General features: G+C 41.9%; 3 protein-coding genes across 4 annotated transcripts in view; 1 reads left to right on the top strand and 2 right to left on the bottom strand.

Moving 5' to 3' along the window:
• The first annotated feature begins 30,528 nt into the window (after positions 1-30,528).
• Positions 30,529-65,686, top strand: LOC311122610 (dihydropyrimidinase-like). The gene is made up of 9 exons (XM_084196951.1): positions 30,529-31,119; positions 35,785-35,943; positions 36,688-36,867; positions 40,121-40,310; positions 40,498-40,654; positions 42,637-42,778; positions 44,044-44,186; positions 63,395-63,602; positions 63,796-65,686. Exons 1-9 carry the CDS (start codon positions 30,868-30,870, stop codon positions 63,853-63,855), a joined length of 1,491 nt encoding a protein of 496 aa, XP_084053077.1. The 5' UTR covers positions 30,529-30,867; the 3' UTR covers positions 63,856-65,686.
• A 98-nt stretch (positions 65,687-65,784) lies between these two features.
• Positions 65,785-67,988, bottom strand: LOC311122611 (dendritic cell-specific transmembrane protein-like; the record flags this gene model as incomplete). Its single annotated transcript, XM_084196952.1, has 3 exons — positions 65,785-66,243; positions 66,462-66,804; positions 66,936-67,988. The coding sequence occupies 3 exons, from the start codon at positions 67,986-67,988 to the stop codon at positions 66,182-66,184; spliced, it is 1,458 nt and encodes a 485-aa protein (XP_084053078.1). The 3' UTR covers positions 65,785-66,181.
• A 2,986-nt stretch (positions 67,989-70,974) lies between these two features.
• The window catches only part of LOC311122608 (regulating synaptic membrane exocytosis protein 4-like), a 7,305-nt gene continuing 6,190 nt past the window's right edge, over positions 70,975-72,089 (bottom strand). Inside the window, exon 6 of one of the 2 annotated variants that reach the window (XM_084196949.1) lies at positions 70,975-72,044. In XM_084196949.1, coding sequence (XP_084053075.1) covers positions 71,847-72,044 — 198 coding nt within the window. In that variant the 3' untranslated portion in view covers positions 70,975-71,846. The remainder of the gene's footprint in view (positions 72,045-72,089) is intronic. The other variant, XM_084196950.1, reaches the window with a different exon arrangement.

The raw sequence follows: 72,089 nt of genomic DNA, 5'->3' as shown, positions 1-72,089 counted from the left end.
ACAGGGGTCGTAGTAACATCACCCATACACACACCATAGGGACACTCACCACCATGCTTATTAGAGTGTGTACAGGGCCTATAGGCCATACATTCCCCTTCAGATAGCTTGACATTTCCAATAGCTATGTCTCTGTGGCAGAGAGATGTTCAGATCAGAGCAGGGCCCTGTGTGGTGTCACGTCTATAGTCGTGTGGCAGGCTACTGCACGCAGAGCTGAATGCTCCGAGTGCTAAATGAGATCCCAAAGGGAGAAGACGAGACCTGAGGGGGCATTATCTACCCTAGCTAATGAACAATTGTATAATTTCTATCAAAAGGCAGTCATAAGGCCTGCTCAGTCTTACCATATCTTCTCTAAATACTGTCATGATAAAGGAACCGTTAAAAGAAGAAGAGGGTGATGGTGGGGGGTTGAAGCTGTCAAGAGGGGTGCTATGGTCAGGAGTGTGGGGAAAGGAAAGTATTTCCTCTTTATCTACCATTTCCTGCTCTCCTTCCTGGCTACATTAAGTACAGACAATCACGCACGGCCATAAGAGATAAAACACGGATGACAAAATATCTACTTCCTGGCTACAAAACTCAAAGTCCTGTTATTAGAATATCAGCAGAGACAGTAATTAATTTTAACTTTAATTGCTTGTACTGTTCGTGTAGATTAGATCACAGGTCTGAGATGGGTTATTCAAACAACTGGGAAATGTTCAATGTAAAAAATAAAAATGAATATGTTAATTTCTCCAGCCCTCCATCTTAACCTGCTTGTTGAGTGATGCAATTACATTTCTGCAGTACAGACGGGGTGGTATGGTGCAGATGAGAAAGACACTGTATCGTTTTGTTGGAAGTGGAAAGGTTTCACTACATGCAGAAAGCGGGACTGAGACAGGAATCTTATTGATGATATCGTCGGCTCATTGGGATACTTTCCTTTTCCATTCCTTGTAATAATCTATGATACAGTATTTTTTATTTTTTATTTTACTCTTATTTTACTACGTAAGTTGACTGAGAACACATTCTCATTTACAGCAACGACCTGGGGAATAGTTACAGGGGAGAGGAGGGGGAATGAATGAGCCAATTGGAAGCTGGGGATGATTTGGTGGCCATGATGGTATGAGGGCCAGATTGGGAATTTAGCCAGGACACCGATAAGTGCCATGGGATCTTTAGTGACTACAGAGAGTCAGGACACCCGTTTAACGTCCCATCCGACAGATGGCACCTTACACAGGGCAATGTCCCCAATCACTGCCCTGGGGCATTGGTATATTTTCTTGAGACCAGAGGAAAGAGTGCCTCCTACTGGATCTCCAACACCACTTCCAGCAGCATCTGGTCTCCCATCCAGGGACCGACCAGGACCAACCCTGCTTAGCTTCAGAGGCAGTAAGATGTCAATACACACTCAATATGAGTTTTCTGCAGTATTCCACTGGCCAAGGCTGTAAGGTGAGAAGACACTACAGCTTAGTTATCACCATGTGCATGCAGAAACAAATAAGACAATTAGACAAATCTAAAACAAATTGTCAGAGTACTAGGCCTACAGCTGACATCTTATTGCTTCAGATGATACTTGTTTTAAATGAATACCCATGCAGACTGATTCTGGGTATTAAAACAGAGCATTCAGTAACCAATCCCCATCTTTCACACTATGACGTACTGTATGTGTACAGTAGATATGAGGATGATGATGCCTTGATTTCTTTGCAGTAAATATACTTTAGCTAGAGCTGCAGTCATTCAGCCATGTGCCTTAAAGCCCATGCAGCACACAGCACACGCTAGGGCTAATAGCCCTAATAGGCTAATAGGCTAATAGGGCTAATAGGCTAATAGGCTAATAGGCTAATAGGGCTAATAGGCTAATAGGCTAATAGGGCTACTCTCAGTTGATTCAATGCACACTTTTCTTCATCAATCAAATTCTATCAGACACCTATATGCAACAAATCTTCTGGGATGATATACTATTATATGGGCAGCAGACAGGGTATTTTCCGTGGGATTAGCTATTGAATAAAAAATGCATTGCCATATATGCCTTTTCAAATTAAATGCACACATTTTTGGGCCTGTCTTTCCGCAGTCTAATTAATTTACATAAACTATAAATACATATTTAGTTCCTTCCTAGCACTGCACTGGTCTGCAGACTGCAGTGTACTGGCGTGCAATGCAGCTGGACTGGAGCTAGCCTTCATTATAAAATGGTGTTAGGAGTATGTGGGAACAGCTAATCTTCGAACCCCTGCCACACAATAAACAGAGTGACAGAGAGGAAGGATGTATGAGATAAGTCCAGTAATGAAAGTGGATGCCAAAAGAAGAGGACAGTATGTAATGAAGAGAGAGCAGAGGGGAATGTTTAAAATAAGTTCAAGAACAGAGATAAAGCCAAGGATGATGTTATCGTCAGGATTGCAGAAAGCATTTCAGTAACAGAATGTTCCCAATCACTTAATCAGTACGACTCCACCCTGCACAGACTCTGTCTTCCATCATATGCTATTTCCCCCGCTCTACACAGTCCATTTTCAGTGTGTGTGTTCATGTCCGTGTGTGTGTGTGCATGTGTGTGTGGATGTTTGCGTGAAAGCCAAAGATGATACAGATAATAGTTGAATTTGATGGCACTAAGTTACTGAATCAAAAGACCTCTGAAGTCATTTTCGCATTGGTTAATACAGAACTGTAGCTCTCCACCAGAGCAGTGGCCTATTTCATCTAAATACATCTCTACTACTCCTAACAGTATCAACTGTCTAGAAACAGACAGAGGTTCCGTTTAATCTCAGTCTCCATCCATTATGCCCGAGCAACATCTCCATCATCCACAAGCTTATTTTCAAAAGCTGCAAATGCTGTGTTCAAAGACTCTCTATCCCCTGTCCCACTGGCCCCAAAGGCAGCCAAACAGAATGAGGCCCCAGATCCACAGACAAAGACTGGCCTGCTGATCTGTTGCCTTGGAAGGCCCCCATATCCGCGCTCGGCAAACACCATCTCTGTGCTCATTTGTGAGGCCTTTAGTCGCTCATGAGTTTGTGATTAACAGTGTTTTGGTTCGATGGCAGCTCACCAGTTGTAGAAGTCGGAGCGGACAGCGGACCCCCTCTGAGAGAGGGGGAAGAATGGGGCACTAATGCATCGACCTCACATGTACCAAGAACCTGACTCTGGGCCCAATGCTGGCGCATGGAGAGAGAGGGAGAGAGACAGAGAGAGAGAGAGAGAGAGAGAGGGGGGGGGGGGGGGGGGTGGAAAGAGGGGGGAGAGAGAGGGAGAGTTAGAGACAGAGAGAGAGAGAGTCAGAGACAGAGAGAGAGAGAGAGAGACAGAGAGAGAGAGAGAGAGGGGAGGAGAGATGGAAAGAGGGGGGGAGAGAGAGGGAGAGAGAGAGAGAGAGTGGGGAGAGAGGGGGAGAGAGATAGAGAGAGAGGAGGGGAGAGATAATGGGAGAGAGATAGAGAGGGAAGGGAGAGAGAGATAAGAAGCAAGAAAAAGGCAAGCGAGAGACTGGGAAAGGGTGAGAGAGACTGGTAGATATATAGATAGGACTGGCAGAGAGAGCGGCAGATACAGAGACACACAGCAAGCCTGTTGACTGTTGGCTGATGGGGTTAGTGGCAGGCAGAGGCAGCCTGCTGAAAAACAGTGTGAGGGAGACCAGAGCAGGGTATGGTGTGGTGTGCTGTTGGACTGCTCCATAGAGCACTAAGCTCCTGGCACACCTTAGCAGGCCTGGAAGAAGCCTGGGAGAAGCCTGGGAGAAGCCTGGGAGAAACCTGGGAGAAACCTGGGAGAAGCCTGGGAGAAGGGGCACATGGAGACAACCACCAACCAACCTGACTTCACTTCTGTCTATCTGTTCGTCCGTCTGTCCGTCCTATTTCATATAAAAAAGATTGTGCTTGCTATACATATTGCAAACACATATTCTTCATTTTCTTTATAATGTTGAGACAATTTCCTTGCAGAAATACAACAGAATGGAGCCTCAACATGTTCATGGGCTGGCAAAGTGGAATGTCTTCACTCCTCTGTTTAAACAAAGGGTGAGATAAGATTTAAAGGAAATACTTAAGGTGAAGCCGGCTGGCTGCCATCTCCCAAGCTGCAACAGCCATGCAGCACCCAGAGAGGGGACCAACCTCCAAAACCATCCAGTTTCCTGGTTGTACATAGGAATAACGATTTCTCTGGGCTGGCAAATGGTTGGAGATAAATACATTCATCCTCACATTCCCTCCCAGCATATTCTCCTGAGATAAAGTCCCTAACCAAGCAAGCCTTAGAAAATAGGAGACGTCTTTGTTTTGGTGTTTCGCACCTGTCTATTGTTTTCTGCATGGGCCTCTGCATGTACTGTACTGTACTGTACTGTGTATTGTACTGTGTATTGTACTGTACTGTACTGTGTATTGTACTGTACTGTACTGTACTGTGTATTGTACTGTACTGTATTGTATTGTACTGTTCTGTGTATTGTACTGTACTGTACTGTACTGTGTATTGTACTGTACTGTATTGTACTGTACTGTAGTGCTGTACTGTGTACTGTACTGTGTATTGTACTGTACTGTACTGTACTGTACTGTGTATTGTACTGTACTGTACTGTACTGTACTGTACTGTACTGTACTGTAACGTATAGCTACTCTAAAACCACTGCAATCACAGGTGCATTGTGTGTCACACGGAGGGTCAATCATCTGCCATTGTCCCTTTCATTTACTATTTATGATGTACTTATGATATTAGCTTAAAAAACTAATCATTGACTCTTTTTCTTCTGAAATATTCTGTTGTCTTTTTTATTTTCCCCTCTGTGCCATTCTAATTCCACGCAACTAACACTGAACAAAAATCTGTTAACTGTCAGAAAGCATTTAGAAAATAGAGCATGCTGCATATAAATGCATGATTACATTACATCAAAAGAATGTTTAACATTTTGTCACATCAACATTGTAATTAATGCAAAACATATTTGCACGAACAACGATTTTACAATGAAAATCATTATTCATAACACTTATATACGCGGTCTGGGACAGTAGTTCAGAGAGTGAAAAAAAATAATTAGCAGGAAGAAACAGATTGGACTAATGAGACGACCATTTGACTAGGATCCTTTACTTGACCTGCAGTGTTTCCTCGCCTCGGCCGTTCAAGAGAAAAGACACATTTATAATTATACTCTGCAATGCACCATGAAATTGTTATTGTGGAATACCTTTTTGAAAAACGCTATCAAACAATTACTTTAAAATTTTCCCTGCGGAGACTGTTGCATATGTATACTAAATAAAATGGGAAGTGGGAGCTAGCTGTCTGTGTATGTAGCCTGTCGCCTGGCCTGCCTGTCGACACTGCTGCTGCTGCTTCAAATGGTGCTGTTCTCTTCATGCAGATGAGCTGTCTGTTCAGAGGGGGGATGCTGTGGCAAATAAAATAATACTCTGATAAAACTGAAACATTTTATGACACAGTGATAATCATTGCAGGCATACGTGCCACTGATATGAGGCTGTTGCAGTTGGGGGAAGAGAGGAAATAATCCTTTTTGTTGGGCTTTAAAAAATGAATCTCAGTTGAATCACATCAAAAAATAAAAAAAAACTCAAAAGACAGTTCCAAGATGAGCCAACTCCACGAGAAAATGACCTCCTCGTTTTGGTGATAAAGTTCTAGCCAAAATGATATCAGGCTGGGACGTGACTCATTAGAAATGTGTGTATGGCGTGGAGGCAGCTCTCCCTATCTGGCTGTGCCTGGCTTGCCGACTGATAAGAGGAAAATGCAAATGTACTGATAAGAACTGAATGCAAATATTCATGATATGATATTCCCTGGGAATTATGTGTGGATAAAACAAAGTGTATTATTTCGCCTGTATTCCCTTTTAGGTTTGCCAAAAAGCTTTTTTTTTTTTTGCTTTTTGAATTTGCATTTCTTCTAAATTGATTGGGCCTACATATTATGTTAAGCTATTTGTTTGCCTAGGATCGTAATTAGTTACTGTAATTACAGCGATGACAGTTCCTAAATTGTTTTTAAAGCATTACAGTACGTCTGTGCCAGAAGATTGCAGTACTTATTTTAGGATTTAAGCATTTGCTGGAAAAACTCCCACTCCAAGGCCAAAGTGGAATTTGTTTGAACTACAAAGCAGCCATTTTCTAAGCAAAGACATTTTTTAAAATGTCTGTTAATTTGCACTAATTGCTGGGTTGACTGTGTTTCGCAGTTTCTTCACCGATCAGGGACATGTTACTGATAGGATGTCTTGAGGGATCAAAATGGCCTTGAAATAGTTTGAAATACATTTGTTTGTTAGCTTTGTGTGCTCATTCTAAGACCAACTTTTTATGTTTTCTGTCAACCAAGAAACAAATTGCTGTTGAAGGCATATTTGTAATTATGGTTCTCGGTGTAGCCTATGCACTTTCAAGTTTAGTAAACATGAATTAGTGTGGATGCTGACAGTTGGTAATTTAGAAAGTGTTTCATGTACTCTGACTAAAGAACTAAATGTCAAAATCACATTGATCAGGAGTAGGAGAGCTGCTATGCTTATTTGTAGTGCGGCAAAACAGAACATATCCATGTGCAATGTCACATAAACAACAGTCTGCCAAGTATTAGTGACTCATAATGATTACATTTGCACTGCTATTGAGGTTAGTTGTCAAATACAATGCCATACAGATAGTTTCGACTTGTCTTACAGTATGCATTGTGTGATCTACCTATACGTTTTCATGTGGAGGGGCAGGGCATTGAAAACAAGTAAGTGTAAAAGGTGTGACAATAGCAATCCTTGAACACACAATCTACTGGTTGTAGTCTACTATTTGTGAAAATGAGACATGAGTTGGTTACACTTCACAATGGTAGACCCCATTGGCACCGTCCTTGTTAGGTTCTCAGGCATTACACTACAGCTAAATGCGTCATTTGATTTACTATTAACATAATCAGACAACGTGCATGTTGACTCTCATATTCCCTTATGAAATGCATTTCTCTTCCAAAATGTTTAGGATGGGAATAAACGTACCACTGAGGTCCCAAGAGCTCCTCTTGTAGCTGTCTACTTCCTCTGTCTTCACAGCTGAGAGAAAAACATAATGTCATTTTTTTTTAGAATGTAAAAAGTGGTAATTTCTAATGAAGGCTTGAATGAATAGGAACAGTATTGCTCTGGGTGGATGATTATGTGCATGCATATGCATTGGTTGTCCACAAAAGAGTTTGAAGGAAACGGTTACCTTAAATGTTTTGGTGGAATGAAGAGCGTGAGGAGTGGACAGTAATCTGGGGGACCAAGAACTTTAAGCTCCCACTTTCCTATTGTGAGATGTTTACTTGTAACTGCTGTATTACACACCTACACGTCTTAGCATGATTGATAAAGACATGTTTTGGTCTTGGAAATCCCAAATACAGTTATAAAAGAAAACATTAGTGAAAAAGTAGAAATCTTCTAATATATATTCAAACAAACTGAAGGCTTCTTCATTGAGTAAAACAAAAACAAAAAAAACAAAAACAGAACTTCTTAGTGGAAGAGGAATGTGGCCTTGGTGTGAGGGGTGAATTCCCAGCCCACCTCTTCCTTAGCAAGCCTGCTCCCTGGCAGCCCCGAGGCCCCTCCACACTAACTGCCACAACCCATCCCCACTAGATGTTCCAGCCCCCTCCCCTCTAGATGTTCCAGCCCCCTCCCCTCTAGATGTTCCAGCCCCCTCCCCACTAGATGATCCACCCCCCTCCCCACTAGATGATCCACCCCCCTCCCCACTAGATGATCCACCCCCCTCCCCACTAGATGATCCACCCCCCTCCCCACTAGATGATCCACCCCCCTCCCCATTAGATGCTCCATCCAGTCAGCCCCCTCCCCACTAGATGATCCACCCCCCTCCCCACTAGATGATCCACCCCCCTCCCCACTAGATGCTGCGTCCCCCTCCCCACTAGATGCTCTGCCCCCCTCCCCACTAGATGCTCCAGCCAACCCCCTCCCCACTAGATGCTCCACCCCCCTCCCCACTAGATGCTCCAGCCAGCCCCCTCCCCACTAGATGATCCACCCCCCTCCCCACTAGATGCTCCACCCCCCTCCCCACTAGATGCTCCAGCCAACCCCCTCCCCACTAGATGCTCCACCCCCCTCCCCACTAGATGCTCCAGCCAGCCCCCTCCCGTCTAGATGCTCCACCGCCCTCCCCACTAGATGCTCCATCCAGCAAGCCCCTCCCCACTAGATGCTCCAGCCCCCTCCCCTCTAGATGCTCCACCCCCCTCCCCACTAGATGCTCCATCCAGCCAGCCCCCTCCCCACTAGATGCTCCACCGCCCTCCCCACTAGATGCTCCATCCAGCAAGCCCCTCCCCACTAGATGATCCACCCCCCTCCCCACTAGATGCTCCACCGCCCTCCCCACTAGATGCTCCATCCAGTCAGTCTCCTCCCCACTAGATGCTCCACACCCCTCCCCACTAGATGCTCCAGCCAGCCCCCTCCCCACTAGATGATCCACCCCCCTCCCCACTAGATGCTCCACCCCCCTCCCCACTAGATGCTCCAGCCAACCCCCTCCCCACTAGATGCTCCACCCCCCTCCCCACTAGATGCTCCTGCCAGCCCCCTCCCGTCTAGATGCTCCACCGACCTCCCCACTAGATGCTCCATCCAGCAAGCCCCTCCCCACTAGATGCTCCAGCCCCCTCCCCACTAGATGCTCCACCCACTCCCCACTAGATGCTCCACCGCCCTCCCCACTAGATGCTCCATCCAGTCAGTCTCCTCCCCACTAGATGCTCCACCGCCCTCCCCACTAGATGCTCCATCCAGTCAGTCTCCTCCCCACTAGATGCTCCACCCCCCTCCCCACTAGATGTTCCATCCAGCCACCCCACTCCACTAGATGCTCCAACCCCCTCCCCACTAGATACCTCAGCCCCCTCCCACTAGATATTCAGCCCCCTCCACATTGACCTGTATATAGCTTGCATTCTTCTTGCATTTCACTGTACTGTTTTACACTTGCTGTATCCTGTGCATGTGACAAACAAACGTTAAACTTGAAGAGATGGCCCAGCCTTTCCACATTAGATGCTTTACCCAGCCCCACACTAGATGCTCCATCCGGTCAGTCTCCTCCCCACTAGATGCTCCAACCCCCTCCCCACTAGATGCTCCAGCCCCCTCCCCACTAGACGCTCCAGCCCCCTCCCCACTAGACGCTCCATCCAGCTGGCCCTTACCCTCCTTGTTAGATGCTCCCTCTAGTTACTGTCTTAATTAACACCTAGCTACTGCGGCTATAATAATAGAATCACTTTTCCTGTTTCTGGAAATCCCTTTGAAATTACACAGGATTAAGGAAAGTTGGTTGCTAAATTAGTGTGTACAGTACATCAGTCATTTAATTGCATCTGAGGCTATTAATTAATAAAGGTGCCTTCTTAATAGTTAATGTATAATTGCTATTAATTAACCAGCGGTCCTGATAAAGTGTCACCAAAATCAAACAAAAACAATTAGCATCCGGAGGTAAGTGTCTTTTAAAAGGCTCATAATGAAGACTGGAGGTAATATACAGTAGTAGCTAGAAAGATAATAAACCCAGTGTAGATTTTCATTTGGTGGGAGAAATAATAAACAGTTGACATCTGTAAGGGAATTAACATTCATTAATTAGGGGGCTAAGCTCATTGTAACATAATACATATTGTATTACAAAGTTGTATCAGTTATATTAGAAGTGGATACATTGCTAGATATTGAATTTCAACGGTTGAAACTTTTTTTGATTATATCATTGTTGTATTTGATTGTATTACATATGATATCTATTTAATTTGATCCTATGATATTCTATTGGATTCTGTTGGATAATTCCTACTATGAATAAATAATATCACCCCATGACTTAAAATACCATTTTTTAATGATTTATAAATGACATAATAACCATACTTAACTGGCTATAAACTGGCTATAAACCCTTTACCCTTAGGGTTGAAAAGGGTACCTTAATGTAAAGTGTTACAGGATCTTGTATAATGTTAAGGAATAAAGTGTATAAGGGTACCTTATTGTAAAGTGGTATGGAATCTAATGAGTGTTTTTGTCAGACATGGTTGCCTGGGCAGGCTCCCTGGGCATGCTCACAAGCTTGCTCTTCTGTTCTCTTCTTTTCTCATCGTGTTTTAGAATACATTCCTAGACAAATGTAATCATCTCAAGAGCTCATGTTTGAGCAGTCTCCGTTTGCAGTGTCACATGGTATAAATACAACAGGTAATAACTTAGACCTCAGTGAACAGCCATGACTAATATTTAAATACACTGTGAGGAAACTAGCAGCTTTCATGTTTGAGTTAATACCTCCCTAAAGTCTATTCACGGGAAATAACACCAAAACTATTTAGTTGTTAATCTTATCTGGTATAAATCTGTGGGCTAGTTAGGTTTTTGCTCTATAGATCTACGCATGAAGCCGTGTTCATACAGAATGAATGAGGTGGAAGGTTGAGAAACTACATGCATCTTGAACATGAAACTTTAAACAAACCAGAATATTATTTGCAGAGCAATATTACCGTGAATACAAATGACACCACAACCTCAATTTTCTGCTCTGTGAGAGGAGTGGTGCAAACCGCCAGTTAAGTGTTATTCCACCGCAAGTGCTTGTTTGGTCTCAGTTTCGGTCGTATCACAATGTCAACAATCATGCTGTTTAGTGTTGGATGGGGTAAAATAATATTTGTCTACCATCCAGGAGGAAAATAATGCAGAAAAACCTTTATTCCATGAATTATGTTTTACAATAGGAATGCTCTCCTACATGTTCACCCCAAGAAGCTGTTGCCTTACTTTACATTAAGTACATCAGGAACAAAAGTGTAGGCTACAGTACAGTAAGCAGACACTTGCTCCCCATCAACCGTCTAGACAAATAAAACTAGCCTGGTACACCAGACTGAATGCCAAGTGAAACAATGGTGAGCATAGCATTCAGTCAGGTTTAACCAGGCTAAAATTAAACATCCCACTGAAAACTATTAAAGTGTACCATTCATTCAGCACAGCCTGTCAGGTAAAAGAAAGAACAACTCCATTCATTCTTAATTCCCTCCGTTTTCCCTGTAGCCTTCTACCTCCTTTCCACAGAGAGACAGGCAGGCAGGGATGTGTTATGTTATGGGTCCTCTGGGAGCGCTGGGGTATTTTACTCAGGCAGTGACTGAGGCGGCCCGTCGGGAATACAGTAGAATCTGTGTGAGTATGTAACTCATTAGTTCAGTTATGTAATTTGGTAGCAGTGATAATCCTTGAGGACCGGCAAGTTAACGCACCTCTGCAACAAGAGACAAAGTCATCAACAAGCAGCCAAGTAGCTACAGTACAGCACAAGCTGTTAATTGCTCAGCCCCATATACTGTATGATAAATGTCATGACTGTTCCTCTATGGCATTTAGAGTGAGGAGCGTACTATATTGAACAAAATACTGAAGTAGCATCCACTTTGGTCAGTGGCAATAGATGTTAATGATGTAATTAATAGTTTGATTGATATTTTAGTTAAATAATAAAGACAATTATATATTTTAGTTAGTAAAGTCAAGGATCGTTTCCACTGTAAGCCTACCTTTGAGTTTAGGAGCTGAAGCTATGAGGATTCACGTTAGGGTCTTGGGGATGAATGACTGGCTCAGAAGGCGACAGGTTCAACCCTTCCACACTTGACCCTCGTCTATGGTTCTTCAGGGGCCCTCCTCCACTTCAGCCCAACCTGCAGCAGTGAACAGGAAGAGGAGAAAAGGTGTCAGTATCATTCACCGTGACACACGTAGTCCAATAACAATGTACAACATAACAGCAGTTAACCTTTACAACACACTTATTGATCTGTCCTGTGGTTATCAGGCTGCGATCAGAGCCCGGGGCTCAGCTTAGCTCTGCTTCAGGCTCTTTGAATTCACTCAGCAGTAATATCGCAAAGACAATGACATCCAGACGCACTAACAGTTATTTGTTTTCCACATACGTTCTCCCAAGCTTTTCTGTTGAACAATGGAATGATATCAATATCTCTTTCTGGGAGAGATGGCTAGATGTACAATGAGATATCATCTGAACACAAGAGAGCGAATTGATTAAGAAAAAACGCCCGAACCCCCTTGATGATTTTTCACTGATGGGGGGAAAGAGTCTCTCCACGCATTCAAAACATGTAGAGGAGAGGATTCTCTGATGTATTAAAGAAAAACAGTAAGATATCATTTAACAATTAACTGAATTAAATCTTGTTTTGTCTCTGTTAACCTATTCCCTAAATAAATACAGTAGAGCATGTTAATGACTGTGTGTGTGTGTGTGTGTGTGTGTGTGTGTGTGTGTGTATGTGTGTGTGTGTTAAAAAGCACCACAGATGCTCTTCTACCTGTACCTGTTATGTGGAGTTTGCAGTTGTCCCTCCCTGAAACAACACAGGAACTGTAGGATACTCGGTGGACGTGGAACTTGACATTACAGCTCAAGCACACATACAGTATGACATATAGTCAATCTACTAGGCCAGTTTAGACAGAAAGATGACAATGCAATTACTGAACGAGCTACAGCAGATGACAATAATGATGACGATGAGGAGGAGGAGGAGGAGGAGGAGGAGGAGGATTGGGCTTGGGGGATGGTGGGGCGCAGATGTGAAACGGTCTTTCAACCCCACTTCATATTTTTTTATTGCGAGTATAAATTTTTTGTATCAATATCAAATCATTTCTGGGTAACAGTTAAGTACCTTACTGTAATAGATTTCCATTAAAATTGGCAAAAATAGCTTTTTAGAAGAAAAAATAATAATTCTCAAGCAATAATTTTTTTAGGACTGTCTGGGAATGGTCTGAGTGGAGAGGGGGAAAACTGAAAACTAGCTGTTATTGCCAGAGAGGTTTGGAACTCTTATTGGTCCATTAATCAATCTTCCACATGGTGATGTCACCATGGAAAGCCAAAACTCCCGCCCATTCAAACCTGCTGATTAGAAGGTCCTGTGTAGATTGTATTTTCAACCAGCAACTATCAAGAAAAGACACTTATCAAACATTTTTGTCACATTATTACAGTGTTAGTGTCATCATCTGTTGTACAATATGATACAAAACACGGGATTTTGACTGCACTGGGCCTTTAAGAAATCTAATTTATTTTCCCTTTACTTCCGGCCTGCTCGGCCCTCCCCTCCTGCTCCGTGGCTGAGTGACTCATTGCAAGCTTACAGAACAGAGCTGCGGGCAGCTGAGCTAAACTTACGGAGGATCTATCATCCTTTCACTCCCTCCTCTCTACCTTCTCTTCCTCTGTATCCACTGCTAAAGCCACTTTCTATCACTCTACCCCTAGGAAACTCTTTTCCAGCTCTCTACCCTCCTTAATCCTCCACCCCTTCCCCCTTCAGCCTCCCTCTCTGCGGACGACTTTGTCAACCCCTTTGAAAAGAAGGTTGACGACATCCGCTCCTCATTCACTCAGCCTATTGAGCCCACTGGTCTCATTCACACAGAACTACCCTACGCCTTGACCTCTTTCTCCCCTCTCTCTCCAGATGAAATCCTGCGACTAGAGAGGTCCGGCCGTCCGGCAACCTTCCTGCTCGACCCCATCCCCTCCTCAACTCATCCCTGACCACTGGCTGCGTCCCCTTTGACTTATAAATGGTCCGAGTCGCTCCCCTCCTTAAGAAACCAACACTCGACTCCTCTGAAGTCAAAAACGACTACCTCTTTATTTTCTCTCCAAAACACTTGAGCGTGCTTTCTCTGACTAACTCTCTCGCTATCGCTCTCAGAATGATCTTCTTGACCCTAACCAGTCAGGCTTCAAGATGGGTCACTCAACCGAGACTGCTCTTCTCTGTGTCACGGAGGCTCTCCGCACTGCCAGAGCTGACTCTCTATCCTCTGTTATCATCCTCCTAGATCTATCCGCTGCCTTCGAATTGTGAACCATCAGATCCTCCTCTCCACCCTCTCAGGGCTGGGCGTCTCAGGTTCTGCACACTCTTGGATTGCATCCTACCTGGATGGCAGCTCCTACCAGGTGACGTGGAGAGAATCTGTGTCTGCACCACGTACTCTCACTACTGGTGTCCCCCAGGTCTCAGTTCTAGGCCCTTTCCTCTTCTCTCTATAGACAAAGTCACTCGGCTCTGTCATATCGTCACGTTTCTCCTATCTTTGCTATGCGGATGACACTCAACTACTTTTCTCCTTCCTGCCATCTGACACCCAGGTGGTGACACACATCTCTGGGTGCCTGGCAGATATCTCAGCTTGGATGTCGGCCCACCACCTCAAGCTCAACCTCGACAAGACAGAGCTGCTCTTCCTCCTGGGGAAGGCCTGCCCGCTCCAAGACCTTTCCATCACGGTTGACAACTCCGGGATGTCCCCTAGTGCAGAGTGCAAAGAACCTTGGCGAGACCCTGGACAACACCCTGTTGTTCTCTGCAAACATCAAAGCAGTGACTCGCTCCTGCAGGGTCATGCTCTATAACATCCGTAGAGTACGCGGCGCAGGTCCTAATCCAGGCACTTTTCATCTCCCGTCTGGACTACTACAACTCGCTGTTGGCTGGGCTCCCAGTTTGTGCCATCAAACCCCTGCAATTTATCCAGAACTTCCCAGGTTTTCCCATCTCACCCCACTCCTCCGTACACTCCACCGGCTTCCAGTCAAAGCTCGAATCCACTACAAGACCATGGTACTTGCCTACAAAGTAGCAAGAGGAACTGCCACTCCCTACCTTCAGGCTATGCTCAAACCCTACACCCCAACCCGCGCACTCCGTTCTGCCACCTCAAGTCTCTTGGCCCTCCCACCCCTACAGGAGGGCAGCTCCCGCTCAGCCCAGTCCAAGGTCTTCTCTGTCCTGGCACCCAAATGGTGGAACCAGCTTCCCCCTGAATCTAGGACAGCAGAGTCCTCTTCAAAGAGCATCTTAAATAATCCCACAGCACCCCGCCCTCGCACCCCACAAAAGAAAGCCTTTCTTGAACACTCGCACGTGACTTTGACCCCCTTACTAGCTCTGACTTTGCTGATAGCTACTTTATTGAGGACAAATGTACTTACAATGACTGTATCTGGTTGTCCCACCTAGCTATCTTAAGGTGAATGCACTAACTAAGTTGCTCTGGATAAGAGCGTCTGCTAAATGACTAAAATGTAAATGTAAATTAAAGTAATAGGGGGAATGAAACCCAAGATGGATCATTACAGTGTTGCAATGATAGAAGCAAAAAGCAGAGTTATCCTACATACTGATAATATATGTGTGTGTAGTGGGAAATACAATTTGAATATAACTTTTAACTGGATATCTCGAAGCTGAAAATTAAACATCCATTCTAATTGAATACCTGGTCCAAATTGCACCCACACCATTATAAATTATCAGGAATCACTTTTACAATAATGCCTCTCTCCTAACCTGCATTACAAACACAGAGGAAGGCTTTTTAAACCTCTGATAAACGTTAATAAATTACCTGGATTTCTAAATTAATGGCTGGCCGCCTGCCTGGTGGAGATATCATTGTGTTTCATGAATATTTTGATTTTGTGATTAGATCAAAATGCTGTGAATTCCTAAACAGCGCCATGCCAAAGCTCTCACTGATCATAAACTCTTCAAAATACATTCTGTTCCTTGCAAATCTGCTGATATAGAATAATTAGAAATGCGTTTGCCAGTATTTTTTCCCTCCTGTAACATTTGCATGACTTTAGATCTCAACCCAGTGATCTCCAAGCAGAGGGAAAATAAAATGTATGTTTTGTGCAACGACGACTCCCCAAAATGTACCTTGCCGAGCGAGATAATGGATTATATTGTGATGTTAAAGAGGCTTGTATTTACAAAAAGAAACAAAGGAGAGCGGCCCGGTCTCCAGTCCTGGGAGACATTGATTATACACTTCCTGTCAGTCCTATTCAGCTGCTGTATCACTGGCATTCCAGCTCATCTGCTTCTAGACATGATAGGGATCAAATAGTTGCTGCTATACTCATTGTCATAGCATTAAGTTGTATTAGGGGGGGAAAGACAACAATAGACAAACTTTGACTTAATAACACATTCTTGCCATGCCTACATTCCTTCACACTTTACAATGCATTTTTCTCTCTCATACAAGAATAGACCTACGAAACACACACGTGCAAAAACATGCGCACACACAAACGCAGGTGCACACCAATACACACAAACACAGAAGGTATGTTAAATAATTTATTTAAGTCTCAGTGGAACTCACACAACAATTTGTGCTGTCCTCTACACTGCCATGGTGTTTTGTGCAATGCATTCACTTTTAGTTTAGATTCATGTGTGACTTCACATATAAGTTAGCCACAGTACACTTTCAAACATGGCAGGAAACTGGTATAGTCTGTGTATGTGCGTGCATGTGTGTGTATGCGTGTGAGTGTGTGTGTGTGAAAGCATACATTTGTGTGTGTGTACGCCTGTGTGTGTGTGTGTGTGTGTGTGTGTGTTCCCAGCAGCTGCACTGGGCCCATGGGACAGGCCTGTGTAGATTGGGTCTCTTCGACCAGTAGCTCATTAGTGGGAGTGAAAAGAATCCACACAGATGGCTGTCAACGTTCTAAAAAGTCGGCTGTATGAGACATGTCAATTGAGGTTTAAGTTCCTTCTGCTCATTCTTATGACATTGCAGAATTCAAGCAGTATTTGTTTATTCCCCACCAAAACTACAAAAACATGGGAGCTCTGTGACATCTGAAAATGTGTTGTCTAATGAGCGCTCAGAGTACTGAGAAGGAGTCTGTACTTGGTACTTGTCATTCAGCACCACAAATTACTCGCTCTAACTTGACATGTTTTCAGTGGTACAGATGATGTGCTCGTCTGTTCTGGAAACACTGGGAATAGGACAGCATTTAACTGGAAATATGGCAAGCAGTCCAGCAAGGCGCCAGTGGGAATCAATTAGATTGTTTACCTGTCCGAGTTGAGATGGAGGTCATGGTACTTTAACAGTGGCTCATCATTCTCACACAAATACACTAACCTGTTCTCTCCATGATTGAATTAACACATCTACATATGTTACAGTAATTCTGTCATCTACCTCTTGAGTCTCTGACCAGTAAAAAGGTTGGTGTGCTCAGCGGCAACAAACAGTCATGATGATCTGTGATTTGACTATAATATGACTGTACAAATCAAAATTATTTCCAAAAGCAAACCCTGTGATGCAGGATAGAGGGAGGTTGTAATTTCCTAACAAAATGAGGTGGTTAGGGGATAGCAATAATGTATTCTGAATGTGCTTTGGTTAATGTACATCAATATTGATCGGTTTAATGTTGTTCATTTCTTTTTTTATCAGTAACTATAGTAGTTCTGACCAGTGGAGGCTCCTCAGAGGAGGAAGGGGAGGAACATCCTCCTCAGTGAATTACATAATTTTTTTTATTGTAAAACATGAAAAAAGTTATCATTTTTAGATAAAACTATACTAAATATAATCACGTCACCAAATAACTGATTAAAACACACTATTTTGCAAAGAAGGTCTACAGTAGACTCAACAGCACTCTGTAGGGTAGCACCATGTTGTTGCCGGAGGACAGCTAGCTTCCGTCCTCCTCTGGGTACATTGACTTCAATACAAAACCTAGCAGGCTCATGGTTCTCACCCCCTTCCATAGACTTACACAGTAATTATGACAACTTCCGGGGGACGTCCTCCAGCCTATCAGAGCTCTTGCAGCATGAACTGAGATGTTGTCCACCCAATCAAAGGATCAAAGAATGAATCTAGTACTGAAAGCATAAGCTACAGCTAGCTAGCACTGCAGTGTATAAAATGTGGTGAGGAGTTGACTCAAAGAGAGAGAAAGACCATAGTTGAACAGTTTTGAGCAAATTAATTTCTTCCAAAATGAAGGAGAAGCAAGAGAGAAATAGAGAGAGAGAGAAATTTCATCATTTCTTTTCACTTTAAGTTTCACTTACTTAGCTAGCAAATGCAGCTAGCTAGTTTAGCCTACTGAAACACCATGCTAAAACAGAGGGATGCTATGTTAGCTAGCTGGCTATGACTTTCCAACACAACACTGGAACTCAAGCTCAAGGTAAGCTTTTGGTATTACTAATTTATTGCCACCTGGGCCCGCCGGTGTAACTGCTTACTGACTGTACACTAACTTTACTGCATGATTGTAGCGGATTTACTAACGTGTTAGTTCTATTAGCTATGCTGACAATGACGTTACTTTAGCTAATATGGTGACAACGATGTAGGCTGTGTGTAGCCGTTTGGCTTGGAAAGGTTTTTTCACCTGGTCACATACTGCTGATGTGTTGTGCATTGAAGTCCACAAGTGAAGGGAAGAGAAGGAATACAACATGGCTGTTATGAGAGTGAACTCTGTTTACGCGTGATCAGGGGTGTATTCATTCCGCCGATTCTGTTGAAAAACATTTCTTAAACGGAAGCAAACAGAAGAAAACGGGGATAAGCATACCTGAATTTGTCCAATAGAAACTCTTGTTTGCAACTGTTGAACTAATTATTACACCCTATATCAGCTTGATGCAGGCAAGAGTGTGCAAGACAGCATTGAATGTCACTGTCACCTCAAATTTGTCTCTCGACCTACGTTGTAAACTTTAATTCATAGGCTAGGTTGTAGTAACCTCATGATGGGTATACATTTCAGTATCATGTAGTAGCCTAAACCTATCGCTGTTACATTGAACTGGGTGAATGGAATATGAATGAGAGTCATCCAATATGTTGTAATAGAAATAAAGCCATGCTCATGAAAAAATCATCTTCCTCCCTCATCTTAAACGGCACTTACCGCCACTGGTCCTGACCTAGTGGTATTGTACTTGACACAGTAAGAGGCTGGGTAGTGTACAGAACTGTAGACTAGAGTAGTGCTCTCCAACCCTGTTCCTGGAGAGCTACCCCTTCTGTAGGTTTTCGCTCCAACCCCAGTTGTAACTGACCTGATTCAGCTTATCAACCAGCTAATAGCTAGATCAGGGTTGGAGTGAAAACCTACAGGACGGTAGCTCTGTAGGACAGAGTCTGGGTGAAGAGTTGGACCAGTCAGAGATGCTGTGATACTAACACACCGACTCATCGTCACGTAGAGCATTATAGCTGACCTAGTTGTGAGGCTGGCAACTTTTCTCTCCTCCGGCCAACTCTAAAAATAACCCACCAGCCAGTTTTAGACCCGTCTCCACTGCATCCCTGTCACTTAGAGAGAGTGCCAATGACAAGACCCTGTTGAAGTCTGTCCTCCATAAACACTGTGTACAGTATGCACCATTGGTGCCCCAGCCCAGTGCTGCCATTTCACTCATCCTTTCCCTAAAATTACTAACTAATCATCCTCCTTTTTTGTTGTTGTTGACAAAGCTAGCATGGTCTTGCATGAGAAAACAACAGCTACGTATATAGCTAGCTAGAATCCGCATGTAAACCAATAGCTCTCAAAACCCCTTATTATCCATAGGGTTTTCAGCGGTTAGCTTCGCCCACGATGAAAAGTCAATAATCATTGCTTGCGAAACGTTTTTTTAAACATATGCTCACATCACTGTTATGCCATTTTGAAGTGGACACAATATACTGTACAACTGCTTAGTTTCACACTAAACAAAAATATACTATAGCCTATGATGCACTATACATAAACAATGTGCCAAGCGTACCAAATTCCACGGATCTCACCATCTATGAGCAAATGAAGGAGGGGTCTTACAATGTTAAGAAGAAGCATGATCTTTCTGTATATTTCCTCTTTTGGTTAAACTAAGTTGGTAAGCTGTGCACAGAAAATCTGTGTGAAGTAGTTCTCGTTTAATCAATTACTGTATATGACAGTCAATGATTCTGTTGAAACACACTGGGATTCATGTCCAGGCAAAACAGAAATCATATGGGGTTTTTGTGTTCTTGTTTTTCTTTTTAGTCATTGTATGGCTATTTCTCTTGCTGCACGCATCGCTCCTTAAGATGATTTGGAATTAGTGGACTTTTCATTGGGCCGTATATTATGTAGCTTGGTGGGGCTCCATTAGCTTGTATCAAAGGGGACTGCAGCCTGCGTGGAGCAGTACAACACTGGGTTACAGGCTGTGTTTCAGCAAATTAACAACAAATCCTCCCGCCTGCCCGGCCACTTCCAGTACCAGCAGCCAATGCAAACCAACTAATTAAAAGATGAAAGGAGGACATCCTCCTAGCCAAGCGGTTTGTGTTGACAGTTTGCTGAATAGTAAGTCAGTAAGTAACATTCGAGGGGGAAATTAATTTGTTTTGTTTAGATGAGCCTCGTCGGTTGACCACCACCTCACACAGTATTGATTTGACTTGAAGATGTGGTACAGGGCAGAGGGGATACCCAAACATGATCTAGTGTGGGGGGAGTGGAAACAGAAAGGGGTTACACTGTTGTCCCATGGATGCAGCTGGTCTGTGGGAAGACGAACTGAGGGCCCTCCCCTTCCCCTATCTACCACCAGTAGTCCAGCTCTCCTCCCAGAGAGCATCATGGGAGTATGGAGCTCAGACTCTAGGATTAGTCAAGGATCCATTTTGAGATGCAGATAATGTTCTGTTACCCAGACCCCCCCTCTGTAATGTCCTGTACAAGAACTCCCAAAACCCTATCCTCCACAGGCTTCAGTCTCTATGCACTCGCTCCACCACTTCATTATAGTAAGAGAGAGCTACCAAAAAAATTATATTTTGTATTTCATTATTTCATCAAACTGTTGTTGTTGTTGTTTGTCGTGGTTATATTTCTTCTATTTGTTGAGGATAACTAGGTCAAGACAAATCTGCAGCAGCTCCTACTGTCTGACTGTCTGTGGATCGCTGCGCTGCGCTCGGTCTGACAGTAACATGGAACCGCCACAGGGCTGTTTGAATATGCCCCCTGGACATTCCCTCTCACGCTGTTTAAATGACTTAAGTGGATGGTGGTGCTACAAGTTCCCCTGGTCTACTCCAAACTGCCTGTTCTTGTACTGCAATCGTGTGCAATTGATGTGCAGTATTTTGTTATTCTGAAATAAGTGAAGTTGCAATGCATTTGAATTTTGTTTCACCTGAATAACTTTCTCTCTGTAATAATCAGAGGGGAAATAAGCTTGCTCCATCTTGGCATGCTGCATATATCTTATTCTGATCGTGGTTCATGTGACAGAGTGTGTGTGTTTGTGTTTGTGTGTGTGTGTGCGTGAGTGCGTGCATGAGTGAGTGAGTGTAGCCTCACCTGCCTGTCATTTTGACTGACAGAACAGAGGAAAACGTGCAGAAGTCTAGCAGCTGGATGCTCCAACACTCACAGCTCCACGTTTCTGTCCCTCAACACTTCCACAAGTTAACACACAATAGAGTTATTCATTAGTGGGTACCATTTATAACAGTATTGTTCTATTGTTAGCACATAATTTGCGACCTACATTTATAGATTACCATCAACACAATTCCACTATTACATTGATTCCAGCCCTTGTAGTGCTGTAGGATTTTAGCCTGTTCATACTCCCCTTGGTCACCTCACAATTTGCTCTTACAACACTGTCATTTACAGATACTCATCCAATTTGAAGTATTCTGTTCTGATTGGCTATAATTCTTCATGAAACAATTCAATGTCTCTGCATGATTGTCAAGTTGGGTCGCATAGGGCTCCAGCTACACCCACTCGGGCAAAGCAAGGCCTGAGCAAATTTAATTTAGAGACGTTGTGTCATTTCTTCCATATCCTGGACATTTAAGACACTGAAGTGACTGTTCTGCTCCGAGCATGTAAAATAACCCATTATCAAAGCATTAAGATATGATTAAACTGACATTTTCTTAAGAAACCCCAAAAAGTGGAAGAAAATAATCGAAAAGCTCTCTGAAAGGGAAGAACTACATACTCCAGATGTTATCAGGACATACTGATCTTTGAAGCAGCTTATTACAGGGCGAGCTAAGAAGACAAGTCTGCTGGTGTAGCTACAGATCAGAGGAATGCAAGTCAAATGCACCTGCTAGATCTCACTATCGGTCTCCGTGTGTCAGTCAGTCAGCGTTCGCTGAGGCCCTGTCTGTCGGTGCAGGGGACTACAACCTGCTGATTCTAATACCATGCAGGCAGAGAAGCACCCTTTACTTGGCTGTCTCTCATCATCTATATGGCACGATAAAACCTAAGAAATAGTCTTCCTTCCTGTGGAATTTGACATACTCAGTGGACACTTGAAGAGGCATTTGCCTCTGTGTCTGTGACCAACCAGTTCATGAGCTTTGATGCTCTCAGGTTTCAATAGGACATTTGTATTTCTAATTTAGTGTTGAACTCGTGCTCTGTACTATTACAGTAATTGACTTCATAGTCACCTCAAATCAACCTTTCGGAGCATGGGGTTCTGACAGAATAAAGGCCAAAAACTCACAGGAAGTTGGCCAAAAAAGTTTGATAATGTGTTCCACCTCTAGACATCTAGGCGGTCAGCGAGGGGAAACCTTGCTAAATGACATTTGTATTTATTTATCTGGTTGTCGTGGGGTGGACTGCCATAATGCAATGAGAAAACAAGCTATATGTTGTCAAAAGATCTGAACCGCGATAAGACCAAGACATTTTGATTAATAGTCTGATCAAGCTGGAGACTGTTCTCTTTTTATCCCTCTCTTGCGCTCTTCCTTTTCTCTCTACCTCTCTCCCTCTATCCATTTGTCTCCCTCCTCTCTCACTCCTCTTTCCCTCATGACCCCCCTCTCCCTCTCTCTCTCCCTGTCTCTCCCCTTCTCCCTCTCTAACTGGCCTGTGAGTAAACGTTACCACGCTACTGGGAGCTTCTCGTCAGGGGTCTTGTGTGGGGCTGTATCATCTTGTGAAGGGGAAACTAGGGGAGAGCAGCAAATCATTGTCCCAGTCAGAGGAGGGTGAAACTACGGGGGAGCAGCATATCATTGTCCCAGTCAGAGGAGGGTGAAACTACGGGGGAGCAGCATATCATTGTCCCAGTCAGAGGAGGGGGAAACTAGGGGGAAGCAGCATCAAATGACTAATCAAAAGGAATCAGTGAGCAACAAAAACATGAAACAAAACACCCAAAGATTCTTCCATTTCATCAACTGTGATACAGGGGGGTAGAAATGAGAAATGTGCATGGCAGCGATGTGGTACAATGTAGCGTTGTTGCTGGTTTCCACCGCTTCACTCCACACTCTCCTGCTGAGTTAATACATCTGACCTCTGCTTAATTAAAATAATAGACTATCCTCCACTGAGAGAAAAGAGACAATTTGAGAATTATTCCAACTAATCGCTAATTAACATTCTGGAAAACAACAAGAAACCCATCATAAAAGATATATCTATTTTTAGTTATGCAAAGAGAGAGGGAGAGAGGGAGGAACCATCAGAGAGTTATTCTGGCTAACCTAATAATGAACAAATATACAGTAAAGCTCATGTGATGAGATGTTATCAAATACATAGGAAAGAGCTAGTAATGGATTCTAAACTAACTGACAACCATAAGGAACTCATTTAGTAGTATGCATAGGAGCTAGAAGCAGAGCTGCCATGTCTGTCGTCGCCATCTTACAAACATATTACTTAAATACAGTTTAACATTCAACAGTATTTCGTCATGAAAAATTATTCTCTGTAAGGTTTATAGTTAATTATTGTTGTCACAATGTTCATTCTCATGTTACTATTCTTGAGAAAACAACTGAAGGTGAATAGAGAGGGAGAGAACAATGGTCTTACGGCTTTAATTGTTGTTGTTATTTTCTGCCATCTTGAATGCTGGCTGTCGCTGCCATGAGGCCTGTAATACTCCAGTGTTCATGGCGCGTTAAGAGGATATCATTATCGTGTGTTTTTCGGAGTAAGCTGCAGATTTGGTTAAATATAGTAGTTTTTTTTGTTTCCTCTTGTTTTCATTGGTGTGTTGAAGCTGGGTCAAGCTGAAACCTCCCAAGACAGTTCTCTCACATCAAGCCGCCAAAGCGCCTCCTCTTGCCACAAACACAGCCAATATCGATGCTATGCTCAAAAACTGATTGAAAAGAGACTTACATGTTTCAAAGCATGCTGGGAATTGGGGGCCAGGCGACAACCCAAAGTATTAAAGCTTAGATAGTCACCAGTATGCTATAAAAAGACAGCATATGCCCACTTTGTACAGACTGACTGGTAGCCTACACACAAACCACTACATGTAAACTTTAATTCGAAACAACATATCCAGAAAGTATTTACAGAACAATACACTGACACTATAGTCCAGAGATCATTTTTTGCTTCTGTCCTGTACTATGGCAAACATAACAACAGACAGACAAATCTCCATATTCATGCAATGCTAAATAAATGAAGCCCCAAAATTGTCATAATTAAACTATTTAACACAATTAAAAAACAGTCTCTTAGCTGTACTGAATTACATTGTAAATGTGGAGTATGTGATGCAGTGTGTTCTTCAACACCTCTCTTTACAACACACCATCTCATTTTTCTAAATCCTGTATTTACATTCTCTCTTCACCAGTAGAAATAATTGCCTTACAGTGCTCTCCGGAAATTAGGGAAGAGTGCATTGCATCCACTTGTTATGTGGAAAGTCATGTGATGTACTTGTTGAAATGCTGTGATTCTATAGGGCTGCCTTTTTTTTTTTTTTACAACAGGACAGGGAGGACAGAAGAACAGGAAAAAGCCGATAGACATGACAGTAAGTGGAGATCTGCTTTTTAACATCAGAAGGTGTACATATGAATAATTGTGAATAGCTAACTGTTTTGTAACTAACACACCCAAATAACTATAACAGAAATACATTTAAGACAGCGATTTATAATCTGTGTTTTTTTAAGTTAAAGTTATATACCCCACGGGGGGCCAGTATGAAAAATGTATGCACTCACTAATTGGAAGTCGCTCTGGATAAGAGCGTCTGCTAAATGACTAAATTTAAAAAAAAAAAGTGATATATCTAAATCTCCAGATATTCTAATTGTCGTCCCAAAACACTTTGCTTTTCAGTCAAGAGTATCTGCGAGGGAATCTGTGGTGCAGAGAGTGTATTAGTAGAGCAGTGCAGTAATACGATAGCATACGTATTCATCACAGCATATCTATCTGTGCAGATCATCAGTAATGATCAACTAAAAGGAGCAGAGAATAATCACCAGTTGTTGTTTTTTCACTAGGAGGGTGTGAAATGATTCAAGTATGTTCCTAAAATGCCTGAAAATGTATAAACATTGGTAAAGGAAAGTATTATGATTTGGCAGAAGTAATTGAATTCTTAATAAAAAATGACTGTGCGGTTGGTGATTTGGATATGACTGAGCACTATACCTATTTTTTTAATTATTTTTTTTGTTTAGTCATTTAGCAGACGCTATCCTGAGCGACTTACAGTTAGTGAGTGCACACATTATTTTTATTTTTTATAATTTAATTTAAAAAAATAATAATAATAATAATACCCCCTTGAGAATCGAACCCACAACCCATGCTCCACCAACTGAGCTACATCCCTGCCGGCCATTCCCTTCCCTATCCTGGACGACGCTGGGCCAATTGTGCGGCGCCCCATGGGTCTCCCGGTCGCGGCCTGGATTCGAACCAGGATCTCTAGTGTGTGAATACAAACTATGTCAACAAAACATAATAGTAAATTAAATCATTTTAAAAAATCTAATTCAACATTTGAAATCACTTTTAATGCTGTAAGTGTGTAGTCATTGTTGGACAACTTTAACTTGTTTTTCCTTGACGTATATACTGAATGTACAAAAAAATAGGAACACCTTTTCCCCTCAGAACAGACTAAATTCGTCGGGGCATAAACTCTACAAGGTGTCGAAAGCATTCCACAGGGATACTGGCCCATGTTGACTCCAAAGCTTCCCACAGTTGCGTCAAGTTGGCTGGATGTCCTTTGGGTGGTGGACCATTCTTGATACACACGAGAAACTGTTGAGCATGAAAAACCCAGCAGCGTTGCAGTTTTTTACACACTCAAACCGGTGCGCCTGGCACCTACTTCCATACCCCATTCAAAGGCACTTAAATCTTTTGTCTTGCTCATTCACCCTCTGAATGACACATACACAATCCATGTCTCAATTGTCTCGAGGCTTAAAAATCATTCTTTAACTTGTCTCCTACCCTTCATCTACACTGATTGAAGTGGATGTAACAAGTGACATCAATAAGGGATAAGAGCTTTCACCTCTATTCACCTGGTCAGTCTATATCATGGAAAGAGCACGTGTACCAAATGTTTTGTACACTCAGTGTATATAGAATCAATATGTTGTATGAAATTAAATATTGGGAATTCAAATTTGTGGGAATTTTATTCTGAAGTATTTAATACTGCATGGACTAAATAAAATAGAGGGCTCTGCTCATTACTACCAATCCTTTGTGAATATTTTCCTGGAGAGAACACAAACCCTGTGACATTTAGAGAGGAAACATGATGTCATGTTTCATACCTCACGGAAAAACAGATTAAATATTATGTCAATTTAAAGGCACTGGGAAATGATCTCTTTGATTTCCACATGATAAAAATGTAAATATCACCTCTTTCTTTTTAAAACAGGGTGTTATTGCTCTTGACACTGTCTGGTTGAGAAGTCCATCGACCTTTACATCATCATTCCTTTGGTTGCCCATCAATGTAATGACAAGCAGACATGCATCTGTAACTGCAGGTGTCATGAAGGTCCCCATATATCTTACATCAGCCTATATATATGTAAACTAACTCAATAAGGACACTAGGACTGCAAATTGTGTGGATATTCGAGTTGTGACAGACAGAGGACAGACAAGTTGAAATTTTACTCAATGGTGCCATCTAGTGGTTATAAAAGCACCCTGTCTGAGACAGACGAAGATCCAATCCCTCTTGTAACACAGAAGTTTGAACAACAATAATCTGTTATATTTGCTGCAATAATTTGATTGCTTTGTCTACAGATTCATCTGCATTGCAATTATAAGTGTAGCATTAAAACACTAATTAATTAACTCAATTGTGGGTAGATTGATTAATTCTAAATAAACATGAGATTGCTGCAGCAAACGAGCTCTGCAGCAGCGTGGAGACATCTGGGACTGAGAGGAGAAGACATTTTGATTATCTTCAGACACGTGTAGTTGCAAATCTTTTAATTAACATGAGTAGATAGTGAGGTTGTTGAACATCTACAGTAGCTGCCTGTTATGTGTTCTCATATTTGGTCAGTTTATCAATGAGAAATGAGGCAGTGGATTTAAAATGCAGTGGTACTAGTGAAGGGGATCGATCTATACTGGGGCATATCCATCATCACCTTTCAAGATATTTATTAAAGAATGGGGCCTGTATATGCAAATTCAGCTACCAAAAAAGAGAATTAAATTAAGATCAAACAAAGCAGATGGTCACATAAATCATATTTTCACATGTTGGACTGTTGCCCTTATTACAGAACAATGAATCACGTGATGTTTTGGAATAGTTTGGCCTTTCTGCTCTTGATCAGGTAAGACTATCATGAAATGTGTTGACATTTAATTGGTTTGAAAATACAACAATCATTATAAAAATAGGGTGGTTAATAAGGTTATATTCAAGCTGAAGAAAACAGATCAAGCTAGAATATCATGCTTTATTCCTTGACTTCTACCTACAGTACAGTACAGTATCACATGCACCATTTCTCATGCCACATAGTAGGCTAACTAAGCATGGTTCAGAACAGGGGTTCAGTGGAGGGGTTTGAACAATCTGTATCAATACAATCCAAGCCCTGGAATAGAGAGAGCAGTCAGTCAAAAAGCTGTCCTTTCTGAGGCTCTGTCAGGATCTGCACATACAGAAAAGCCTCATCAGAGAGATACTGCTAAAGTGCATGTAATACTTAAGAGATTTAATGCAGGTTTTAATTGGATAGAGGCCCATTATTTTTCAATACAGAAGGGGCAGTGAGGCACGTAAAGCTCTTGAATATTTTTGCAAATCGTGTTCAACAGCATAATGATTAACCATGGCACTAAATTTGCCTCACAAAATGAAAAGCAAACTTCATGCAAGGCGTAATTTAATTGTTTCCCTTCACATTTTCTGCCTTTCCATTGTTGGAAGCTTAACATTTTTAGTCTGCTCAACAGCTGCCTGCCTTGTGATGCTTGAGCTGCAACAATGTGATTGACAAATGTTTTGAAGTACTGTTGTCGCAGTGTGTTTTCACCTCCATACAGTCCCAGGGAATATTACATCATTTCCTGCTCAATTTGATGCCTTATGGAATTTTTCCCACTTAGTTCTATTGATTACAGATCATCTACAGATAATTGATAAATCATTATGTATGGAGGACTGATCATTTGAAATCTCTATTTCAGTACTGTATCTTAGATTGTGTGTGTCCAAGGGTGTGAGTGAAATAAGGTGTTTTATTATTATATATCAAAGAAATGCAATATTATTCCAATATAACCAACACAATATAGAGATATTTGTTTTCTCTAGGTATGATGTTTACTCAGGTTAAGATCATTTGACATAATGATCATTCACAAGTGGAATCATTTTAAACATTTGTCTGTTTGTTTACGGTAGTGTATGTTTCCAGGATTATGAAAGCATGAGTCAAATGTCTATTAGTCTCTTCAATGTCTGTTCAATCTGAAGAGAACACTGCCATCTGGGCAACAATTAGTGGAAATGCAATCTACCAGTCTGGGTCTATGCATGTCTGTGTTTCCTTAACACTTCTGAATCCTTATGGGACAAATAACATTTAACAATAGATTAATCAGATTGAGCATGCACATAGGGGGTCCTCTTAGCTTTCCCTTTAATGTGCATTCCTTCAAAATACTTTTTTTGTAGACACCTGTAAGCATAAAAAAATGCTTAAGAAGTATAAAAGATAATGCAGTACCAGGAAGAGGCAGGATGTACCGTTACTAGAGACACACAGAGGTAATGAAGGGGATCAATAGGATTAGGAAAAGCATTTTCTGTTTTGCAAGAAAAATTGACATTGAAATGGGAATAGTTTAACATAACTGTTATACCAGTAAATAATAAGTAAGTATTACAGAGATTGGAAAGATTAGGACATTCTGAGCTAGAACCAAAAACAATCAAGTCACTTTGAAGGACAATGGCCATTTTGGCACTTTTGATTTCATATCACCCCACGTTCGTTTTAGTGTTCCCTGGATATATATATATTTTTTACAGTTAGACCTGACCTGTGTAGTTAGTTCAGGGAACAACAACAATGCTCAACGGCAGCTTTCTAAATCCACCCTGAATCGGAACTTTCTTAATGCAGCATTGAGAGTTTCTGTTTTAGTTAGAAGATGCCACTGCTTCCTCATTGGTTTGTCTCCTACTGATTAGGGCTCTCATCTTATGTAAATCCTCTTAAGTCACATGTTATTGTTTATTGCAGTACTGTGAAGGTTAGGTGTTTCCTAAGCCCTGTGCGCTGTCTTATCTCCCCACCACATGCATCTTTGTCTCTCCAATGTCTCTGTTTTTTTCTTCTCTTTTTAATACACTAATGGATGAAAAAAGTTGTGGGAACTGAACTGATGTGATGTTCTTGTTGACAACCAATCCACTGCACTGAAATGCTCATCTCTCCCAGTGGCTAATAACAAAAACAGTTCAGGAGACAAAGAGATGTGATGTGTTGAGTGCTCCAGGAATATCACAATGTTATCTGAAAGTCTGTGGTTTTAGTGCGTCCTCAGAAATACACTTTGGTCAGCTTATAGTGGCCAGAGAATGCGGCGTAGAGAAAATGTTGCAGTTTTAAAGCAAGTTTTCTGTAATTCTAAACATTTTGCCATGGGGTGGAGAAATCTTTTCAGTTTTAAAGCAAATTTCCTGAAATTCTACACCTTTTGCCATGACTCATGCCATGTTAATATGATATCTGATTGACTAACAAAATCAATAGGGTCGTCCTGGAGATCAGGGTCCCTTCGTGCCTGGTCGGTAATTCGGCCATGATTTAGATAGCTGCTGGGTAGACTAACTTAACAATCTAAAAAATGTTAGCTGACATGGGCTAATTGAGTGACAGTCAGTGACTGACATAACAAGAGGAAAACTGCTGATGCACAACCACATTTCGAAATTCCACCTTGTGTATTCTACTATTCTAACTCTCAACAGTAAGTTGAGACCCTGACTGAGTTCCTAGCATCCGGGGCACGTGCCCTTTGTGCCCGGTTGGGGCCCCCTAGCGGCCGGTTCTGGCTGTAACCTTTGACTAACCTCATGTTCTGGGAATGTTGGAAAGCAAGAAATCAGCAATCCATCAATCATTGGCCTATTTGTGGGAAGGGCCGACCGGCCACCATAAAATGGGTGGTCCCTGGAGCTTCATGGAGACAAACACACTTTAGGTCTACTGCACGTTCATTTCTTCCTCACTTTCTACCAGACAATTTTTACTTGCACCTGCTTGCCATCTGTGATCTGGATAAATTGAGTGAAACAATTTTTTTATGGAATTAATGACCTAGGGGACCGAGGCCCTGCAAGTCTGGTCAAGTTTGCTAAATATTGCGAAATTCAGGCTACTTCCTGGGAATGTATTTTTGTCTCTCTCTCTTGTTGTGAAAGGTGTGTCTACTTGTGAAATATTTGTTCGTTGTATGTCCCATCTCAGCAAAACATTTTCTAACTGACATTATAGGCCTATGCCCAGAGCTTCTAAAAGAGAAAGAAAAAATGTTAAACCAAAGCAGGATTCTTATAAAAGGAGGGAAAATTGTGAACGAGGATTGCTCCATTATCAGTGATGTCTACATTGAAGACGGACAAATTAAAGAAGTCGGATTAAACCTCCAAATCCCGGCCGGAGTTACCGTTATAGATGCCACTGATAAACTGGTGATACCGGGTGGTATCGATACCCATACCCACATGGAGTTGGCGTTTATGGGCACCAAAGCAGTAGATGATTTCCATATTGGAACTAAGGTAAGAATAATTTTGTGTTGCTTGATTTCACTGCATTAGGAATATTCACTAGTAAAATCAGAACAAAAATAATTACATTGCCTTCAGAAAGTATTCATAACCCTTGACTTATTCCACATTTTGTTGGGGAATTCAAAAAGGATTAAATAGATGTCTTTCTCTCCCATCTACACACAATAACCCATAATGTCAAAGTGAATAGATGTTTTTAGAAATGTTCACAAACATAAGTATTCACACCCCTGAGTCAATATTCGCTGAATAACCTTTGGCAGAAATTACAGCTGTGTGTCTTTCTGGGTAAGTCTCTAAAGGCTTTCCACACATGGATTGTGCAACATTTGCTCATTATTCTTTTCAAAATTCTTCAAGCTCTGTCAAATTGGTTGTTAATCATTGCTAGACAACCATTTTCAGGTCTTGCCATAGATATTCAAGGAGATTTAAGTCAAAACTGTAACTCGACCACTCAGGAATATTCATTGACTTCTTGGTAAGCAACTCCACTGTAGAGTTGGCCTTGTGTTTTAGATTATTGTCCTGCTGAAAGGTAAATTAATCTACCAGTGTTTGGTGGAAAGCAGACTGAACCAGATTTTCCTCTAGGATTTTGCCTGTGCTTAGCTCCATTCTGTTTATTTTTTATCCTGAAAAACTCGCCAGTCCTTAATGAGTACAAGCATACCCATAACATGATGCAGCCACCACTATGCTTGAAAATATGGAGAGTGGTACTAAGTAATGTGTTGTATTGGATTTGCCCCAAACATAACACTTTGTATTCATGACAAAAAGTGAATTACTTTGCCAAATGTTTAGCAGTCAATTAGGTTAGTATTGTGGAGTAATTACAATGTTGTTGATCCTTCCTCAGTATTTTTCTATCACAACCATTAAACTCTGTAACTGTTTTAAAGTCACCATTTGCCTCGTGGTGAAATCCCTGAGCAGTTTCCTTCCTTTCCGGCAACTGAGTTAGGAAGGACGCTTGTATTTTTGTAGTGACTGGGTGTAGTTATACACCATTCAAAGTGTAATTAATAACTTCACCATGCTCAAAGGGATATTCAATGTCTACATTTTTTTTATCCATCTACCAATAGGTACCCTTCTTTGCAAGGCATTGAAAAACCTCCCTGGTCTTTGTGGTTGAATCTGTGTTTGAAATTCACTGCTCGACTGAGGGACCTTACAGATAATTAATTGTATGTTTCTGGGTACAGAGATGAGGTAGTCATTAAAAAATCCTGTTAAATACTAGTATTGCACACAGAGTGAGTCCATGCAACTTATTAAGCACATTTTTACTCCTGAACGTATTTAGGCTTGGCATAACAAAAGGGGTTGAATACTTATTGACTCAAGACATTTCAGCTTTTCATTTTTAATTAATATGTAAACATTTCGAAAAACATAATTCCACTTTTACATTATGGGGTATTGTGTGTAGGCCAGTGACAAAACATCTAAATGTAATCCATTTAAAATTCAGGCTGTAACACAACAACATTTGGGTGTGAATATTTTCTGAAGGCACTGTAGTTGTCTGTCTTTTCTGTATTAGAGGTAGGATACATAAAACCCCATTTAATGAAGTACATACTGTACCTTTACATAATTAAAAACATATAATCAGTAGGCTATTAAACAAAAAAAGCATTATAATGTGCAGTAGATGGCCGATGCTGCAGAAATGCAAGTACATTTTTCAGTGCTGAAAGTACAGTGTAGCCTACCACTTCCCTGTAAAGTGCACTCCTCCATAACGTTTCATTGAGAGGTGTGATCAACCACCCCCCATCATCAACATCATCATTACACTGCAGTGTATTTTTATACTGAAAAAGTATAGAAAGAGCATTAGTGAGGCATTAGTCGGTCACTGATGTTGGGCGATTAGACCTGGCTCGCAGTCGGTGTTCCAATTCATCCCATAGGTGTTAGATAGGTTGAGGTCAGGGCTCTGTGCAGGCCAGTCAAGTTCTTCCACACCGATCTCGACAAACCATTTCTGTATGGACCTCGCTTTGTGCACGGGGGCATTGTCATGGTGAAACAGGAAAGGGCCTTCCCCAAACTGTTGCCACAAGTTGGAAGCACGGAATAGTCTAGAATGTCATTCATTGTATGCTGTAGCGTTAAGATTTCCCTTCACTGGAACTAAGGGGCCTAGCTCGAACCAGCCCCAGACCTTTATTCCTCCTTTACAGTTGGCACTATGCATTGGGGCAGGTAGCGTTCTCCTGGCATCCGCCAAACCCAGATTCGTATGTCGGACTGCCAGATGGTGAAGCGTGATTCATCACTCCATAGAACACGTTTCCACTGCTCCAGAGTCCAATGGCGGTGAGCTTTACACCACTCCAGCTGACGCTTGGCATTGCACATGGTGATCTTAGGCTTGTGAGCGGCTGCTCGGCCACGGAAACCCATTTCATGACGAACAGTTATTGTGCTGACGTTGCTTCGAGAGGCAGTTTGGAACTCGGTAGTGAGTGTTGCAACCGAGGACAGACGATTTTTACGTGCTACACGCTTCAGCACTCGGCGGTCCTGTTCTGTGAGCTTGTGTGGCGTTGTTGCTCCTAGACCTTTCCACTTCACAATAACAGCACTTACAGTTGGCCAGGGGCAGCTCTAGCAGGGCAGAAATTTGCCGAACTGACTTGTTGGAAAGGTGGCATCCAATGACGGTGCCATGTTGAAAGTCTGAGCTCTTCAGTAAGGCCATTCTACTGCCAAAGTTTGTCTATGGAGATTGCATGGCTGTGTGCTTGATTGTATACACCTGTCAGCAACAGGTGTGGCTGAAATAGCCTAATCTACTAATTTGAAGGGGTGTCCACATATTTTTGTATATATAGTGTACTTTGAAGAGGTAGTGATTGGGTCTGTATAGGTGTTTAGCGTTTGGTAGTCTAAATTCAGTGTACTTGCCTTTAACTGCCATTTCCTGAAAGTCAGACTCTTCCCACATGCCAACTCAGAAGCATCTGCATTCACCAAATGTTGTGTGGTTATCCTTATATATGTGCAAGTCTGGAGAATATATATATATATATATATATATATATATATATATATATATATATATATATATATATATATATATATATATATATATATATATTCTCCAGACTTGCCCAGAGTGAATTGTTGATATGTTGGCATATTTTTTTTATTGTAGATAACCTTTTCTTTGGAAAAATGCACCAAACATGCATTTTATGTACATGTCTTTAGTATTTTACAGATAGAAAGATGAAAAAAAGTATTTATCCACAATAGGCTCTGGACAAGTCCGGTTCTGAAGTGTCTTAACAAAATGAAACCAAAATATTTAGGCTTACTTCATCCAGTGTCCAGAAAAATAGAGTTGTGCGATATGCACATATGTGCATATTTAATGAGATATCACCTCATTTGCATATTTTAATAACATATTTCAGTTATTTTTTTTTTACAAAAACGTTTTTATTTCCATGTCTACATTCAACTGGTACAAATGTATAATGATATGATTAAGGGCCTTAAATCAATGTGCCCTAGTTAACATGCATTACAATTATTGACTGTTAACACAACAACTGAGCCTTTTCCTTCTCAAAGCAACTGTTCAGAGTATTCAGAAGTTGTTGATTGTGCTCTTCACAAGTCCTTAGTGTCAGCCCTAGCTATGGAAACACAACTTCCCCAAAAATAACACTACGTCTTACACCCCAAAAAAGATTGGGACCCAGGCCAGATGGGGAAATGCCATTATGTCATGCTCAAATTATCTCAAAGTAACTTTAAACCAAGTAATTTAACTCCCTTGCAGAGATGATTTGGGCATGGAATGAAAATTATGCGAACTGAGGGACATTGACTTGCATCTAATATTAGTGGTTGGTACAGTGGCTATTTTTAACAAAACCAAAGCATGGATTGCATTCTCTCCTTGTACATAATCTGTCTACACTCTAACCCCAAACGCTATCTGTAGTAAACTCTAACCCTGCTCTCCATTGAACCTAAACCCTGTTCTGTGTATCTCAATCCATGGAACCTAAACCCTGTTCCGTGTATCTCTATCCATGGAACCTAAACCCTGTTCCGTGTATGTCTATCCATGGAACCTAAACCCTGTTCCGTGTATCTCTATCCATGGAACCTAAACCCTGTTCTGTGTATCTCTATCCATGGAACCTAAACCCTGTTCCGTGTATCTCTATCCATGGAACCTAAACCCTGTTCTGTATATATCTCTATCCATGGAACCTAAACCCTGTTCTGTTTATCTCTATCCATTGAACCTAAACCCTATTCCGTACATCTCTATCCACGCTGTCCTGGAAAGTGGCAGGAGGCACTATCATGATCCTGGACTACACCGTAAACATTACCCCCTCATATCCACCCCTCTCTAAACCCTAACCTATCTACATCATACCCTAACCCTGCTCTCTGTACCCAGGCTGCCCTGGCAGGAGGGACCCCACTCCTGGATATACCCCATACCACCACCCCTAAACCCTAACCCCCTCTCTAAACCCTAACCCTGCTCTCTGTACCCAGAATGCCCTGGCAGGAGGGACCACCCTCCTGGATATACCCCATTCCACCACCCCTAAACCCTAAATCCTAACCCCTTTTCTAAACCCTAACCCTGCTCTCTGCACCCAGGCTGCCTTGGCAGGAGGGACCACCATGATCCTAGACTTTGTGATCCCCCAGAGAGGCACGTCCCTGCTGGAGGCCTATGATAGGTGGAGGGACACGGCTGACGCCAAGGTCTGCTGTGACTACTCCCTCCATGTGGCCGTCACATGGTGGAGCGACAAGGTAGTGCCACATCAGGGCCATCATGCCCGTTTTTATCTATAATCTATTTTCTAACCTGAAAATACAAATATCAAATTTGCCCATCAGAACCCAACATTTTTTTATGCATCAGACTCATGCTCATGTGACGAGGTAGCCTTCCCAGCACCCTGTATTTCTATCCCAAGTAAGAGACTGGGGTTCCCATCAGTTACATTTGTACAGATCGTTACAAAATAAGTAACCATTTCTGTCCCAGACTGAAATGTTTCATTTATTTGTCTTGATCTGTGAATGTTTTGTGAGATTGGGCAGGATTTAAAACGTTGTTTATTCTGGCCTGACGCCATCAAATCTATAGGGATTTTATAAAATAGCGGACTTGTTTTGAAAATGAGGGACACTGTTACTGTAGATTCAATCCAGTCAGCGGTAGATCAACGTTATAGCACGCTTGACATTTAAAGGTAATTTCCACTTGAGACAAAAAATTTGTTTATGGTGAATGCTGTCTCCGCCAAAGCGGGAATATTGCCTTTAAAAGGTGCATCTCCAGCAAAGAACTGAATCCCGGCCTTAATCTCAGCAATATCTACTTATAAATAACATCCCAACAGGAAATACCATGTGGTAATAGACTCCATGGAGACCTGGGATGGACAGTATGTCAATACATGGTTTTTACAGAGATGTTAACAGTCTTATCTCTCAGCATTGCAAAGAAAAGCATCAAAACTAATTTGCTTTTTGCTAAAACCCTTCTAGGTCAAGAAGGAAATGGAGACTTTGGCCAAAGAGAAAGGTGTCAACTCCTTCAAGATGTTCATGGCATACAAGGATGTGTTCATGCTTCAAGACCATGAGCTGTATGCTGCGTTTTCCCAATGCAAAGAGATTGGAGCTATAGCCCAGGTGCACGCAGAGAATGGAGACCTTATTGCAGAGGTATTCCCAAACATTCCTGACCACAACAAAGCCAATATGGCTCAAACCAGGGGTTCGTTCAGTTCGCTTCAATGTTTGCAACGTTGTGTGACGGTTTGTACTGAACGACACATTGCCACCAAATGGTACGCACCATTCTTCAACAGCCTTTGAGGTAAGTTTGCTCAAGTTTGGTGGGTGTGGTGAGGTGTGCCCTGATCAATTTAAGTGTGACCATTTGAAATCATAAAAATCATGCAGCAAACCATATGGTAACTGCCGTCTGGGCCACCATAATCACAAAATGTTTCAACTGGTCGTTCAGTACATTACTGCTTTCATTGAATTTAACGTTGCACACTGTTCTGTCGTACTGAACGCTCCCCGGAAAAAACATGGAACCTTGTGGGTAACAATGTACCCATACAATATCCCATGAACCAGGACTGAACAAAGGTTAATTTATCAACTGTTGGTGAGAAAATACAAATGACCTATTTTGACAGACTAAGCAAATACATTATGTTGAGAAAGGTTCAGTCAGGAGTTCCTATTGACTGTCTGCTCAGTGTGTAAGTATTCCAGAGGTCATTGGTTTACGTTAATGTTTAATCCTGATGTAACCTAATAGATGACTAAACAAGAAACAAGCCATGCAAAACTAACCGTATCCAAGCCATGCAAAACTATCCCTATCCAAGCCATGCAAAACTATCCCTATCCAAGCCATGCAAAACTAACCCTATCCAAGCCATGCAAAACTAACCCTATCCAAGCCATGCAAAACTAACCCTATCCAAGCCATGCAAAACTATCCCTATCCAAGCCATGCAAAACTAACCCTATCCAAGCCATGCAAAACTAACCCTATCCAAGCCATGCAAAACTATCCCTATCCAAGCCATGCAAAACTATCCATATCCAAGCCATGCAAAACTAACCCTATCCAAGCCATGCAAAACTATCCCTATCCAAGCCATGCAAAACTAACCCTATCCAAGCCATGCAAAACTAACCCTATCCAAGCCATGCAAAACTAACCCTATCCAAGCCATGCAAAACTAACCCTATCCAAGCCATGCAAAGCTAACCCTATCCAAGCCATGCAAAACTAACCCTATCCAAGCCATGCAAAACTAACCCTATCCAAGCCATGCAAAACTATCCCTATCCAAGCCATGCAAAACTAACCCTATCCAAGCCATGCAAAACTAACCCTATCCAAGCCATGCAAAGCTAACCCTATCCAAGCCATGCAAAACTAACCCTATCCAAGCCATGCAAAACTAACCCTATCCAAGCCATGCAAAACTAACCCTATCCAAGCCATGCAAAACTAACCCTATCCAAGCCATGCAAAACTAACCCTATCCAAGCCATGCAAAACTAACCCTATCCAAGCCATGCAAAACTAACCCTATCCAAGCCATGCAAAACTAACCCTATCCAAGCCATGCAAAACTAACCCTGTCCAAGCCATGCAAAACTAACCCTATCCAAACCATGCAAAACTAACCCTATCCAAGCCATGCAAAACTAACCCTATCCAAGCCATGCAAAACTAACCCTATCCAAGCCATGCAAAACTAAGTGCAAAGGGAGGAAAACTCTGACCTGCACCTGCTGAAATGTTTGTGCTTACTGTATATCCCTGTTGCAGTAAAGAAAAACTTTCAAGGCTGCTGTTATTTATGAACCACATGTTTGTGTTATGTTGGAGTTTAAAATACCTTTACAGGGTCTGCAGAAAAGTCTAGATGATGAAGTTCTACTCTTGGTGATGTAAGATTTGACAGTTGGTTATGACATACTTTTTCTAAGGTACTGGTTAGAAATGTTCCCTCTGGGATTAATAAAGTACCAATATTTACATCTATCTAGCACAGTATGCACAGTATGTCCTTGAACTAGTTAACATTGAAGACACTGCCATGTTTTCAATCCTCACCTCAGTGGATAGCTATTGCTATCTAGTTGTGCTGTCTTTGAGACTCTTTACTCATGTTGGTAAATAAGGAGCACACACATTGATTCTATTGCAGCCCAACATAACTATGGAATGTCAAATCAAATAATGTATGACAATAACATATCACACGTGAGGATGTTATTATTATACATGTTAGTATTACAAAACCCACTGCAAACAGACACACAGTCTTCTTCATCTTTGTCGGTCCTATTCTCTCCTTTCATCTCATGTACCTTATCGTGTGTCATCAAGGTGCTTCCTAGAACACAGCCAACATACTCTTATCATCGGCAGTCATTTGGTCATGTGATATAGGACATAAGAATACCATTTATGTGTCATGGCCTACATAACGGCACATGAACAGTAGCTCATTTCATTCTACCATATGAGGTACGGGAACCAAACCAAACTTGTTTTGCAGTGTCATGTTTTGCAATCTCATGACACTGGAGTTACAGTTCATAGCTTTTATGTTTATCATTTTATAATTGATCATTTACCCCTCTGTCATTCACTATAGCATTCATTCTTTCTCACATTTGAAAATTAAGTAATGTTGCTGTGAAGGTTTCTATGTTTCCGCAATGTGGAAGCAAAGAGATTCTATGCATAATACATTATTTACTAAGGGGGAAACTATTTGACTTCTCTTATTTCGTTTATTCCTTGTCAATGTCTTAAGGGGCAAGGTTCATTACAGTAACTGTCCTCTGTTTAAGCTGAACAGGTGGGTCGGTGTTAACCTGAAAAGATACTAAAATCAGTGTTCACTCAATCCAATATCAGTTACACAAAAAGTCCAAGGATCAACACCTAGTTCTGTTTGATTCAGGTTGGAATGTTCTAGCTCTAGATTGTCAACTTTCTTTTCCAAGTTGAGGTCTGTAGAATAACCACTAGAGGGCAGCAGATGCCCAATCTGTAGTCGGTTTTTGGTGACAGAAACTATTCAGGAGATACATACATTTATTGGGAGCATGTTTAGAGTGAGTTTACAACTCCTTGATGAATATTTTATGTAAACGATTAGCAACTAAACTTCCATAGAGTAGTATTTGTAATACACCTGTTGTCTGTTGTCAAAAAGCATGTAACATGTCAGCTTCCTCCCTCAACGCTACCTGAGGAAAACCTATTTGCGTCATGGTGTAATATTCTATGCTAATCTGCTCCTACTTGTATAACCTTTTGTAACTATTTCTGTGAATATTTCACAAAAGTTTATCTGTGTCACACAGGCAGTTTTTTTTATCTGCCATTTAGGGGCATTTTTTAAACTGACCTTCTCTCACTTGGCAGGGGGCTAAGAAGATGCTGTCCCTGGGCATCACAGGTCCGGAGGGTCATGAGTTGTGTCGTCCTGAGGAGGTGGAGGCTGAGGCCACTCAGAGAGCCATCACCATCGCCCACGCTGTCAACTGCCCGCTCTATGTGGTCCACGTCATGAGCAAGTCTGCCGCTAAGGTTGTGTCCAACGCACGCAGAGATGGTGAGTGGGCCTGACACTGCCTGCTGGGAGGAACTGTGGGTGGGAAAGAATGACAGAGAGAGAGAAAGTGAGAGAGAATGAGAGAGAGACATACAGAGACAGAGAGAGAGAGAGAGAGGCTAAACATGACATGGATGGTGATCTGTGTTATGTATGCATGGTTGTAGAGATGTTTGTACCCCAACAGGCCGTGTGGTGTTTGGTGAGCCCATAGCAGCAGGACTGGGTACAGATGGCACCCACTACTGGCACAAAGACTGGGCCCACGCTGCCAAGTTCGTCATGGGCCCACCTCTGAGGCCCGACCCCAGCACCCCGGGATACCTCATGGACCTACTGGCAAAGTATGTGGAGCCTTAGCCAATATCAACCTGATCTCACTGTTCCTCTTCTGCCCTTTTCACTGAGTAAAGCACATTAGGTTACACCTTCCGTGCACCCACTGTCACATAAGTGCTCCATAACACTGTCATAACAATGACATAACAGATGTTATAAGCAGTCATGACTAGTGCTATCAGCATATTACCCCATACACCACCCAGGAACACAGGAACTGGGAAGGTGAACAACAATGCCAAACACAGTGGAATCTTTGAAAAAGAAAGGAAAGTGAAGTGTAACTGCATATTGTCGGTGCAATAAAAATGAATGACAGGCAGTAAAGATGGCTGCCTTACCGTTTAGTGATGTACAGTGGGGAGAACAAGTATTTGATACACTGCCGATTTTGCAGGTTTTCCTACTTACAAAGCATGTAGAGGTCTGTAATTTTTATCATAGGTACACTTCAACTGTGAGAGACGGAATCTAAAAAAAACAAAAATCCAGAAAATCACATTGTATGATTTTTAAGTAATTAATTTGCATTTTATTGCATGACATAAGTATTTGATCACCTACCAACCAGTAAGAATTCCGGCTCTCACAGACCTGTTAGTTTTTCTTTAAGAAGCCCTCCTGTTCTCCACTCATTACCTGTATTAACTGCACCTGTTTGAACTTGCTACCTGTATAAAAGACACCTGTCCACACACTCAATCAAACAGACTCCAACCTCTCCACAATGGCCAAGACCAGAGAGCTGTGTAAGGACATCAGGGATAAAATTGTAGACCTGCACAAGGCTGGAATGGGCTACAGGACAATAGGCAAGCAGCTTGGTGAGAAGGCAACAACTGTTGGCGCAATTATTAGAAAATGGAAGAAGCTCAAGATGACGGTCAATCACCCTCGGTCTGGGGCTCCATGCAAGATCTCACCTCGTGGGGCATCAATGATCATGAGGAAGGTGAAGGATCAGCCCAGAACTACACGGCAGGACCTGGTTAATGACCTGAAGAAAGCTGGGACCACAGTCTCAAAGAAAACCATTAGTAACTCACTATGCCGTCATGGATTAAAATCCTGCAAGGTCCCCCTGCTCAAGCCAGCGCATGTCCAGGCCCGTCTGAAGTTTGCCAATGACCATCTGGATGATCCAGAGGAGGAATGGGAGAAGGTCATGTGGTCTGATGAGACAAAAATAGAGCTTTTTGGTCTAAACTCCACTCGCCGTGTTTGGAGGAAGAAGAAGGATGAGTACAACCACAAGAACACCATCCCAATCGTGAAGCATGGAGGTGGAAACATCATTCTTTGGGGATGCTTTTCTGCAAAGGGGACAGGACGACTGCACCGTATTGAGGGGAGGATGGATGGGGCCATGTATCGCGAGATCTTGGCCAACAACCTCCTTCCCTCAGTAAGAGCATTGAAGATGGGTCGTGGCTGGGTCTTCCAGCATGACAACGACCCGAAACACACAGCCAGGGTAACTAAGGAGTGGCTCCGCAAGAAGCATCTCAAGGTCCTGGAGTGGCATGGCCAGTCTCCAGACCTGAACCCAATAGAAAATCTTTGGAGGGAACTGAAAGTCCGTATTGCCCAGCGACAGCCCCGAAACATGAAGGATCTGGAGAAGGTCTGTATGGAGGAGTGGGCCAAAATCCCTGCTGCAGTGTGTGCAAACCTGGTCAAGACCTACAGGAAACGTATGATCTCTGTAATTGCAAACAAAGGTTTCTGTACCAAATATTAAGTTCTGCTTTTCTGATGTATCAAATACTTATGTCATGCAATAAAATGCTAATTAATTACTTAAAAATCATACAATGTGATTTTCTGGATTTTTGTTTTTTTTAGATTCCGTCTCTCACAGTTGAAGTGTACCTATGATAAAAATTACAGACCTCTACATGCTTTGTAAGTAGGAAAACCTGCAAAATCGGCAGTGTATCAAATACTTGCTCTCCCCACTGTAGATGCTTCTGTTTCATTCTTCCAGTGATGACCTCAGTGTGACTGGGACAGACCACTGCACATTCTCTGTGTGTCAGAAGGCCCTGGGCAAAGACGACTTTACAAAGATCCCCAACGGAGTCAACGGAGTGGAGGACAGGATGTCTGTCATTTGGGAGAAGGGCGTTGTCAGTTAGGCCTCTCATTCTGCTCCCCCAGCATATCACATCCTTCTTTATTATACACACTATAGGCCAGTTTCCCGGACAGATTAAACATATAGTCCTAAACCAAAAAGCAGACTCATGGAGATTCTCCATTGAAAGTGATTTTTTTGTCCAGGACTAGGCTTAATCTGTGTCCAGGATACAGGCCCTACAAAAATGAGTGGTACTATTTTCAGACAGTTGATTAAATTCTATAGTAGGAGTTAATAGGTGCCAAGTGACATTTCTGCTGTGAGAAGAGAAGATAATAATTGATATTATGTAATTTATTATGTGCATCAAGGAAGTTATTATCTCCCTCCCTCCCTTCCTTATTTCTGTCCTTCTCTTTCCATTTCTTCCTTCCTTCCTCCCTCCCTTCCTTCTTTCTGTCCTTCTCTTTCCATTTCTTCCTTCCTTCCTCCCTCCCTTCCTTCTTTCTGTCCTTCTCTTTCCATTTCTTCCTTCCTTCCTCCCTCCCTTCCTTCTTTCTGTCCTTCTCTTTCCATTTCTTCCTTCCTTCCTCCCTCCCTTCCTTCTTTCTGTCCTTCTCTTTCCATTTCTTCCTTCCTTCCTTCCTCCCTCCCTTCCTTCTTTCTGTCCTTCTCTTTCCATTTCTTCCTTCCTTCCTCCCTCCCTTCCTTCTTTCTGTCCTTCTCTTTCCATTTCTTCCTTCCTTCCTCCCTCCCTTCCTTCTTTCTGTCCTTCTCTTTCCATTTCTTCCTTCCTTCCTTCCTCCCTCCCTTCCTTCTTTCTGTCCTTCTCTTTCCATTTCTTCCTTCCTTCCTCCCTCCCTTCCTTCTTTCTGTCCTTCTCTTTCCATTTCTTCCTTCCTTCCTCCCTCCCTTCCTTCTTTCTGTCCTTCTCTTTCCATTTCTTCCTTCCTTCCTCCCTCCCTTCCTTCTTTCTGTCCTTCTCTTTCCATTTCTTCCTTCCTTCCTCCCTCCCTTCCTTCTTTCTGTCCTTCTCGTTCCATTTCTTCCTTTCTTCCTCCCTCCCTTACTTCTTTCTGTCCTTCTCTCAGGAAAATGCTTTAGCCGGTTAACCCGGAGGCCATTGCAAAAATTAACATTGTAAAACGCTGGCAAAAAAATTGCACGTTTTGATATTTGGAGTGAAACTTTGAATCGCTTACTGCACACTTAAGCATTGACCTTTTGTCAGGTTAATTATGTCAGTAAATATGGAATTTGTCATTCATATCCAGGATATTGAAACTCAGTATTTTGTGTAATTACTTTCCGCAGCATAGCGGGAAAATGGACGAGAATCGATTTGTAGCCGTCACCAGCAGCAATGCAGCGAAAATCTTCAACTTCTACCCCCAGAAGGGAAGGATCGCTAAGGGATGTGATGCTGATGTGGTCATATGGGATCCTAAGGCAACCAGGTGAGACAAGGATAAAGACCATCAAAGACGTTTCTCATTAAACACATAGTGAATTAGTGATGTTTAGCTAAATTATTAAATGTTTTGATGATGATGTTTTTTAAATCTTTGTGTATGCATATTGTCCAACTAGTAGCATTTCATCACTGCTATTAACTTCTTACACTGCAGATGGTGCTGACAAATTGAGCTTGCCACAAAGCCTGTCTTCAGGGTGAAAAACATTTGTCTAAATAAAAAAAGAGTTTCATGTTAACTAGCTATGGTACAGCCTGGATATAACTATAATACAGCCTGGATTTAACTAGCAATGGTACAGCCTGGATATAACTAACGTTAGCTAGGGTAGCTACAGCCTGGATATAACTAGATATGGTAGGCCTACAGCCTGGATATAACTAACTATGGTACAGCCTGGATATAACTAACTATGGTACAACCTGGATATAACTAGCTATGGTACAGCCTGGATATAACTAGCTATGGTACAGCCTGGATATAACTAACTATGGTACAGCCTGGATATAACTAGCTATGGTACAGCCTGGAAATAACTAACTATGGTACAGCCTGGATATAACTAACTATGGTACAGCCTGGATATAACTAACGTTTGCTATAGTACAGCCTGGAAATAACTAGCTATGGTACAGCCTGGAAATAACTAACTATAGTACAGCCTGGATATAACTAACTATGGTACAGCCTGGATATAACTAGCTATGGTACAGCCTGGAAATAACTAACTATGGTACAGCCTGGATATAACTAACTATGGTACAGCCTGGATATAACTAACTATGGTACAGCCTGGATATAACTAACTATGGTACAGCCTGGATATAACTAGCTATGGTACAGCCTGGAAATAACTAACTATGGTACAGCCTGGATATAACTAGCTATGGTACAGCCTGGAAATAACTAACTATGGTACAGCCTGGATATAACTAACTATGGTACAGCCTGGATATAACTAGCTATGGTACAGCCTGGATATAACTAACTATGGTACAGCCTGGATATAACTAACTATGGTACAGCCTGGATATAACTAACTATGGTACAGCCTGGATATAACTAGCTATGGTACAGCCTGGATATAACTAACTATGGTACAGCCTGGATATAACTAACTATGGTACAGCCTGGATATAACTAGCTATGGTACAGCCTGGATATAACTAACTATGGTACAGCCTGGATATAACTAACTATGGTATAGCCTGGAAATAACTAACTATGGTACAGCCTGGATATAACTAACTATGGTACAGCCTGGATATAACTAGCTATGGTACAGCCTGGATATAACTAACGTTTGCTATAGTACAGCCTGGAAATAACTAGCTATGGTACAGCCTGGATATAACTAACTATGGTACAGCCTGGATATAACTAACTATGGTACAGCCTGGATATAACTAGCTATGGTACAGCCTGGATATAACTAGCTATGGTACAGCCTGGATATAACTAACTATGGTACAGCCTGGATATAACTAACTATGGTACAGCCTGGATATAACTAACTATGGTACAGCCTGAATATAACTAGCTATGGTACAGCCTGGATATAACTAGCTATGGTACAGCCTGGATATAACTAGCTATGGTACAGCCTGGATATAACTAACTATGGTACAGCCTGGATATAACTAACTATGGTACAGCCTGGATATAACTAACTATGGTACAGCCTGAATATAACTAGCTATGGTACAGCCTGGATATAACTAACTATGGTACAGCCTGGATATAACTAGCTATGGTACAGCCTGGATATAACTAACTATGGTACAGCCTGGATATAACTAACTATGGTACAGCCTGGATATAACTAGCTATGGTACAGCCTGGATATAACTAACTATGGTATAGCCTGAATATAACTAGCTATGGTACAGCCTGGATATAACTAACTATGGTACAGCCTGGATATAACTAACTATGGTACAGCCTGGATATAACTAACTATGGTACAGCCTGGATATAACTAGCTATGGTACAGCCTGGATATAACTAACTATGGTACAGCCTGGATATAACTAACTATGGTACAGCCTGGATATAACTAACTATGGTACAGCCTGGATATAACTAGCTATGGTACAGCCTGGATATAACTAACTATGGTACAGCCTGGATATAACTAACTATGGTATAGCCTGGAAATAACTATGGTACAGCCTGGATATAACTAACTATGGTACAGCCTGGATATAACTAACTATGGTACAGCCTGGATATAACTAACTATGGTATAGCCTGGAAATAACTAACTATGGTACAGCCTGGATATAACTAACTATGGTACAGCCTGGATATAACTAGCTATGGTACAGCCTGGATATAACTAACTATGGTATAGCCTGGAAATAACTAACTATGGTACAGCCTGGATATAACTAACTATGGTACAGCCTGGATATAACTAACTATGGTACAGCCTGGATATAACTAACTATGGTACAGCCTGGATATAACTAACTATGGTACAGCATGGATATACAGTAGAAGGTGAAGGTGGATCTTTCATCCAGTAGGGCCAACACACACCAGCTGAGACCCTTCCCACAAGGCACCAGCCGTGACATCACTGCTGTGTCATCTGCATCGTTCAAATTAAGATAATTTAAAAAGGAAGAATTGCACCATTTATATCTCTTATTGCACTGAATCCATTGGACGTATGAGTAATGTTTTGGGAAATTAAATAATGGGGTTATGAATAATCCCAGTGAGCAATTCAACATGCTTATGTAAGCACTGATGTTTTGTGCATGAGTGAGATAGCAATATCCGGTTGTGACGTAGTCATTTCTTTTATGTTGAGGTTGACACATTTTCTCATAAATGTAGACCGGTTTACTCTGAGTCTGCATCACAATACAAAATACTTGAATGTACAGATTAAAATTGTTATTTTAAGTCAAATATATGGTGTCGTTTTGAATTGGCCAATGGGAAGGGCTGCATAAGTGTCATTCCACACACACACACACACACACACACACACACACACACACACAATCTGTACTGTACATATCTCTACTAAGCAGTAAACTAGACTAGCGTATGTGTGCATGCAAGGCAAGGAGCTAGCAACAGCCATAACAGGCTTACACAACCCAGCAGTAACATCACTGCTTTCTTTCCTCTGGAATCTGGGCTAGGTCCCTCAAGACAAATCACAAAGTGTTGATGTGAGCTGATGAAGGGGTAGGAAGGAGGATGAACCCCAGTGTAATTTTGCTGTAAATGAATTTCATGATAATGTGAGATGAGGCTCTTGTGTAAGTGTTGCTCAGCTCAGCTCAGACAGACCTTGTGAATATTACTAATGCATGCAGCTCTGGAATGAGGAAGAGTTCTAGTCCCTACCTCACCTCTTAGCCTTGATGACTACATCATGTCCAATTCTATTTCAGATCAATTCTAGGCTTGTGTGGTTGTCAAGTCTCTGCACCCAGAACCAAATTAGCTACTGGATTATGTCTTGTAACATTTTAATGTTAGGGCTGTGATGAGAGACTAGCGGTTGTATAGTAATCCTATAGTATACAGTTATATATTGTAGTACACTATAGTAGCATTGTTTGTTGTACAGCATGTGTGCTACCACTGTGTTCTAGTGCTATGGTGTGATTGAAGCTTTGTAGCCCTTCATGTTTGATTTTTGTAACAGTGAATTCATCTGTGAAACTGCCTAATTAATTGGCCTAAATGTGGCTTAAAAACATCAGGGGCCGAGGGCAAGATTGAGTTATCCAATGTAATGACGCTACTGTAGTTCTGCATCCCAAATAGCATCTTATTCCCTACATAGTGCACTAGCTTTGACCAGAGCCCTATGGGATATAGGGTGCCATTTAGGACATATCCTTTGGGTTTGTGTCATTAGTGGGATGGGAAAAATAACTCTCTTCTCCTTCCCCTTTTTTAGATTTTGTTTTGTTATTATTTTATTGCCGCTACACTTGAAAGATGACTGTGGAGGGAAATATTACCTGTCATAACAGCATTGTCATTCATAATGTATTAAAACAATTATTCGTTTGTCACAAATGATTTGAATTGTAAGATTGCTTTCTCTCTTCAAGTTGCTGATATAGTTTTATCGTTTTTATTTCTCAGCAGAAACCATTTAAAGGTTACAGTTGTACCTTCCATTAGACACAGCGTTTCTTAAATGCAAACTTTAAAAGTGAGCTGTATCATCTGTCAGTTAATTTAAACTGCTCATTTACATGTATCGTCCCATTCCTGCCCTAGGCATATGGCAGGCAGTATAATGTCTGGATACCCGGGTAGCAAGCAGCACTATTCTTTTTAGTGTGCTTATGCAGCACTTTTCAAATAGCCTCCACAATAGTACTGTAAGAAAACGCTGAAAATGTTTAGACACAATTTATTGACTGAAAAATATTGCAGATGACGTGCCTTGTAAGCTGTTTTTCTCCTCATGTTCCAAATACTATTATGATGTATTGGTACTTAGACCAGAGAATGTCATTTGCCAGTAGCTTTCAGAATCAAAGCGAGAGGAAACAGACTCATTTTTATCTATCTTCTAAACTGTGTGTGTAGAAAAACACAGTTGTAAAACATATCTTCTTTAAATGTTATTTTATTATTTATTTTTTAAAATTAGAACAAAAATCATAGTATATATACAGTGAGGGAAAAAAGTATTTGATCCCCTGCTGATTTTATAGGTTTGCCCACTGATAAAGAAATTATCAATCTATAATTTTAATGGTAGGTTTATTTGAACAGTGAGAGACAGAATAACAACAACAAAATCCAGAAAAACGTATGTCAAAAATGTTATAAATTGATTTGCATTTTAATTAGGGAAATAAGTATTTGACCCCTCTCAATCAGAAAGATTTCTGGCTCCTAGGTGTCTTTTATACAGGTAACGAGCTGAGATTAGGAGCACGCTCCTAATCTCAGCTTGTTACCTGTATAAAAGAAACCTGTCCACAGATGCAATCAATCAATCAGATTCCAAACTCTCCACCATGGCCAAGACCAAAGAGCTCTCCAAGGATGTCAGGGACAAGATTGTAGACCTACACAAGACTGGAATGGGCTACAAGACCACCGCCAAGCAGCTTGGTGAGAAGGTGACAACAGTTGGTGCGATTATTCACAAATGGAAGAAACACAAAATAACTGTCAATCTCACTCGGCCTGGGGCTCCATGCAAGATCTCACCTCGTGGAGTTGCAATGATCATGAGAACGGTGAGAAATCAGCCCAGAACTACACGGGAGGATCTTGTCAATGATCTCAAGGCAGCTGGGACCATAGTCACCAAGAAAACAATTGGTAACACACTACGCCGTGAAGGACTGAAATCCTGCAGCGCCCGCAAGGTCCCCCTGCTCAAGAAAGCACATATACAGGCCCGTCTGAAGTTTGCCAATGAACATCTGAATGATTCAGAGGAGAACTGGGTGAAAGTGTTGTGGTCAGATGAGACCAAACTCGAGCTCTTTGGCATCAACTCAACTCGCCGTGTTTGGAGGAGGAGGAATGCTGCCTATGACCGCAAGAACACCATCCCCACCGTCAAACATGGAGGTGGAAACATTATGCTTTGGGGGTGTTTTTCTGCTAAGGGGACAGGACAACTTCACCGCATCAAAGGGACGATGGACGGGGCCATATACCGTCAAATCTTGGGTGAGAACCTCCTTCCCTCAGCCAGGGCATTGAAAATTGGTAGTGGATGGGTATTCCAGCATGACAATGACCCAAAACACACGGCCAAGGCAACAAAGGACTGGCTCAAGAAGAAGCACATTAAGGTCCTGGAGTGGCCTAGCCAGTCTCCAGACCTTAATCCCATAGAAAATCTGTGGAGGGAGCTGAAGATTCTAGTTGCCAAACGTCAGGCTCAAAACCTTAATGACTTGGAGAAGATCTGCAAAGAGGAGTGGGACAAAATCCCTCCTGAGATGTGTGCAAACCTGGTGGCCAACTACAAGAAACGTCTGACCTCTGTGATTGCCAACAAGGGTTTTGCCACCAAGTACTAAGTCATGTTTTGCAGAGGGGTCAAATACTTATTTCCCTCATTAAAATGCAAATGTATTAATAACATTTTTGACGTACGTTTTTGTGGATTTTTTTGTTGTTATTCTGTCTCTCACTGTTCAAATTAACCTACCATTAAAATTATAGACTTATAATTTCTTTGTCAGTGGGCAAACATACAAAATCAGCAGGGGATCAAATACTTTTTTCCCTCACTGTATATATATATATATATATGTGTTCGTGTATGTATGTGTGTTTTCACTTTGTCATTATGGGGTATTGTGTGTAGATGGGTGAGAATTTTTCAATATTTAATCCATTTTGAATTCAGGCTTTAACACAACAAAATGTTGAAGAAGTCAAGTGGTATGAATACTTTCTGAAGGCACTGTATATATACAGTGCATTCGGAAAGTACTCAGACCCCATTCCTTTTTCCACATTTTGTTACGTTACAGCCTTATTCTAAAATGGATAAAATAAAACAATTTCCTCATCAATCTACACACAATACCCCATAATGACAAATCGAAAACTTTTTTGCAAATGTATTAAAAATAAAAACAGAAATACCTTATTTACATAAGTATTCAGACCCTTTGCTATGAGACCCGATATTGAGCTCAGGTGCATCCTGTTTCCATTGATCATCCTTGAGATGTTTCTACAACTTGACTGGAGTCCACCTGTGGAAAGTTCAATTGACTGGACATGATTTGGAAAGGCACACACCTGTTTATATAAGGTCCCACAGTTGACAGTGCATGTCAGAGCAAAAACCAAGCCAAGAAATTGTCCGTAGAGCTCCGAGACAGGATTGTGTCAAGGCACAGATCTGGGGAAGGGTACCAAATAATGTATGCAGCATTGAAGTCCCCAAGAACACAGTGGCCTCAATCATTCTTAAATGGAAGAAATGTGGAACCACCAAGACTCTTCCTAGAGCTGGCCGCCCGGCCAAACTGAGCAATCGGGGGAGAAGAGCCTTGGTCAGGGAGGTGACCAAGAACCCGATGGTCTCACTGACAGAGCTCCAGAGTTCCTCTGTGGAGATGGGAGAACCCTCCAGAAGGACAACCATCTCTGCAGCACTCCACCAATCAGGCCTTTATGGTAGAGTGGCCAGACGGAAGCCACTCCTCAGTAAAAGGCACATGACAGCCCTCTTGGAGTTTGCCAAAAGGCACCTAAAGGACTCTCAGACCATGAAAAACAAGATTATCTGGTCTGATGAAACCAAGATTAAACTATTTTTCCTGAATGCCAAGCGTCACGTCTGGAGGAAACCTGGCACCATCCCTACGGTGTAGCATGGTGGTGGCAGCATCATGCTGTGGGGATGTTTTTCAGCGGCAGGGACTGGGAGACTAGTCAGGATCGAGGGAAAGATGAACGGAGCAAAGTACAGAGAGATCCTTGATGCTCCAGAGCGCTCAGGACCTCAGACTGGGGCGAAGGTTCACCTTCCAACAGGACAACGAGCATAAGCACATAGCCAAGACAACGCAGCAGTGGCTTCGGGACAAGTCTCTGAATGTCCTTGAGTGGCCCAGCCAGAGCCTGGACTTGAACCCGATTCAACATCTCTGGAGAGACCTGAAAATAGCTGTGCAGCGACGCTCCCCATCCAACCTGACAGAGCTTGAGAGGATCTGCAAAGAAGAATGGGAGAAACTCCCCAAATACAGGTGTGCCAAGCTTGTAGCGGCATACCAAAGAAGACTCAAGGCTGTAATCGCTGCCAAAGGTGCTTCAACAAAGTACTGAGTAAAGGATCTGAATACTTAAGTAAATGTGATATTTCAATTTTTTATTTGTAATACATTTGCAAAAATGTCTAAAAACCTGTTTTTGCTTCGTCATTATGGAGTATTGACGAGGGAGAAAAAACGATTTAATAAATTTTTGAATAAGGCTGTACATAACAAAATGTGGAAAAAGTCAAGGGTCTGAATATTTTCTGAATGCTGTGCAAATACAGTGCATTCGGAAAGTATTCAGACCCCTTCCCTTCCTCATCATTTTGTTACGTTACAGCCTTATTCTCATCTACACTGATTGAAGTGGATCTAACAAGTGACATCAATAAGAGATCATAGCTTTCAGCTGGTCAGTTAAAAGCTCTGACGAAGGCCTTGAGGCCGATACGTAAAGCTTATTAATGAGCAGCGATACTAGCAAGAGCAGTGTGCGGGTTTCTTCATTTTTCTCATCTTATTCAACTGTTACCATGCACCTGCAACAAAGATAGCTCAGATGTGCGAGTGCCTTTTGAATTTTGAACCTGGTCAGTCTATGTCATGGAAAAAGCAGGTGTTCCTAATGGTTTGTCCACTCAGTATAGAATCAATATGTTGCATGAAATTAAATATTTGGAATTCAAATTTGTGGGAATTTGATTCTGTATTTAATACTGCATGGACTAAATCAAATAGAGGGCTCTGCTCAGCACTACCAATCCTTTGTGAATATTTTCCTGGAGAGAATACAAACCCTGTGACATTTAGAGAGGAAACATTATGTCATGTTTCATACCTCACGGAAAAAGCAGATACAATATTATGTCAATTTAAAGGCACTGGGAAATGTCCTCTTTGATTTCCACATGATAAAAATGTAAAAATCACTTTTTCTTAATCTATATTGATTGAAGTGGATTTAACAAGTGACATCAATAAGGGCACATCTAGCCACTGGGATTTTTGCCCATTCTTCAAGGCAAAACTGCTCCAGCTCCTTCAAGTTGGATGGTTTCCGCTGGTGTACAGCAATCTTTAAGTCATACCACAGATTCTCAATTGGATTGAGGTCTGGGCTTTGACTAGGCCATTCCAAGACATTTAAATGTTTTCCCTTGAACCACTTGAGTGTTGGTTTAGCAGTATGCTTAGGGTCATTGTCCTGCTGGAAGGTGAACCTCCGTCCCAGCCTCAAATCTCTGGAAGATTGAAACAGGTTTCCCTCAAGAATTTCCCTGTATTTAGCGCCATCCATCATTCCTTCAATTCTGACCAGTTTCCCAGTCCCTGCCGATGAAAAACATCCCCACAGCATGATTCTGCCACCACCATGCTTCACAGTGGTGATGGTGTTCTCTGGGTGATGAGAGATGTTGGGTTTGCGCCTTTGCGTTTTCCTTGATGGCCAAAAAGCTCAATTTTAGTCTCATCTGACCAGAGTACCGTCTGAGTTTTGGTGGGCAGCCCTCCCTTGGCAGGTTTGTTGTGGTGCCATATTCTTTCCATTTTTTAAATAATGGATTTAATGGTGCTCCGTGGGATGTTCAGAGTTTCTGATATTTTTTTATAACCCAACCCTGATCTGTACTTCTCCACAACTTTGTCCCTGACCTGTTTGGAGAGCTCCTTGGTCTTCATGGTGCTGCTTGCTTGGTGGTGCCCCTTGCTGAGTGGTATTGCAGACTCTGGGGCCTTTCAGAACAGATGTATATATACTGAGATCATGTGACACTTAGATTGCACACAGGTGGACTTTATTTAACTAATTATGTGACTTCTGAAGGTAATTGGTTGCACCAGATCTTATTTAGGGGCTTCATAGCAAAGGGGGTGAATACATATGCACGTACCACTTTTCCGTTATTACTTTTTTTGAATGTTTTGAAACAAGTTATTTTTTTCATCTCACTTCACCAATTTTGACTATTTTGTGTAGGTCCATTACATGAAATCCAAATAAAAATCCATTTAAATTACAGGTTGTAATGCAACAAAATAGGAAAAACACCAAGGGGGATGAATACTTTTGCAAGGCACTGTACAATAAGTCCATGACAACAAAAAGACAACAGTCACACAGTGGCGGAATAAATTCAACTAAACATACGTTTGTTTCATCACAAAACCGGAGAGCAGCATCAGTCCGGTGAAGTCCACAAAGCAAATATTGCATACAAACAGTTATCACCTACAGCATGGTCAAGCAATTAAACATTTTCGACAGTTTACTAAACAAGTACTGATTTAGAACCACGGAGTTACCGCAAGTCAGCACAAAGAAAACAGGAGCACTGCTATTCCAGCACCATTTCATCTTAAAGATTTAAACATAATAAAATCAACAAGGCTATATACGCTAAGTTTAATACACTGAAAACAAACTTAAAGATACCAAAAACAACTTAGTCCAATCAATGTTGCTAAATATCATGTGGCTGTCCATGGAACTGATTTCTACATATTGAACTTCAATCTTCTCAGGCCAGTGGCACAACATATTAATTTATGGTTAGATCAGAATCGCCGTCGTAATCATTGGCGATCTCCATCCATGGCTTAGGAAAGGGCCGATTTAGAAAGCTAGCTACTGCAAAACATCAACACAAGCAGACCCGAAACCGACCCGTTTTTCTGAAAATAACGTTTTGCAAAGGAAATTATTTGATTGGTCTGAAGCCAAATCCAAACTGGCCTCCTTGGGGGGCGTTTTGCTGCACCAGGACAACCCACAGTTGACATCAGCATCAATCAATCAAATGCTACGGCGGCAACATGTTATATTATTTTGGTCCAGACAGCATCAAATACATGGGCTACACATACAAGTACTTCCAAGATGACGTAGCAGTGCGGTCGTGTACTCTGTGTGTGTCCGTGTAAATAGCCAGTTTTTTGTATTTTTCGTACATATTTCCCTATCACACTTTTCATCCTTCTACTAAATATACTTTCCTGCAACCGCCTCACTCAATGTGGAACGGATTATATTATTGACTTACCTTTTATCTAGAATCTCCAGTTGAAACTAGCTAGCCAGCTAACTAGCTACTTGCTATTAGCCACCGTTAGCGGTTTTCACCCAGAACGTCGGATTTTCTGCCGGAAACTGAATCACTGGACATTAACACTGGATCGCAACTAGCTAGCCGCAACCGAATGGATGTTGCTGTTGGCTAATCACCACTGCCCCCGAAGCAAGCACCAGTTAGCCTTGAGCTAGCCTCGAGCCAGGCCCATATCCCGGCTATCTAGCTCTCTGTCTACCGGACGGGGGTGGCCAGCTAACTAGCTACTTGCTATTAGCCACCATTAGCGATTTTTCACCATTGTCCGTGGCCTGCACGACCTACCAGCCAGCTCTAGCCTGGACTATTATCGGCCAGTCTGCACTGTCTGTACAGCGCGTTATCGACCCAGAACATATCGTTTTTTCTGCCGGAATCACTGAATCACTGGATCTTTAACACCGGATCATCGCAACTAGCTAGCTGAAACCAAATGGATGTTGTTGTTGGCTAATCAGCCTTGAGCTAGCCTCGAGTCAGGCCCATCTCCCGGCTATCTACCTCTCTGTCAACTGGACGGGACCTCCTAGAGTCGACACGGAGCCCCGCCGATCCATCACGACTGGTCTGCCGAAGTAATCGTCTGTGGTTTCAACAGGCTTCCCATTGCAACGACCACGAAGATCCATCTGCTAGCCCCGGCCCGCTAGCACACGCAAACAACAGCCGTGCTTCCGGCTAGCCTGTGCTGTAGGACCAATTCGAACTGCTCTCGGACTCACATATTGCTGTTCACTGGACCTTATGATCACTCAGCTGCACAGCTGATGCCTGCTGGACTGTTCCTTTACACGGTACCCTGTCCTGTTTATCTGTTTAGCCTCAGCCCAAACTTTTATCGCCATTACCAGTTGTTGTCTTAGCTCTCTCGAATAACACCTGTGATTGCTTTATGCCTCTCTTCCATGTCAATATGCCTTGCCTATTGCTGTTCCAGTTAGTTCTTATTATACAATTTCACTGTAAAGCCCCAAGTCCCTCTCAAACTGCCTCAAATAGCTCCTTTGTTCCACCCCCCATACACGCGGAGACCGGCTCAATCAGTGCCTCCAGTGATGCTATCTCTTTCAATGTTACCCAACGCTTAGGTTTACCTCCACTGTACTCATATCCTTCCATATCCTTGTCTGTACATAATGCCCTGAATCTATTCTACAATGCCCGGAAATCTGCCAACCTTAATTCTCTGTACCCAACGCACTAGAAGACCAGTTCTTAAAGCCTTTAGCCGTATCCTTATTCTAGTCCTCCTCTGTTCCTCTGGTGATGTAGAGGTTAACTGTCAAGGAGTCAGTGTAATGCGGTAGGACAAAGTCAGGCGCAGGACACAGAGCTAATCGAAAAACGTACTTTACTCGCAGGTATCTTAATGAACATACCTCCACGCAGGGAGGAACAAACCCGCTCACATACGACAACTAAAACATGAACAAACATGCACAACACACAGTGTGAGCCAGAGGGTTAAATAGGGAAAACATAATTACATGATGGGAAACAGGTGAGACCAATACAGACAAAACAAGTAGAACATAGAAACATGGATCGGTAGCAGCTAGTATTCCGGTGACGACAAACGCCGAAGCCTGCCCGAGCAAGGAGGAGGGGCGGCCTCGGCTGAATTTGTGACATTAACACAGGCCCTGCAGCCCCCAGTATCACTCCTACTCCTCAGGAGCTATCATTTGTTGCCTTCTGTAACCGTAAAAGCATTGGTTTTTTGCATGTTAACATCAGAAGCCTCCTCCCTAAGTTTGAGTTATTCACTGCGTTAGCACACTCCGCCAACCAACCCTGGTGTTCTAGCAGCGTCTGAATCCTGGCTTAGGAAGGCCACCAAAAATTCAGAAATGTCCATCCCCAACTACAAAATTTTCCGTCTAGATAGAACTGCCAAAGGGGGTGGAGTTGCAATCTACTGTAGAGATAGCCTGCAGAGCTCTATCATATTATCCAGGTCTGTGCCCAAACAGTTTGAGCTCCTACTTCTAAAAATCCACCTTTCCAGAAATAAGTCTCTCACTCTTGCCGCTTGCTACAGACCCCCCTCAGCCCCCAGCTGTGCCTGGACACCATATGTGAATTGATTGCCCCCCATCTATCCTCAGAGTTCGTACTGCTTGGTGACCTAAACTGGGATATGCTTAACACCCCGGCCATCCTACAATCCAAACTAGATGCCCTCAATCTCATACAAATTATCAAGGAACCTACCAGGTACAACCCTAAATCCGTAAACATGGGCACCCTTATAGATTTCATCCTCACTAACTTACCCTCTAAATACACCTCCGCTGTCTTCAACCAGGATCTCAGCGATCACTGCCTTATTGCCTGCGTCCGTAACGGGTCCGCGGTCAAACGACCACCCCTCATCACTGTCAAACGCTCCCTAAAACACTTTAGCGAGCAGGCCTTCCTAATTGTCCTGGCCCAGGTATCCTGGATGGATATCGATCTCATTCCGTCAGTAGAGGATGCCTGGTTGTTCTTTAAAAGTGCTTTCCTCTCAATCTTAAATAAGTATGCCCCATTCAAAAACTTCAGAACTAAGAACAGATATAGCCCCTGGTTCTCCTCAGACTTGACTGCAATTGACTAGCACAAAAACGTCCTGTGGCGTACTGCATTAGCATCGAATAGCCCCTACGATATGCAACATTTCAGGGAAGTTAGGAACCAATATACACAAGCAGTTAGGAAAGCAAAGGCTAGCTTTTTCAAACAGAAATTTGCATCCTGTAGCACTAACTCCAAAAGGTTTTGGGACACTGTAAAGTCCATGGAGAATAAGAGCACCTCCTCCCAGCTGCCCACTGCACTGAGGCTAGGAAACACTATCACCACCGATAAATCTACAATAATCGAGAATTTCAACAAGCATTTTGCTACGGCTCGCCATGCTTTCCACCTGGCTACCACTACCCCGGTCACCAGCTCTGCAACCTCCGCTGCAACTTGCCCATGGACCTATGGCAGTCTCTATGGGGGTGCCACAGGGTTCAATTCTTGGGCCGACTCTTTTCTCTGTGTATATCAATGATGTCGCTCTTGCTGCTGGTGATTCTCAGATCCACCTCTACGCAGACGACACCATTTTGTATACATCTGGCCCTTCATTGGACACTGTGTTAACAAACCTCCAAACGAGCTTCAATGCCTTACAACACTCCTTCCGTAGCCTCCAACTGCTCTTAAACACAAGTAAAACTAAATGCATGCTCTTCAATAGAACGCTGCTGGCACCCGCCCACCCGACTAGAATCACTACTTTAGACGGGTCTGACCTAGAGTATGTGGACAACTACAAACACCTAGGTGTCTGGTTAGACTGTAAACTCTCCTTCCAGACTCACATTAAGCATCTCCAATCCAAAGTTAAATCTAGAATCGGCTTCCTATTTCGCAACAAAGCCTCCTTTACTCATGCTGCCAAACATGCCCTCGTAAAACTGACTATCCTACCGATCCTTGACTTTGGCGATGTCATTTGCAAAATAGCCTCCAACACTCTACTCAGCAAATTGGATGTAGTCTATCACAGTGCCATCTGTTTTGTCACCAAAGCCCCATATACTACCCACCACTGTGACCTGTACGCTCTTGTTGGCTGGTCCTCACTACATAATCGTCGCCAAACCCACTGGCTCCAGGCCATCTATAAATCACTGCTAGGCAAATCCCCGCCTTATCTTAGCTCATTGGTCACCATAGCAACACCCACCCATAGTATGCGCTCCAGCAGGTATATCTCACTGGTCATCCCCAAAGCCAACACCTCCTTTGGCTGCCATTCCTTCCAGTTCTCTGCTGTCAATGACTGGAACGAACTGCAAAAATCTCTGAAGCTGTAGACTCTTATCTCCCTCACTAACTTTAAGCATCAGTTGTCAGAGCACCTTACCGATCACTGCACCTGTACACAGCCATCTGAAATTAGCCCACCCAACTACCTCATCCCCATATTGTTATTTATTTTGCTCATTTGCACCCCAGTATCTCTATTTGCACATCATCTCTTGCACATCTATCATTCCAGTGTTAATACTAATTGTAATTATTTTGCACTATGGCCTATTTATTGCCTTACCTCAATAACTAGCTACATTTGCACACACTGTATATATATTTTCTGTTGTATTTTTGACTTTAGGTTTTGTTTTACCCCATATGTAACTCTGTGTTGTTGTTTTTATCGCACTGCTTTGCTTTATCTTGGTCAGGTTGCAGTTGTAAATGAGAACTTGTTCTCAACTGGCTTACCTGTTTAAATAAAGGTGAAATAAAAATAAAAATACTGAGACAGAGAGGCGCTGTTTTCCTCGCTCTGATAAGTTATCCGGTGAGATTCAGCCACTTGTGAATTGACTGAAAATTATGAAAATACAGGGAGAGACGAAATATACATTATGGCATCCATGAATACATGCCACTGTTGGTCAGTCTGTCATGGAAAGAGCAGGTGTTCCCAATGTTTTGTACACTCAGTATGTATATATATATATGTATATATATACAGTGAGGGAAAAAAGTATTTGATCCCCTGCTGATTTTGTACGTTTGCCCACTGACAAAGACCTGATCAGTCTATACTTTTAATGGTAGGTTAATTTGAACAGTGAGAGACAGAATAACAACAAAAAAATCCAGAAAAACGCATGTCAAAAATGTTATAAATTGATTTGCATTTAAAGAGGGAAATAAGTATTTGACCCCTCTGCAAAACATGACTTAGTACTTGGTGGCAAAACCCTTGTTGGCAATCACAGAGGTCAGACGTTTCTTGTAGTTGGCCACCAGGTTTGCACACATCTCAGGAGGGATTTTGTCCCACTCCTCTTTGCAGATCTTCTCCAAGTCATTAAGGTTTCGAGGCTGACGTTTGGCAACTCGAACCTTCAGCTCCCTCCACAGATTTTCTATGGGATTAAGGTCTGGAGACTGGCTAGGCCACTCCAGGACCTTAATTTGCTGCTTCTTGAGCCACTCCTTTGTTGCCTTGGCCGTGTGTTTTGGGTCATTGTCATGCTAGGATACCCATCCACGACCCATTTTCAATGCCCTGGCTGAGGGAAGGAGGTTCTCACCCAAGATTTGACGGTACATGGCCCCGTCCATCGTCCCTTTGATGTGGTGAAGTTGTCCTGTCCACTTAGCAGAAAAACACCCCCAAAGCATAATGTTTCCACCTCCATGTTTGACGGTGGGGATGGTGTTCTTGGGGTCATAGGCAGCATTCTCCAAACACGGCGAGTTGAGTTGATGCCAAAGAGCTTGATTTTGGTCTCATCTGACCACAACACTTTCACCCAGTTCTACTCTGTTCTTTGGCAAACTTCAGACGGGCCTGTATATGTGCTTTCTTGAGCAGGGGGACCTTGTGGGCGCTGCAGGATTTCAGTCCTTCACGGCGTAGTGTGTTACTAATTGTTTTCTTGGTGACTATGGTCCCAGCTGCCTTGAGAACATTGACAAGATCCTCCCGTGTAGTTATGGGCTGATTCCTCACCGATCTCATGATCATTGCAACTCCACGAGGTGAGATCTTGCATGGAGCCCCAGGCCGAGGGAGATTGACAGTTCTTTTGTGTTTCTTCCATTTGCGAATAATCACACCAACTGTTGTCACCTACTCACCAAGCTGCTTGGCGATGGTCTTGTAGCCCATTCCAGACTTGTGTAGGTCTACAATCTTGTCCCTGACATCCTTGGAGAGCTCTTTGGTCTTGGCCATGGTGGAGAGTTTGGAATCTGATTGATTGATTGCTTCTGTGGACAGGTGTCTTTTATACAGGTAACAAACTGAGATTAGGAGCACTCCCTTTAAGAGTGTGCTCCTAATCTCAGCTCGTTACCTGTATAAAAGACACCTAGGAGCCAGAAATCTTTCTGATTGAGAGGGGGTCAAATACTTATTTCCCTCATTAAAATGCAAATCAATTGATAACATTTTTGACAAGCGTTTTTCTGGATTATTTTGTTGTTATTCTGTCTCGCACTGTTCAAATAAACCTACCATTAAAATTATAGACTGTGTCAGTGGGCAGAATGTCATGAGTGTGCAAAGCTGTCATCAAGGCAAAGGGTGGCTATTTGAAGAATCTCAAATATAAAATATATTTAGATTTGTTTAACACTTTTTTGGTTACTACATGATTCCATATGTGTTATTTCATAGTTTTGATGTCTTCACTATTATTCTACAATGTAGAAAATAGTAAAAATTAAGAAAAACCCTTGAATGAGTAGGTCCAAACCTTTGACTGGTACTGTATATCAACTCAGCAAAAAAAGAAACTCACTGTCTCACTGTCAACTGCATTTATTTTCAGCAAACTTAACGTGTAAATATATGTATGAACATAACAAGATTCAACAACTGAGACATAAACTGAACAAGTTCCACAGACATGTGACTAACAGAAATTGAATAATGTGTCACTGAACAAAGGGGGGGGGGGGGGTCAAAATCAAAAGTAACAGTCAGTATCTGGTGTGGCCACCAGCTTCATTAAGTACTGCAGTGCATCTCCTCCTCATGGACTGCACCAGATTTGCCAGTTCTTGCTGTGAGATGTTACCCCACTCTTCCACTAAGGCACCTGCAAGTTCCCTGACATTTCTGGGGGGAATGGCCCTAGCCCTCAACCTCCGATCCAACAGGTCCCAGACGTGCTCAATGGGATTGAGATCCGGGTTCTTCGCTGGCCATGGCAGAACACTGACATTCCTGTCTTGCAAGAAATCACGCACAGAACGAGCAGTATGGCTGGTGGCATTTTCATGCTGGAGGGTCATGTCAGGATGAGCCTGCAGGAAGGGTACCACATGAGGGAGGAGAATGTCTTCCCTGTAACGCACAGCGTTGAGATTGCCTGCAATGACAACAAGCTCAGTCCGATGATGCTGTGACACACCGCCCCAGACCATGATGGACCCTCCACCTCCAATTCGATCCCACTCCAGAGTACAGGCCTCGGTGTAACGCTCATTCCTTTGACGATAAACGTGAATCCGACCATCACCCCTGGTGAGACAAAACCGCGACTTGTCAGTGAAGAGCACTTTTTGCCAGTCCTGTCTGGTCCAGCGACAGTGGGTTTGTGCCCATAGGCGACGTTGTTGCCAGTGATGTCTGGTGAGGACCTGTCTTACAACAGGCCTACAAGCCCTCAGTCCAGCCTCTCTCAGCCTATTGCAGACAGTCTGAGCACTGATGGAGGGATAGTTTGTTCCTGGTGTAACTCGGACAGTTGTTGTTGCCATCCTGTACCTGTCCCGCAGGTGTGATGTTTGGATGTACCGATCCTGTGCAGGTGTTGTTACACGTGGTCTGCCACTGCGAGGACGATCAGCTGTCCGTCCTGTCTCCCTGTAGCGCTGTCTTAGGCATCTCACAGTACGGACATTGCAATTTATTGCCCTGGTCACATCTGCAGTCCTTTTGCCTCCTTGCAGCATGCCTAAGGCACATTCACGCAGATGAGCAGGGACCCCGGGCATCTTTCTTTTGGTGTTTTTCAGAGTCAGTAGAAAGGCCTCTTTAGTGTCCTAAGTTTTCATAACTGTGACCTTAATTTCCTACCGTCTGTAAGCTGTTGTGTCTTAACGACCGTTCCACAGGTGCATGTTCATTCATTGTTTATGGTTCATTGAACAAGCATGGGAAACAGTGTTTAAGCCCTTTACAATGAATATCTGTGAAGTTATTTGGATTTTTACGAATTATCTTTGAAAGACAGGGTCCTGAAAAAGGGAAGTTTCTTTTTTTGCTGAGTTAATATATACGTTTATGGCTGTGTTTACATAGCCACCCTAAGAACCCAAATCTGATTTTCTTTTTATATCAGATTTTTCTGACTGTCCACACTCAGTTTTACATGTGACCCATATCAGATTTGCGCATGCACACTGATGTAGACTCTGAAGTAGCACTCAGATGCAATGCTCATTTCCTGTCACTGTTCCTTTAAATTGATGAGTGGTTGTCATGGTAACGACAGGTCATATGCAAAATAAATGACTTCAGAAAGAAAAAACCTGATCTGAATGTCCAGACAAAGGTTGCATATGGAGGATTGGGTTTGTATCAGGATTGAGATCCACAAATGGAGATGGTATAAATCGGAACTCAAAAGATCAGATTCCCTGTGTTTTTTTGCTGTTTACACATTAGGGAAAATATCAGATAGGTATCAGATATGCAAATAATTGGCAAGAACTCTGAATTGGGCTGCCTGTGTAAACACAGCCTATGTGTAACGTTAATTACTTGTAATGTCCTCATTCAACACAGTATTTGAACAAGTACATCTGCATCTGTTTGTTTGTGTGCATGTTTGTGCGCATGTAGGAAGATCTCTGCAGCAACGCACCACCAGGCTGTGGATTACAACATCTTTGAGGGCATGGAATGCCACGGTGTTCCCGTGGTGACTATCTCCAGAGGGAAGGTGGTCTATGAGAGAGGTCAGCTGAAGACCCAACCAGGAGAAGGCCGCTTCATCCCCAGACAGCCCTATGCAGAGTTCATCTACAAACGAGTCAACCAGAGGGAACAGGTCTGTCTCAATATTATGGCGCCTTGTGACTTATCGCTTTATTATAAAGTTTCATAATGTTCCGTGACTGCATCTATGATGTGCTATTAATGTATTTATAAGGCCCAATAACACTATATATTAAGGTTCTACAAGTGTTGTAGTTATACCTGTGTTATTAACACTGGTTTTTAAAAAGCAGTTTGTTTTCCAGGTGGGACAGCCTAGTCCTGTAATCAGGAAGCCTTATGATGGTGAAATCATCTCTATATAAAGGAATGGAACTCATCATGAAGTTATTTCTAGCTTCGGATCTACATGCAAAATGTTCTCTCAACTTTTCAAGGCTACCACGGGTCTGTGAATTTTGTTAAGCTGGACCAAGAGAAAATTAATGTTTGTTTGAATGCAGATGCCAGTGAATATTTTGATTCTGATGATATTATGTTGCCAAAGTATTTAGTAAAATGTATAAAATTTTATAAAATGTATTATGTTATTACTATGTGAAATAAACACTTGCATAGTTATATTTGATAGTGATGGTGATGCCCATTTAAACACATAACTTCCAACAATATTTATTTGTTATGTTTGTATCTGGCATATTGGGCATTGGACGAGACTCTACCCTTACCTCTGTGTTAAACTATGACCGGGATACCATCAAATGCACGTTGTATAGTAGCGCACAGTGTTTCACATTGAAAGGTAATTTCCACTTGAGCTGACATACGCAGCGTTTACCATGAATGCGATCTTCACAAACACCAGGGAAATTGTCGGTAGTGCAGTGCACAGTGCTGCAACGTGCCTTGGATTGGATCCTGGCTATGTAAAAAAGGCCCAGTGCTGTTGTCACACAGCATCACACTACACATTGGGATTGTCTCCTACTGGGAATGCTGGCATGCTGGCATGCTGGCATGGTACTGAGCCGCTGGGGCTCTGCAGACATAATGTGAGTTTATTAGAGGCACGCTACGGGTCAGTGGCAGCAGTGTATGAGTCACAGTCAGCCCACTCATCTCTGTGCCTTCTCTGTCGCTCTGCCTTCTCTTTCACTGTGCCTTCTCTCAGTAACAGACCTGGGTTAGTATATAATAGTATATATTTTCTTTAAAACACTCACACTGCACTTTACTGAATTTACCTGCCTGGCACAATTGAGCAATGACGTCCAATTATGTTATTAGGCAAACATTTTCACATTATCCTTTATCTTCATATACAGTGGGGTCCGACATTATTGACGCCCTTGATAAAGATGAGCAAAAATGCCTGTCTAAAATAAATAATTCAAATACTGAGATATATTGTAAGCTCTCAAAAAAGTTGTAAATTATATTATTTTATACTAATACAATTGCTGAGAGAAAAGGTAGGTGTAAAAATGAAATAGTTCATTGTCCACAAAATCAACATTTTGCAGTGACCATCTCAGTCTCTGGACTTGAAACCCATTGAAAACCTGTGGTATGAATTGATTAGGGCAGTCCATAAGCGCAGACTTAGGATATCAAGTATCTGGAAGGATTCTGTATTGAGGAATTTGGAAAAATGCTCAGTGCCGTTATTTTCGCAAGGTGAGGTATTGAAAGGTATTGAAAACAGGATTGTCAATAACTCTTTGAGAAAAAACAAATATTACTTGTTAAACAAAATCGTTCTCTCAGCAATTGTATTAGTATAAAATAAAATTTGAGCATACAATATAGCTCAGTATTTGAATGATTTATTTTATGCAGTCATTTTTGCACATCTTTATCAAGGTAGTCAATCATTTCGAACCCAACTCTAAATACCTTGAGACAAAATAATCTGGTAAATGTAACATCATATTTCAACGTTACAGAAGCTTAAAGGGGTACGTCTCCTGACTGACTGTCAGCATCCTGTGAAGGGCGATGTGTCACTGTCAGGACCCACTGTGGTAAATGAGCATTGTGGCATCTGGATATAATGCTAATGGAGTGTGACTAAACACCAAGTGCATGATGGGAGCTGAATAGTGGTGTGCACATTTAGGGAAGGTCTGGTTTGTGTGATGATGTTAGCGAAACTGTCCCTGTTGTTTTTGATCAACATTAAACAACTGAAACAGATGTCATGTTTTGCAGAACTATGTGTTCTCATTGCAGACAATTACCCTGTGCACTTATGATCATCCAAACTCCATAGGCATAGTAACAATGAAGAATATGCAGAAGTTAAAGACATGACATAGAGATACAAGAAGTTTATATCTCAGTTACTATGATTGAAGGCTGTGGTGTTTTTATTCTTTAAAATTAAGTGTCATTTTGTCCCAATTATTCATTGTTTGAACTATTTACATCTCACATTACATTGCTTCAAAAAGTTGCTTGGAAACCTTGGTAACCATAATTTAACCTTTATTTGTTTTATTATTATCAAAACAATTGTTTTACCTTTATTTATACAGGTACTTTAATTAACAAACTGAAATACTGTATCTATTTACAATGACAACATGTCATTAGTCTAGATTAGAGTTGTTATATAATGTAACGAGTTACATAATTCACATTTTCAACAAAAAAAGGTGTGTCTCACTTCTTCCTGTGGCAGCATAAAGTCTAGCTTGCTTGCTGAAAGGAGTCATCCTCCTGTGGTCTGTAGAGTATTGGACACCAGAAATCTGGCTGATGAAGAAAGTATGGCTTAATCAAACAGTACATTAGTAACATAAATATACTGTATCTATTGTCTTACTGAGAAATGACTCTGCACTTTTTCCCTGGGACAAATTATGACAATGTTCAGCGCTGTAGGCCACATAAGAAAATCTATGTAATATACAGTATTATACCATTCTAAGGTTTCCATCAGTGTTTCTCAATGATCTCTGGATTATACAGACCTTCTTGATGAGGGATTTCAGACTGCTTTCCTGAGCTTTCCTTTTCCCTTCCTTTCTTGATCTCTTCTTCAGGATCTTAGCATGCAGAAACTCCACCCTCTCCTCAGCGTTAGTGGAGAAGAACTGCTCACACACCATGAGCCTGATCTGTGTGAGCTTGGCAGACATCAGGGCCATGCTGAGAAGGGCAGCTAGTAACACAACCAGGGGCCGGATGGAGTCATAGAGTAGTAGTCTAGGTTTAGGAAGGCAACTCTTCTCAAAGAGGGACACCTGGTAGGAGAAATCCCTCCTGTCGATCTCCTCTGAAATGGTGACACCAATAACGGTCATGTCTTCCTGAAACAACAATGGTTCAGTACAGTAACAGGATTATAGCCTAGTGGCTAGATTGTGTTGAATGAATTAATGCAATAAATCATTGACTAAGACTGCACCTTGTTGTGTGTTTTACTAACATAGCTACTTACGTTTATGTTCATAAACAAAGGAACATGAAATGGCTCTAGCTCATGAAGTCGCATTCTGATGACCTCAACGAACCAGAACATGAGTACATCAACACCTATGAACAAGACCCAGGCTAGACAATGGGTGAACACTGGGAAACTGAATTTGAGCATTGCTTTCCCTTCCGTGGCACTGAGTCGAGGTGAAGGGATGGTGATGTAGCGTCTAGCCTCCTTCGGTGTGAGGGGGAGCACTGGAGGCCTTCCTTCTGCCTTCTGCTTCTCATCAAAATGAATGAACGTCCTGGTTATGTACATGTTTTCAAATTTCTTGTTGTGGCAGTATCTCCTCAAGTACAGCACTGTGAAGCCCATCAGTAGGAGGAAGTTGAAGGCAGGGAACAGTTTCTGACCTACAGAGGATATCGTGTCCACCGCGGCCCAGATGCTCTTTGCAGTTCCATTCAGAGTCCTCTCTGCTCCAACCAGCTTCTCCATGAACTTCTCAGAGTCTCCTCTGGATGTGACCTCCAGATCAGACACCAATTCCGCCACCCCGAAGTCTGTGAACGTTCTGAGTACATCACCGACCCATCTCAACATCCTGATGTAGTTACAGAGCGGTGTGGTGTTGATGGACACCCTCTTGGCCTGCAGGTTGCATACCATACTCCTACTGAGCCCTGTGATGTTCTCCAGCGTGTTCTGGACATTCTTGAGAACCACCAAACTGGTCCCAGCAGTGATGAGAACGTTCCGGCCCTGCCTCATCCCACAGGAGAGCACAAACAGAACCCCAAAGCAACGCACCCTCTTAGAGAGGAACAGAGAGGCCCCCACAACCACCCAGCAAGAGCATGCTATCCCAGCAGCCACCAGCAGGCCGTACTGCAGGACATAGCGCAGGTAGAGGAGGAGGATGGAGCTCAGGACGAGACTGAAGGTGAGACAGGTGATCAAGAGGACTGATCGGTCTCTCCAGCCCTGCCTGGTGTTTGTTGTGTATAGGGCTGCAGCAGCAGACCAGGAGTGATACAGGGTTCGTTTCAATTGAGGGCAAGTTGTTTTCATCATTGATGAAATCACAGTACCTGAGAAGGGTAGAACGAAAAATATGTGTCTGATAATACTGTAAATCCTTGAAAATTCCATGACTGAAATTTTGTCTCACAGATTAAGTGGCAAAAAAGTTGTTTGAATGAATCCAAAAGAAACAAGTGATTCATAGGTTATACCTGTGTAATTTCCATTTAACCATGTCATTTCTTGGTAAATATCTGGTCATTTATCTACGTAAAGTGCTACCCAAGCACACTGAAGAAAAATATTAAAACAAACAACCAGGTATTCAGGAAGAATAATCAAATAATCTATTAATATTAAGAGGACTGAGATATGCCTGAAAACCAAGAGGATAAATAAATATGATTTCATTTGATTTATCATGTCCATTAAAAAAAGTGTAACTCATATTTTGGGTAAAGTCTAGCATGACATATAGTTAGAGGGAACCAAAAGTTGCTTTAAAACTACAGTAACTGTTGACTATCTTGGGCAGACACTGGTGTGTCCAACCTTATACCTTAAACATAGTTTTTCATAACAATCCACCATTACTTTGGAAAGCATTACTAGAGCCTCACAAATTCAGCATTATCACAACACAGTGTCTCACTTACCTGCTGGTCCTCTGTGGTATGTCTGTATAGTAGATTATGTGAAGTGATGAGCAGAACTCTCAAGCTTTCATACCAATTTTAACCTTAACACTTACTCATTTCCCATTTAAAATTTCAGAACTTAGTCACCTCCCAGTCATCGCAATGGAGGCGTCGCTCACTTAACCGTCTAACGACACTGCAGGAGTTCATCTCACCAAACACGTGAAGAATAAACTGAAAATACAGTCCTGTCATTGTTGAAGTACAGCATTTTGTGATAGGTGGTTAAATTACTAACTAACATACTTAATTACTTACTTACTTACTATTCAAGTAGTACAACCTTCAATATAAGGAGAGCATTAGAGCATTGTTCATCATTCCAACATACCACTCTACACAGCTGTATATTGTGTGTGTTTTAACAACAGTAAAAGAGGAACTTTCTTTTTAGTTCAGAGTAAAATGTATTCCTGGTTCTCTCCAAAATGATAGGTTGTTCTTTCATCTGCAATGTCGGCAAATAATTTAGTGGAAGCACAACTTTGCAGTCATATGATGGGAAGTGGAACTGACTCCTACTACTTGTATCTTAACTTCCCCCAGCTTGAACTTAGTATTGATTAGTTCACATGCTGTATACAGTTCTGAAATACTAAATGAAATATCTGTAGTGTAGACTGTAGTATAGGTAGGAACCATTAGTGGGTCACAAAGGATGTGACCTTTATGTTGGTACTTGCCAGACAGTTTGTTATTGTAAAAGATAATGGGTTTTCCTTTTTACTCTACCTGGAGAAATAAAGATAGTAATTTGTGGATATTGTGGAACAACCTACCTTGAGGAATAAAGATAGCAATTTGTGGATGTTTTGGAACAGGAAATAGTCATGCCCAGATAGATAAAAATGCTCTTGTATGTTGATATTGTTCGCTGTGACTCAGTGTCAGTGTAATATCCATTTTTTATTTGAAAAATAACTTACATAAATCTCTGTACTCAACCATACTTCACCAAGACATAGCCTTGGCATAAACACATTGCACCAAAACAAAATAAAAGAAAAGGCATTCAAAAGGGTAAATAACATATTTCTTTGTCATCATGTGAGACATTATTCCTATTCCAAAAGATTCTATTAATCTATTTATGTTTGCTTGTTTTATTCAAATTTCTAATATGTACAATGTAAATCAAAAATGAAAGTATATAGCTTGTTATAGCAACAAGATATTGGATGGACATTAGAATGTATAGGTTTAACATGGAAAAGGAATAACGTCTCAGTTTATTTTCATTCAGACATAACTGTAAGATTCATATACCTCTCATACACAAGAAGCAAAAATAGAAAATAAAATATAAACTGGTCTTGGCTTGTAAATAAACTAATAAAAATATATGAAATTAAATTTATTTTCACAAAAACAAAAAAACTAAATTCATATTGTGTGGCAATATCCCATGTTGCTCATCCTCACAAACAGTGCCTGAACTACACAGCAATATACATAAGTTGTATGTTTGCTGCTTCTTGCTTGGAAATAAATATCCCTCTTGCTGTACCAATACAGATTATTTTTGCATGTTAGTTAACAATACTGAAATAAAATACACTTGCAACCAAAACTTTTTTGTCAACCTCCAATGAATATAAAGTATTTTTACTTGTCATTCTTTTTGAAAAATTGGAAATAAAATATGATCTAGGAGTTGGTGGAATGTTTTGTTAAAACGTTTTAATAGTTTGGCCATGAAAGTAACTAATTCATTTGCTGTAGAATTCAATTGAAGGTGAGGGGAAAAAGTAACGAAGTTGACATGCACTGTACAAGAAACTGCAAAAACCCCAAATATCATCTTTATCAAAACATGCTGAGTTACTTTAAGGTGTGCCCAAGCCATGTTGCAGAAAATCATTTTCAACATGCTTGTTAAACAAATCAAATCCCAAAAAAATACATATTGAAAGGATACAGAACTGTAAAAGAACCAACAGTCCTGAAACTCTGGACAATATCAGGGGGTGCCCTGGGACAAGAGAGAAAAAGAGACGTGTACAATTTAAACATTATGTTTATCTTTATAAGGCTTGTAAACCTTTACAATGAAATAAATAATTTACATTTATTTTCATCATCACTTTGTCACATAAACTGTTTTTTTTTGTTAAATAACTCCAAAAGTTTTTATTTTAGTTTCTCTTACTGTATGTCTGCCAAACACAGACTTATGTTATGGATGGTCTAAAGAATGATAAACAATGTGTCTTTTTTTATCACGCTGTTGCATTCACTCCCCTTTGAAAACCATGCACTAGTGACATTTATCTTTAAAAATAATATAAATTGTTGAAAATGGCTGATCTGTTTTATTTGTTTTTATTCATCTTTTTTTTGCAAGTTGCAGCCTCAAGAAAATAATTTTCTTTTTTTTTTTTATTCAGCTACATTTTTGTCCATGCAAAAACATTTTTTTTTTCATCGGCATTTAAATTTCATACAATATATCAACAGAGAAATAATAATGTTAGGTCATAAAAGTTAGTCTTGTTGTGGGTTCTGATCATTAGATTCTGGAGCGTCGATAGTACAGTCGCCTCTTCTGTATTGCCTTTAGTAACTTTAGTATTGTCTCTCTGGTGTAATCTACTACCTACACTGTATAGGTATTTTGACTAGGGCCTCATATTCGGAGTGTGAGCTTTACCTGGGCCACCCCACCTCTCCTATTGCAATTATCCTCATAGCTCCATTTACACATCTAGCTAGGTCTGTTGGCGTGGCGTGACCAAGCTTCTGGACAGGACAACACTGTCAGTCACCCCTTCAGGTATACAAGTACTTAGACAAAAAACAAACAAAAAACAAAAAAATTAATTAAAAACCAAAACATGTATTTTTCATTCGAAAAGGGCTTCTGTAGAACTCATCGAGCGGGTTCCCAGTTCTGACCCCCATGGCTTAAGATTGGATGAAAACCTGGAATCGCTCGATTTAGAGACGATTCCTCGTGCTAAGGAGTCCGTTACGGCCTTCCAATCCGAGCTGGCGCTCCGACCCGGCCGAGGGAGCGACGCTCGCTACGCACAATGTGTGCGACATTTTGCTCAAAACACAGGATCACGTTTGCACCCCTAGAAACAGGCTCAGAAGACACAACATCAAGCATGCAGTGTAACCGGGGGGCGTGACCTGTCTGTCTGTCGCAACTTGTTTAACCTCAACACTGGGTGCTGCTGCTACAACAATGCTATCAGTCCACACACTGCTATGACCGGCTATCCAATGACGTTTGGGAAGCTCTTCTTGTCAAGGGGGCCAGGGTAGGGTCCACCAATGAGGAAGGAGGAAAGAGCTTGAACCAGCCAATCACCATGTTGGACAGGTCCAGCTCATCTAAAAGTATCTGAACTGCTCCCATAAAGGATTTATGGTCCATGCGTCCGTAGTCTCCCCATACGATAATCTGTGGAGAAGAGGGTTTATTAGACATGTTATTATAATATTTTAG

Source organism: Coregonus lavaretus, assembly GCF_964263955.1.
Source record: "Coregonus lavaretus genome assembly, contig: HAP1_SCAFFOLD_781, whole genome shotgun sequence".
Lineage (NCBI taxonomy): Eukaryota > Metazoa > Chordata > Actinopteri > Salmoniformes > Salmonidae > Coregonus > Coregonus lavaretus.
This window is presented reverse-complemented; position numbering and strand designations above follow the sequence as displayed.

Bases quoted from the DNA above. Each gene is read 5' to 3' on its own strand.
- LOC311122610 (XM_084196951.1), top strand. From the start codon at position 30,868: ATGTTAAACCAAAGCAGGATTCTTATAAAAGGAGGGAAAATTGTGAAC. The intron at 35,944-36,687 runs GTAGTGCCACAT...AAACCCTTCTAG, and splicing joins TCACATGGTGGAGCGACAAG to GTCAAGAAGGAAATGGAGAC. The intron at 40,655-42,636 runs GTATGTGGAGCC...TCATTCTTCCAG, and splicing joins CTCATGGACCTACTGGCAAA to TGATGACCTCAGTGTGACTG.